The 60,948-nt window shown below is 46.4% G+C and overlaps 1 protein-coding gene across 2 annotated transcripts; it reads left to right on the plus strand.

Annotated features, from left to right (window-relative positions):
* Positions 1-7,276: 7,276 nt before the first annotated feature.
* Positions 7,277-60,565, plus strand: MAPRE3 (microtubule associated protein RP/EB family member 3). 2 transcript variants are annotated; one of them, XM_028099668.2, is made up of 7 exons: positions 7,277-7,416; positions 56,499-56,626; positions 57,254-57,399; positions 58,020-58,221; positions 59,520-59,674; positions 59,801-59,953; positions 60,195-60,565. In XM_028099668.2, exons 2-7 carry the CDS (start codon positions 56,506-56,508, stop codon positions 60,261-60,263), a joined length of 846 nt encoding a protein of 281 aa, XP_027955469.1. In that variant the 5' UTR covers positions 7,277-7,416; positions 56,499-56,505; the 3' UTR covers positions 60,264-60,565. The 2 variants fall into 2 exon arrangements, with proteins under 2 accessions (XP_027955469.1, XP_027955470.1); XM_028099669.2 differs by having other exon boundaries at positions 58,020-58,176.
* Positions 60,566-60,948: the final 383 nt, after the last annotated feature.

Raw genomic sequence — 60,948 nt, forward strand, 5'->3', positions numbered from 1 at the left:
TACGAGTTTCCAGATTGAAGAGACATCATCATGACATTTCTAAACAATGAAAAGAATGCTTTGAGAGCTAGCAAGAGAAGGAAATACTAGCTGCATACAAAGAATTAGAAATTGAATGTCACCTGACTTAACAACAAAACTCTTAGGAGATGGAAGATCATGGAGCATGTTTTCTACATTCTGAGGGAAAAATAGTTTCCATCCTGGAGTTCTATACCCAAACCATCTGTCAACCAAGTGCCAATGAAAAGTCACTTTCAGACATGCAAGATTGAAAAGATGGACTTTCCTTGTAATCTTTCTTGGGAATGTCCTTGATAGCATGCCCCAACATACTAAACTAATAATAAAAAATAGAAAAATATGGGATGGAGGAAAGAGCAGATTCCGCATAGGAAAGAGGGTAAGGAATGGTGGTGGGGGAAACCTCTGGAAAACAGATGTCCAGCAGCCTCGAGAACCCCCGGTCCAGACATGGCGGTTCTAAGAAGATCCCGAATAGGAGACAAGGGAAGCCATTTGCTCCCGCATTTGCTCTTTTGTAACTGTGTACTGTAAATACTTAGCTGGAAGCAGTTCTCGGACATGGCGGAACAACCAGAAAGCATTGCTCTCACTCTTGATAAAAGAGAGCTGAAGAAGAAGAAGAGAGGATTTGCAAGAAGAATGCATTGTGGAATCTCTCAGTTCAGAGATTCTCTACATCTAAGTTAACCTCTGCGGAGGTTTCTACCACATCCCTGACCGATTATCAGGCCCAGTGATAGAGAAGTGCCTTCCCCAGGCACACATCACATGCCCCAGAAGTTCTATTTGTTCAATAGTACCTCCTTAAGTAAAACTAAGCTCTGGGGCGCCTGGCTGGCTCAGTCGGTTAGGCGTCTGCCTTCGGCTCAGCTTCTGATCCCAGGATCCTGGGATCGAGCCCCACATCGAGCCCCGCATCAGGCTCCCTGCTCCGTGGGAAGCCTGCTTCTCCCTCTCCCACTCCCCCTGCTTGTGTTCCCTCTCTCACTGTGTTGTCAACTAAATAAATAAAAATCTAAAAAAAAAAAAAAATGATTTCTGTCTCTCTGCAACTTGTGCCCCTTTCCCCTAGCTCTTCCCTGTCGGGAGCCATGAGCAACAAGGGGGTTAATCAGGTAGAGCAAAGGCTCCCTGATCCCTTTGAACCATGGCCACCTGACTGCCCCCATACAAGAACATGTTGTACTGGCTAGCCCGAGTTGTATACAGGCCAAGAAAACCACAGTGTTATTGACAGGCCCTGAAAAATAGCGCACCGGGCCCCTTGAAGGCATACCGTGTGAGCAAAACAAGGAAGAAGCTATGCGCTTGAGGAAACTGACCGTTCGAACCAAGAACTCAAGACGAAACCAAGGGAGGGCAAGGAGAAACCTGTGGAACTTGTTTATGTGCTAATGTTATATAACCTGAGCCTATATAAAGTGTGTAAGTAAGAATAAAGTTGTTGCTCGCGGCACCCCCGTGGGCAACCTTCCTGTTCCCATACTTTTATGTTTCATTCTCTTACCCTCATCCCTGTTCGACCTTGCATGCGGGCCGTGACACTTCCCTCTGGGGGTACACAGAACAAACAACCATCTCGTTCATATTTGCACATTTTTGTGGGCTTCTCCCCTGCCCACCCAACGCATCATATCTCTAAGGGTTCTCAAACATCAGCATGTGCCAGAATCACCTGGAGGCTTTGTTTAAACACAGCTTGCCAGGCTTCACCACCCCCCACCCCCACCCCAGAGTTTCTGACCCAGTAGGTCTGGTATGGGGCCTGAGAGTGTGCATTTCTAAGAAGTTTTCAGGCGTGCTTAGAACCACTGCTAAGCAAACAGCTCCCCTTCCCTCGGCTGTCCTCCCAAGGCAGTTTCTACACGCCGCTTACCCTTATCTTAAAACGTGGCACCAAACCTCCAGAATGGAGGTTAGGATCCTCACAAGCCGAAGACTTCCAGCCTGGGGAGGAGCAAGGAACAGCCGAAAAGGCAAAGGGTGGTGGGAAAGTGAATCTCTAAGCAATGACCACCTTTGGAGGGGAAGCGCCTTCAGTTCCTAGGCAGCCAGAGCAGCAGCTGTAAGCTGAAAATGCCAGGAAGGGTATCTTCACCTGCCCCTCTCCACTGCTAGCCTGGCCTCTTTCTACCCTGTCTCTGCCTTGTTTGGCTTTTACAGGCTCCTGAAAATCCTGAGTCAATGGGATGGCCCCTGACCACCGTAGTAGTACCCATAAGGGCCTCCAGGTGGCGCTTTAAGCTCATCAGTGGCTGTTTTTTCCTCTAAAAGGTGCCATGCCGACCTAACCTAGAACAGGTAAGGCCCCCCGGAAAGGCAGACACATGCAGGTTACCATGGCCTCAATCCCAGCCCCCAGAGTAGCTGGGGATCAGGTCAGTCTTGAGTGTGAGTGAGGGGTCATAGCGGCACTCCTGCCAGGAGAACCCCTGGGGCCAACCTCAGGGTTTAGGTTAAGGTTGCCAGATCTAGCAAATAAAAATACAGGATGTTCAATTAAATTCGAGTTTCAAATAACAAATAATTTTTAGGTTTTCCTTCATGTAGATGTGTCTCAAGTAGTGTATGTGGCATACTTATACTAAAAAAGTATTTGTTGTTTAACTGAAATTCAAATTTAACTAGGCATCTTGCATTTATTTATCTGGCAACTCTAGTTTAGGTTTGCTTACCATTTTCCACCTTCTACACCATGCATGCTTATGGAATACGTGCCAGGCATGTGTTAGATACTACACAAAGGAAGCAAGTGTGGCTCTTGCATTTACAGATTAGTTTGGGGAAAAGACATATTGACAATTATAGTACAGAAAGTGTAGGAAGCAATGTCATAACGGAAGAAGTTCGGGTTTTGGTGTTGGCTTTAGGTTCAAACCATGCTTCTAATGTTCACTAGCTGTGTGATCTTAGCCAAGTTCATTAACCTCTCTGGGCTTCAGTTGTTTATTGTGAAATAATCCAATGAATCCCAGCCTTGATTACCTGCCTGATCGTCATGGTGGGCATTTTCCACAAAAAGCAGGGTAACATCTTGCAATCTAAGCCACTGGTCTAGAGTTGTTGTTCATTCTGGATACAATACGTCATTAATGTTCACAGGAGGTTTGTCTTAAGACCTTTGCAAATTCTACATTTGCATATTGGCTTCTATATAATTTAATAGGCTATAACTGAAGGGGAAATCAAGTGACCTCCTGACCCTCGTGAAAGTTTGCTTATTACTCATAGTGACCATTTATTTGGGTATTTATTGTGTGTGCGGCACTGCTAGGCATTTTTCATACATTATCTCATTTAACCATCACAACAATAGATGAGAAAAACCAAGGCCCAACGTCACATAGCCAGGAAGTATCAGCCCCAATGCTTATGCAACGCCCCCAGGGTAGAGGGCTAGAGTCACTCCCTAGATAAGGACTCAACTGCTCAGGTCATGTGATTAGAATTCATCCCTCAACAAACTTACATATTACTTTACACAGTTGTAAATTTTAAAACCATGTCAAGGGTTTCCTATGTGTGGGAATCAGTCCTATTTTAGAGCCTGTTCCACTTTCAGCAAGTGTCAAATGAATCATGAATATTGAGAGCTGGGAGAGCTGCATGGGTTGGAAATACAGCCCCAGAAGTCACAGGAATAGATGAGACCCCTCAGGGAGTATGTATAGAAGGAGAGAGAAAAATGAGATGGGAACCCAGGGAATCATCAGTGTCTAAGGGCAGATATAGGGAGCAAGGGAGAATGGAAAAAGGAACAACGAAAAACCAGGAGGACCCATGGTTCCCTGGTGAATGGCCAATTCCAGGGGTGGAACAGGAAAGGCACAAGATGAGCCTGGAACATCTTGTGTCAGAAAGCAAGGAAGTGTTCAAAGAATGATGAAAACAAATCCAAAGGGCACAAGAACCAACTTGGAATTTCTTCCGCAGGCCAAATCTGTGAAAAATTGTGTGTCAAAACGTAATTATGGGACAGGATGCTAACCCACTGGAAGAAAAAGATCCCTGGCAAAGCTAATGTAAGTAAATGGGAGTGGGTCTGAGCCCTAAACCAGGAACTGGCAGCAGGTGCCCGGCTGCTCTTCAGAATTGCTATGAACTGTAACTGACGTGTTTGCCTTCTGCTTTTCTCCTTTTTGAGATGATAATGTCCATAGCAATAATCCCATGCCTGTGCTGCTAGTGTACGCTGGGTGTATATGAGGCACATGGTGTGTTTCCTTACTTTGCAAGTTCTTCAGATCAAGACAATTGATACTCAAGGAGCTATACCTAAGGAACTGAACCTGAGGAGCCATACCCACACGGGGATTTAAGTGATGGGATCCTGGACTTCAAGCTGGTGCTGTCATGGAATTGAGCCTTGGGGTCTTGGGGGAGGGGATGAATATATTCTGCATTGAATGGGATGTGGATTGTTGTCATCAGAGGGTAGGGTGTGGCAGATTGTCTCTTCCAAAGATGACTTCAGCAGTCTCTCCCATCCATATGCTCTTATTATGTGACTTGGACATCCCTCCCATTGAGAGGTGGGGTCTATGCTCCCTCTCCTTGATCTTAAATTGCCTTTTGTGATTTTTTCCAAACAAAAGGATATGTCAAAAGTGATGTCTGAGGCCTGAGGCTAGGTTATAAAAAGCAATGCATGATTTCACTTATTCACTATCATACTCATCTTCGAAAACTTCAACTACCATGTAAGTAGCCAACTGCCCTGAAAGCTGGCTCTGAGACTGCAGGAGGAGAGTGGGTTGTCTAGCCGGCCCCCTGCTGTTTAAGCTCCTGCCACCATCTGACTGCACTCACAGGAGAAACCCTCAGCCAGAACCACCCAGCTGAGCTCTTTTTGAATCCCTATCCCACAGAAATGGAGATGATGAAATGGTTATTGTTTTAAACCACTAAGTTGGAGTGATTTGCTTTGTAGCAGTAGATAACTAGTACACGGTAAAATGTTAACGGGGAGAGTCTGGGTGAGGGGTATGCAGGAACTCTTTGTAAAGAGGGCCTCTATCCCATGTGCGGCCAATAGGTGGAGCTACAAGGACATAGTCTCTTCTCAGGATCACTCAAGGCAGTCTACACCACCCAGGTCTACACCCACAACCATGGAGCTGAGCTGGAACTTCAGAATGGGGAAGCAAAATAAACTGAATCTGAAAATTTCCCCCTGTCTTTATAGCATCCAGACGCCCTGAGGATACAGTTAGGAGCAGATTCCGTTCTCCAACTCTGTGGCTAGGAAGAAATATAGGCTGGATTTTCACTCTCCTAACCGCTTGATTTGTCCTGGGCATTATCCTCTACAAGGAGTCCTCTCCTTTCTAAGAGTTACCTTGGATAGGAGGAGAGGGTCTTGACTCAGCACTCTCTTTTCTTACTCTATTTGTGATGGGCTGCCTCCTCCTTCTCCCCCAAGAAAATGGGTTCAGTCAGAGTCCTTTGGCACCTATAGTCCTGGGATGGGATCTCTAGGAGCTAAACAGGAAGATTAGGAAAAGAATGAGTTCTTACTTCTGGGTCATTCAAAGAGAATGCAGCATCTCCTGTATGCCAACAAACCCAGCAGGATCCAATGATGTTCACCTAGAGGGCTCAATCCAAGCTGAGTCAGCAGATGACAGAATGGTAAGGTGTGAAGAGCTTACTGATTATAGAGGGTGACAGGAGTCATGGAGGGGGTCAGTACCCAGTGAAGAAATTTACTCTAGTGGGTACATTTGGGATGTGTAGAAGGGAGACTAACTAGAGGCGAGGATTCAGGAAATACGGAATGCCAGAGTCTCAGATAATAGATGACTAGAATTTTGGCATTAAGATGGAGAGTTAAGGGAGTGAGAGAGTTATAATAGTGGCAACTGTATTAAAGATTAAATATGTATAAAGATCATAGGGAAAATGCTGACAGACTCGGAGGCAGCTTGGTCAGAGAAAGTGAGGAAGAACGAAAATCTTTTTTTTTTTTCTATTTACCTTTTTACCTTTTGACTCCCTTCACCCATTTCTTCGGGGTCAAAGAAAATCTTGAAGAATCTTTGAAGAAAATCTTTCTCTTCTCTTGATTCAATTACATAAACACTTACTGGAACTCTACGGGGTCACATTCTGTGCTAAATGCTGAGGGAGCCAATGAATAAGATAGAATTCCTGTCCACAAGGGGCATATAGTCTGACTGGGGAGACAGACATGTAAACTAAAGACGATACTGTAGGATGTGTGTAATAAAAGAGATATGTATGTTCAAGGTGGGTACAGAGGTGACCTCAGACATCTGTGGGAGTGAGGGCTGAGGGAGGGAGAGCCAGAAACCATCTGCAGGAAGAGAACCAAGCTGATGAAATCACAAAGGGGGTGAGCGTGTTGGAGCCCTGGGCAGAGCACTGAAGGACAAGGGCAGTGGGTGTGAACAGGGAGAAGAGGGATCTAGAAGAACCGGGGAGATCCATAAAAGCAGACTTGGTATAGGGAATTTGGGAACACCAGTGAACAACATATCGAGGAGGGAACTAGTTATGAGGAGGTAGAATCTCAACCAGCTAATGGGCAAGATGAAGAAACAAGAATTGCTTACAAATGCAGTGGGAGAGAGACAATGCGGTTGATAAAAACTCAAGTGATATGTGTATAGACGATTTTGTTAGCTCAGTTTAGGGTTAAGGGTATAGATCTGGTAGGAGATGAAAAGGTACGTTTAACACAGGTAGGAAAAAAATTGAATTTGGAGGTTAGAGTAACGGGCTGTGATTAAAAACCATAAACCGCGAGGAGATACTCGGCCTTAGCTCTCTCGTGTTGCTAAAAGAGAAGAAATATGCTCCAGTTTTTCCTTTGCAGTAGCCGTGAGGCAGATAGGAATCCGTCATCTGGCTACTACGGAATCAGGTGTAAATGGTTGTTCCTTCTGTGATTAGTTAGACAGGGTGGAGGAATTGTTACCCTGTTGCTAAGGAAAAAGGAAGGGGCTGTCCCCAGTTGCCATGGTGACAAGGTAAGAGCGTTCCCTCGGTACCACCATAAATTTATGAGGCGGTTTCTTCTCCTTGTTGCTATGGCAATGTAGAGGGACTGTCTCGTCGCCCCCCGCCGCCCCCCGCCGCCGTCGCTAAGACAAGGTGGAGGTTGGGGCTGTCCTTCCCTCGCCGCCCAGTTGCCTTGGAGACGGCGGGTGCCCTGGCCCCGCCCCGCTCGGACTGACAGCGGTGGCCGCATCGCGCCTGCGCAGTGCTCTCTTCCCCCGCAGTCCCTGTGCGTTGAGCCAGAGACCGCGGCGGCCTCTGCTAGGACCCTTCGCCCCGGAGCCGCCGGCCGGAGCCGCAGCCTCAGTCGCAGCGCCCCCGCCGCCTGTCCCCCGCCCCGCCGCCTCCGCCGGAGCAGCCTCGCGCACTGTGAGTCCGGGCCGAGGCGACCGACGCCGTGGGGCTGAGTCAGCGGGAGGCCCGGGCCCGGGCTGGGGGAGGGGAACCCGGCTGCCCCCCTCGCCTCCCCACCCGCGCCCCCGCCCCCCAACCGCGCCTCACCCCCGCCGCCTCTCTCCCTCCGTCCCTCTCTCTTGGGGTTCACGCGGCGGCCGTCAGGCCTTCGAGCCACTCCCCCTCCTTGCCCTCCCTCCGGACCCACCTCGGGGGCTCCTTCCCCACTAGATGTGGCGCCACCGCACCTCCACCCCGGACTGATCCCCCTGCGTCGCCCCAAACTGCCTCCGGTCCGCCCTTGTCGCTTCTCCTTACTCCTCTTGGGCCTGACACCTCCGGCCTCTCTGGTTTTCCCCAGTGATATGCCAGAAAAAGAGTGACAAGGGAGAGGGCGAGGGGAGACTTGGGGGAGGGGGGAGCATTCTGCCTGCCCAAACCTTGGGGCCTCAGGTTTCTTACCCACACAGTCCTGCCCTGACTGGTGTGGGGAAGCAGGTCTGGACAGTTCTGACTGACTGCTAAGAGCTTCTGGGGCTTTCAGAATAGATTTTGCTGAGAAGGACTCAACCCCGTGATGATGATCGGCTACTGTTTAGTGAACACCCGCTGGTGCATGGTGGCCTTCTAGTGGGCTGGGCTGTTGCCTTGGCAGGTGCTACCGAGAAGAACTAGAGGGAGTGGGGCGGGGGGGAGGGGGTGCGGAGGTTGAGTTGGGGAGCTGAAGTTCCTGCGCTTCCAGTGTGTTGTGAAGAAGCATCTTGCGGTACTCTTTAGTATGCATTTATTTATTTACTTACTAACTTACTTACTTACTTACTTACTTACTTTGCAGTACAACCCTGGTATAATGTGAGGCCTGATATCACCCATAGCAAGTGCTTACTGTTTGTTGAGGGGCTGTGGCAGGACTTAATCTCTGATACCTGTAAATTCCATGCAGTCACCGACTGGGTGACAGTGAGTTTTAACATAACGTGCAGAGTGAAGAGGAAGGAGAAGAACCAGGATTTCTCTGTGGTATAGGTCTGCGGCCTGTACCCCCCACCTCCTGCAGCTGTGAGTCTTTGTGGGGGCTGTCACCCGATAGGGGTTCCAGCATATTTGGACAATTCCCTGGGTTATGTTTGCTACCAATCCACCTGCCCACCCTGCATTCCCTGATTTTGGAGGATCCCAAACTGTTTTCTTTTTCCAGCAGAAATTGAGCTCAAGTCAGAATTGGTGCTCGCAGCCAGGGCTCTCTTAATAAACGTGCCTCAACTCGAGGGCTCCTAACTACTATGCATGTACCTCACTGCCAATATCCTTTGATTCTTTTTTTTTTTTTTTTTTGGCTTCCAGATTCCAGTGTACTGTTAGCAAATATGTGTAAATATCAGGCAGTTAAACCCTACAAGAGGCTTTGCATTTTTTTACTCCAGGCTGCCAAAGGAGTAGATAGTTTACTTCTAAAAATCATGGCGAAGGACCCACTAATTTGCAGTTTTGGGGATTGCAAACAGTGAGAAACAATGATTTTGCTCCTTGACTTTGCTCAATCATGGCCTATTGGCAGCCTCCTCAGAGCCACTCCCCACCCCCATGCCCATCAGATTAGTTTACAGTAGCAAAGACGGCTGTTGCCCTAGTTTTAAACATAGAGATGAAGTTCAGGAAAACTACAGCCCCCATGCAGCAATGCAGTTTCTTCTGTTTCGAATGCCAGTCTGGGGTTTGGCGGGATGCACCTGCCTGCGGGGTGATGGGAGCTGTGGGGCCTGAGAGTTACATTCCTTCTGTGTGGTCCTCTGTGTTGCATAGCTCACCGAAATACCCGGGCAGGGCAGGAGCAGACAGCTGTGCCGGAGAGCTGCTCCTCCTGGGCTGAGTGTATTTTGGGAATCAGCAATAGTACTGGGGTGGAGGGTTGTGAATTAAGAAGCAAGAAAATGTGTCAAGGCTAGATAGATGAGGAGGGTGTGAGTAAAATGTTCCCTTTCCAGTTTGCTCTGGGACGGGACATTTTCAGAGCATCACAGTGGTTTTTATATGGGTTAATTTGCCTTTGAAATCCATACCAGTGTTTTATGAGACAATGATGGAATGCTTTTTAAATGGCTACTATTGGGAAACAGACTAATGCCTATGTCTCGAATGTTGCCTATCCAGTTGTTACTGAATGTAATTGTTAAGATCAGGGAGAGGGACACAATTTGAATGAAGTTAGACCTAAATCTATGTAATCTATATGGTGGTTTTGTAGCATTATATCCCTTTGATTCTAAGACACACCAGCAATTTACCAACGCTTTTTAGTAAAACAATTTAACACAACCAGATCAAAATATATATGTTGATTCTAAGGCACATCCTAATTTCGGGAACAGTAAAGTAGCCAGGACGTGGCAAGATTTGAAGGAGGGATTTGTGTGTTTTAGAACTGAGGAAGGGTGATATTTATAATATTTCTGGGTGTGTGATGATGCCATTACTGACCTACCATCCTGACAGTGCATGCATTGTGAGGACGGATTTCTTCCAAGTCCTTCCTCCAAGTTAGCCCATTTTATGGGGTTATGTGTGTAAGACAATTGACTGTCATTAGGCACAGTAGTTGGCTACTGAACAGAGGAAAGTTCCTATGTGGGAATCCAACCCAAGGCCTTATTATGGTATCTTCCAGAAGCTGAGCCAACTAACTGGCAGCAATGTCTTATGAGCTATACATGAATTTGGCTAGGGTAACATCTTTCAGAGGCTGAACAGAAAATATTATTTTTCTCAAGCAGAATGCATTTGCCCTGATTTGTTTACAGATACATTTATAAAGATCCTAAAGTACATGCCCAACCCCTGTACGATGTTAGAAGTAGAGGGGACTTCAGATGATATAGCTCAATGTTCTCATTTCCAGATTCTAACATGAGACACCAAGAGTTAAGCGATTTGCCTAAAGTCACCCAACTAATGTAAAAAGTATGTGAAAACACTTTGTAAACTGTGTACACTGTACAAATGAATGTTGGTGGTTATTAGTGGCTGAGTCAGGATTAGCACCCAGATTTCTAGAGCTAGTCTGCAATACTACATTGTCTCATCCTTCATGTTTAGTATTCAGAGGATTTTAATAAAAATAATTTAGTAGTCTGTAATTAGTCCTGTAGACAAGGACTTGTTTTATTGTCAGAGATGTTGCAGAGCTAGGTAAAATCTAGTGTCACACTGTCTAATTGAATATTCTTGCCACCTTAAAAATAATAATTTTGCCTCACACACTCTGACTCTAGGAAGGTTTTCCCTTCCAAACTTTGCATCATCTACTATAAAATAAATGTGAAGGTGGGGGCTTGTAGGCCTCTCAACTTGGCATCTGTGAGGCCCCTGCATCCCAAGAGGCAGGGTGCAGGGGGCCAGGAGGGGCCAAGAGGAGCAGTAAACTGGATTATCTTCCAGCTCCCAGCCTGGAACCTTCTATAGTTCCCGGAAGCCCCAGGGAGATTTCTAACCTTTCTCCTGGAGAAAGTGAGGTCGTCTGGCCTCTGGAAGCAGACAGACCTGAGTTCAAATGCTGGTCCTATCACCTCCTAGCTGTGTGGCCTTGGGGGGCTGTGGAACCTCTGCATGCCCATTGCTCCCCTGAAAGCCTGGGATGATAACTGTCTGTTTTGCAGGGTGGTCATGAGGGTGAAATGAAAGAAAGTATGCAGCACGCCTGCTTAATAAGACGTAACAATCACGATTTCCTGTTGCTAGGGTATAGAATTTAAAAAAATACAAATTTGTATCATGTCTTAAGTCCATCTTGGACCCTCATTTCAGTAGCCCCCACCGCCCAGCAGCACTCTCCTGGTGTTTGACACGCTCAGAGAGAAGATTTGTCCCATGAAGACCTGGCACTTGCAGTGTTATTCCAACTGCCAAAATAGGAGTATATGAAATGCCCCTTTGTATCCATGTATTCAGCTGACCTGGTTATCTGAAAGACTAGCAGGGCAGGAGCACTTGCCCGGGAGAGCACAGACTTGGTGTGTTTGTGTATGTCATGGGGGCGGTTAGTCCTCCATTTGGGGAGGCCAGTCTGGGGAGCAAGCTTAATTGGAAATGAAAAAGCTGCTGGGCTCTCCCTTGTGACTAAATCTCCCATGGCCTTCATTCACTTTCTCTTCTGTTAGAGGCGTAGCTCTCCTCCGTGACTTTGCTCGGGTCAGCTTCTGCATCTGTCCAGGAGATCTGGAGGGCCAGGCAAAGGAGCTTTCCATCCTAGCAGGGATGGAAACCCTGCTCGGCAACCTCCTTTCTAGTGAAGAGAAGTAAAGGGAGGTCGTTTGGGATGGCAACATTTCCAGATGGGGTCAAAGGCAGAGACTACCCAGTAATTAAGGAGCCAGGCAAGCCATTCAGGTAGAACACAAATGAACTTAAATTCATATAAATTTCATTTGGGAAGAAAATACGAAGGTATAGGCATCTAAAGACTGAAAAGGGATTAAACACAGTAGGTTTTACCTCTTGGAAGAATTTTGGTGTGGAGGAGGGAAAGGGAGATTCAAAGGAGAACTTTTACTTTATGTGCTTCTATATGTGAATTGTTATAAGCAGCATGTATGTTTTTGTAATTTCATGCAGACGAATAGAGTTAGCAGCGGCTGTTTTTCAGTGAGTACATTTTGATACAAAAGAAGGCTTTGCCTTGGGGCACCTGGGTGGCTCAGTCATTAAGCGAGTGTCTGCCTATGGCTCAGGTCGTGATCCCAGGGTCCTGGGATCGAGCCTCCTGCTCGGAGGGAAGCCTGCTTCTCCCTCTCCCACTCCCCCTGCTTGTGTTCCCTCTCTTGCTATGTCTTTCTCTGTCAAATAAATAAATGAAATCTTAAAAAAAAAAGAAGAAGAAGAAGAAGAAGGCCTTGCCTTTACTTGAAGCCTTCAATACAAGAGGCAGATAGGGTTAGACTGCTTCCCTCAGGCAGGCCAAGCCAGTTTGCACCAAGTCAGTCGTAAGTGAGGGCAGGAAACTCCAAAGTGGCTACTTCCCTGGCAGCCCAAGATGCTTCATTGACCTGCTGCCTACCCACCTCTTTCTCCTGTTTTCCTTCCCTTCTTAAGAATAGTCCCTCCTCTTGCCCAGTTGAAGTCATCATTACTATTCCAATATGCTAATTTAATTTTCAACTATTGATGAAATGCCATCTGACCAGATGACCTTTATGAAAAATCCGTGCCCCTTACTTTACATCAAGAAAGCTTGAAGTTTAGGGGCGCCTGGGTGGCTCAGTCGGTTAGGCATGGGCCTTCCTTTCGGGTCATCCCAGGGTCCTGGGATCGAGCCCCGCATCAGGCTCCCTCCTCGGCAAGGAGCCTGCTTCTCCCTCTCCCTCTGCCTGCTGCTCCCCCTGCTTGTGCTCACTCTCTCTGTCAAATAAATAAATAAAAAATATTAAAAAAAAAAAAAGGAAGGCTTGAAGTTTAAAGGACCTCCGGCTGAAGTGCTGACACACTCTAGCATTAGCTGTGTTTTTGATCAGACCTAGCCGATAGAGCCCACAGCTCATTCAGTAACTGCTTCTCCTAGGAAATAGATGATCTTTGACAAAATAATTACATATTATTGAGCTTTAATCTTCCCATAAGTTGGTCAATTGTGTTTCCTAGCCAGGTGTCCTATTTATTATAGAAAGAAGACACACCTATCATTTGGACACGTGCTTTGGCTTGCTAACCAGGAGTGAGGATGGGTTATGCTGAGTAATCCACATTCCATCGCCTAATCTTCCCTCTGGCCAAGAGTACAAATTTGTGACAGTTGGCCAAGGTTGGTGAGACATTCTGTTGACAAGGATGGTTTTTCCTCTGTGTTGAGTTGACCAGCCAATACTAGCCTAAGCCCTGTATCTCTCACTAGCATCATGTCCTACCAACTTTGCTAAACAGGCATGACATAACATTAGCGTTTTGAGCTCTGAATGCTTTATTTGCCTGAAGTAAATAGGACTTGACCTATTAAAATATTTCAATTCCAAGTAAAATTATTTTTTTCCTGAAATTGTTTCCTGTGTATGGGAGATACATACCACTGTGTGATGTTTAAAATAACTGAGCAAGAAGCATTGCTTCAAATCTGACCAGTAATTTTGACAATGTATATCAAAAGCCTTAAAAAGACATACATCCTTGAATGGAGCACTGGGTGTTATGCACAAACAGTGAATCACGGAACATTACATCAAAAACTAATGATATAATGTATGGTGATTAACATAACATAATAAAATAAAATTTAAAAAAAACATACATCCTTAAATCAGAAATTATGATTCTAAGAATATTTAGAAAATCAAGGGTGTTTACAAAAATACTGTACAAGGATTTTTATTAATGTAACATTATTAATAATATCTAACAGTTAAAACAACTAAAGGGTCAACAATTAGGGATTGGTCAGGTTTACCCAGATAAAATACTGCACCAGTGCACATGCATGTGCGTGCATGCGCGCACGCACACACACACACACACACACACTGAACATACATTAAGAATCTTTTAGGATATTTGTTGATACCAGAAACTTTTGATATAATAAGTGAAAAAGAGATGTAAAATAGTATGTTGAGAATGATACCATTTTTATAAAGAAAAATGTGAAAAAGTACTAGCAGAGCATTTGCCAACCATACATGATAATCTTGAAGTAATGGGATATAAGTGAACATGTTGTTTTGGTAGTGCTTTTCACTATTTTCCAAACTTTTCTGTGTTAGCAATTATAACTTTTATTATCAAACTTTTTTTTAAGATTTTTATTTATTGGAGAGAGAGAGAGCATGAGCGGCAGGGTTGGGGGGCAGGGGGAGGGGGAGAAGCAGGCAAGCAGGCTCCCCTAGGAGCAGGGAGCTCGATGGGGGGTGGGGCTGTACTCGGGGCTCCATGCCAGGACCCCAGGATCATGACCTGAGCCAAAGGCAGACACTTAACCCACTGAGCCACCCAGGGGCCCCTATTATAAAACTTTTAAGCCAGTGCTTTATAGATTCCATATAGTAGAGTAATCTCTAAGAAAATCACAAGATATTTAATCTACTTATTATTATTTCGTTTCACCATTGTCAAGATTAATGAAAAACACATCTCAAAGGTGTTTCTTTAGATACTACTTTATTTCTTCTTTGAAAGAGAACATGGAGTATTATTGTGTGGGTATGTGACTTAAAAACATGGCCTAGTGGGGCACCTGGGTGGCTCAGTTGTTAAGCGTCTGCCTTCGGCTCAGGTTATGATCCCAGGGTCCTGGGATCGAACCCCGCATCAGGCTCCCTGCTCGGCGGGAAGCCTGCTTCTCCCTCTCCCACTCCCCCTGCTTGTGTTCCTGCTCTCGCTGTGTCTCTCTCTGTCAAATAAATAAAATCTTAAAAAAAAAAAAAAACATGGCCTAGAAATGCCCAAGTCCATCATCCAGAGAAGTAATCTCTCTTGACTCAAATGAGCTGTAAAAAAAATTTATGAAAAGAAAGTATCTTTTTTTTTAAAGATTTTATTTATGTGAGAGAGAGAGAATGAGAGAGCGAGAGCACGAGAGGGAAGAGGGTCAGAGGGAGAAGCAGAACCCCCGCCGAGCAGGGAGCCCGATGCGGGACTCGATGCGGGACTCGATGCGGGACTCGATGCGGGACTCGATGCGGGACTCGATGCGGGACTCGATCCCGGGACTCCAGGATCATGACCTGAGCCGAAGGCAGTCGCTTAACCAACTGAGCCACCCAGGCGCCCTAAAAAGAAAGTACTTTAAGATAGTTTTCTTTGCCTCTTACCTTTTGCTGTTTAAATTTATCAGAAGGTTTCAGTAAAACCCTGTATAACAGGGCTCTGTTTGGGGTGGGCTTTCTTCCCCCATGTCTATTCAGATTCTCTGGATTCCCGGTTCCCCCGTGTCTTGGGGACCTTATCTGAGGCTTGCTCTCAGGTTTTGCTGCTTGTATACCTATCTGAACTCTTTCTGAAAGACTGTGCTCAAGCCTGCCGCAGGCTCCTTCCTCCCTTTGCCTTTGGCCATGTTCTGTTCAGCCATCAGCTCAGAGGTCGTTCTTCCTCCAAGGATAGAGAAGGTTGGATGCCTGCCACTAGCCACCTGATGGGCAGAAGCCCTCCGCAGGGACAGACTGGGCAGTTCCCTCTTCACTACACCGGGTCCATGGAGCTCCTAGCTATGAAGGGAGGGCTGGCCCAGTAGCTGTCCTCTCGCCTGATCTTTCCTGTCCACACACACATTGTACGCTGCCTCCATGGCCCCGCCCAGAGGACTGATTCCTGTCTTCCACTAGTGGTGGTGTCTGCTCACCTCAGAGCACTGGGCATCCAGGTTTTAGAGCTGAGGGACGTGTGGCCTGTCACACAGTGCTGCCGTAAATGTTTGCTGAGCAGAATCTGCCTCTTTTTCCAGATGGTTCTGACTACCCAAACATTTGTCCCAGATGGGGTGGAGGCCTTCCTAGCCTCCTGGGATTATTAGTGAAAACTCTTTGGGTATGGCTAGCTGGAGAAGCTCCCCACTTGGCGAGAGTGATCGTCAGAGAGGCATTCATCTCCTCTTGAGGGTGTGGTTGTCCTGGTCACCTTGTCATTTAAATGGGGTTTCCTGATTGGTAGGAAATGAAATCTTAGCTGCTCTGAGTCAGCAAGATCATAGTTGGACTAACGTGTGTTGTGCCATGTGAAAGGGGCAGGCCTTGGACCACTGGATGATTTTAAATATCTCCTCCCATGTGAGGAGTGTTTCCCTGAAGACTTATCTCCCCTGGTATAATTATGCACTGTGTAGCCAGACTTTTCTGCAGTACCAGACTCTTGGCAGGCAGCCACCACCCCCAGCCCCTTCCTTGTAGATTATTGCCACTTATCAGAGACTCTCTGATTTAGTCTCTGATTCATTCTGATTTTCGATGGGTAGAGTTCACAGTTGAAAGCTTCCAGTTTGGGCATCCTATTACCACCTTTAAGTGACAGGACCACTGAAAAGTACAGAGATGTGTTATGCTGGCCCCAAAATAGCAAAAGGTGCAGTGTTTTGAGACTAGATAAGACTTGTATTCCCCAGGGTGCCTGGGTGGGTCAGTTGGTTAAGCGACTGCCTTTGGCTCAGGTCATGATCCTGGAGTCCCGGGATTGAGTCCCGCATCGGGCTCCCTGCTCAGCAGTGAGTCTGCTTCTCCCTCGGACCCTCCGCTCTCTCTCTCTCTCTCTCTATCTATCTATCTATCTCATTCTCTCTCTCAAAAAAATAAATAAAATCTTAAAAAAAAAAAAGACTTGTATTCCCCAGAAAATATAGTTTCCAGGTTTATAGGTTATTCATATACATTTACATATTTTCTTCTCAAGGCTTTATTCTAAATATACCCTCAACACGTACTCCCCAGGTCCTTTCTGTTTTGTATTTAGTCACCATGGGATTTAAAAGAAATGAGACTCAACCTATCTCCATGAGGAGATCATAGTGTGGCTTGGAAGATAAGATGCATGTGTAGAATGACCAGTATATTTGACAACATCAGATGTCAGCAACACATCTGTGGTGCTTTGTTGTGTAAGAAGTGGTCTTTGTGCTTAAGGAACTTGGCTAACATTCTGCTGAGAGTTGGACAAAAATGATATAAGTCACTATAATACAAGGGGATGGAAACTCCAGCAGTGATGGGAAGGGGTGCTTTGGTAACCCAGAAAGGGGAGTGACCCTGAGCCTGTGAGAACTGGGAGGGCTTCAGAGAGGGCGATGCACTGGGCCTGGCTGAGCTGGATGATGCAGGATCCTGTCCACCAGAGGAGAGATGAGTAAGAGAGTTCAGGTAAAAGAAATGAAAAGAACAGTGCATTGTGTGTCATTAGTACTATAGAGTCTAAATTCAACAAGGATTCTGAGAGGAAAATTATCATTGTGAACTGAGGTAACTGGAAAAGACTTCACAAAGGAAGCAGAGCCTGAGCTTGCCCTGAAGGTAAGCAGGCTTTCAGGAGACAGGACAGCAGAGAGGGCTTTCCAAGAGACAAGGCGTCCGCCAAGGAATGACTGGGAGTGAATGTGATGAGGACCATAAGCAGGTCACCCTTACCAAATTGAGGGTGTGACAGTTTGGGACAACATTGGTGACATTAGCCAGAAGTTAGGTAGCTGAGGAGATAATTTGGAGAGAAGTTTCATTTCAGACGTGGAGAACCAGAGGTGACAGTTGGAGACCTCTAAGCGGAGTGATCACATAGAACCAGAAGCCGAGGGTGAGGCTGGGATGGAGCTACAGACTGAGAGTGAGCGGCGCAGAGGGATGGCTGCCCTGAAAGGGGCTCTGTCCAGAAGGCTGGGGTACAGAGCACCAAGACCAGCGCTCCAAGTAATAGGCTTCAAGAACTGTCCACAATTAGGAAAAAAGCAAAGAGGTGTGGGGAAGTTAGGATGGTTCCTCAGCAAGGGAAGAGAAAAGAGAAAGATGTCAAGAAGAGAGAGTCAGTGTCACCGGCTTAACTAGACTCAAGGATCTATCCAGAAGAAAATCATGATGATTGCTGAGGGTGGGAGTCCAGTAAAAGACTGAAGATGGAGGCCAGATTGGGTAGTGTAAAGGGGGGAACTGGGTAGAGGGACAACAGAGGCAATGGATGGTCATCAGAGAGTGGCAACAGGAAAAGGCAGAAAAGTAGTTACCAGAAGAAGCAGCAAGATCAAATTTTTTATTAGTGTAATTCTCTTCTTTATCAGCAAATGCATATAAAAATTTAATGAGTGCATTTTTTGCTTATATAACTTTTCTGTATTAAAATCTGCTTCATCTGCAGATTTCTCTGTATCAACATAATCCATGTATGTGTCACTTCAAATATCCCATTCCAGTACACTCATCTTGATGAGCACTGAGTAATTATATGGAAGTGTTGAATCACTCACTATATTGTACACCTGAAACTAATATAACACTGTATGTTAACTACACTGGAATTAAAGTTAAAAAATAAATAATAAAAATAAAAATAAAAACAAATATCCCATTCCTTCTGTGGTGTTCCATTATATCAATAACCAAAATATGCTGAACTATCAATCTATTATTGGGCAATTGGGGTATTTCCAACATTTTGCAAGTTGCAAGTATAAATATCTCTGCTCTGAACATCACTGTACAAGCCACTATTTTTCTTTTGTGGGTTATTTCTTCAGAGTATATCCCATACAGTGGAATTCAGAGGCAAAGGGTACAAACAATGCTGGATTTTGTTTTGGTTTTGACTTTCCCATTTGGCCCATTCCCCCACCCCTCTTCCTCTGACAACCTCCAGTTGCTCTCTGTATTTGTGGGTCTTTTTCTGCAGGGGTTTTTTAATCGAGATAGAATTGACTCATAACACTGTAGTGGTTTCTGGTGTACAACATAACGATTCGATATTTGTATGTATTGTGAAGTGATCACCAGGACAAGTCTGGTTAGCCTCCATCACCACACATAGTTACAAATTGTTTTTTGTTGTGATGAGAACTTTTAAGATTTGCTCTCTTAGCAACTTTCAAATATACCATACAGTAAATAACTACAGTGACTGCACTGTGCATTATATCCCCAGGACTGACTTTTTGACCTTCATTCATTTCCCCCACCCTCCATACCCCATCTCTGGCACCCATCAGTCTGTCTCTGTATCCATGAATTTGGTGTTTTTAGATTCCACATACAAGTTTTTGTCTTTCCCTGTCTGACTTATTTCACTTGGCACCGTGCCCTCAAGGTCCATCCATGTTGTTGCAAATAGCAGGATTTCCTTCTCTTTTATGAATGAACAATAGTCCATTCTATATGTTACCCCATTTTCTTTATGCATTCATCCATCAGTGGATATTTAGGTTGCCTCCATGTTGTTGTTGTTGTACTAGGCTTATTACGCATTGTTCTCCATGGTGATCCAGCCAGCTTACAATTTGAGTAAGAGTTTGGGATTGACTTGGAATGCTTGCTGATAATAAGGAGATCTGAACACGTGTAATGGCAGAAGGGAGAAGGAGTTATTTGAGGAAAGTAATTTGGGTGCAAGAGAGAAAGGGAGCAAATGGGGAAGATCTTGGGGACACCAGGGAAGGGGTAACCTTGCAGAGGAGGGAAGGGTTGCCTTCCACTGAGACTGGTAGGAGGAGAGGGTGTGGCTCTTTCTACCCATGACTTGCAGGGTGAAGCCCAGGGGAGATGAGTGGCATTCCTGCTAAGAAAAGACCTTTTCCTCAGTGAAATGGAGCCAATACCACTTGTTGAGGTAGGGCTGAGGTCTTGAAGGTCTGAATTAACCGCTGTAAGAAATGAGCCTGGGCGTATGAGAGATGAATAGAAGTCTTGTTCAGGGCCGAGGGCTGACTTGGACCCAGGGATCCCTAAGAGGCTCAGTCTCTGAAGTCCTCTACCCTGGGGAGCAGCAGTGAGTGGCCAGCAGCAAGGGCAGGGTCATGTTCAGCCAAGGTTTCTGAGGAGGCAGAATTTAAGATGGCATTGAAGCAGCTGGCCCTAAGGTCAGAGGTGGAGGGAAGAGCTACAAATCTAAGAGAGGCGTTGGTTGTCAGCAGAAGGAGGGGGCAGAATAATTACAGGCTCAATGAGAACAGAAGGCAGGTTTGGAATATGAGGGATGAGTAGTAAGGAGGTTATTGACAGAAGAAGATTTTAATTTTAAAACTTGGAAGACACTGCTTTTACTTTTCATTATTTACCTTGGTGTAATGTTTGCGGTGTTTTTACATGGGCAGGTATTACCAATAACATTTTTTAAAAAGACTTATTTATTCGAGCGAGAGAGTGAGAGAGCGAGCAGGGGTTGGAGCAGAGGAAAAGGGAGAGAGAGAATCTCAAGCAGACTCCACACTGAGCAGGGAGCCCAATGCAGGGCTCGATCCCACAACCCTAAGATCATGACCTGAGCCAAAACCAAGAGTCAGACGCTTAGCTGACTGAGCTCCCCCCAGGGGCCCCATCAGTAACATTTTTTAAAAACTAATTTAACATCTGGGGGGTTGTGCCTCCAGAGTGTGGCTGGACCACTCTGAGATTGATGAAGGAGAAAAGAAGATGCAGGAGGATCCCAAAGTCTGGCTTGCTAAGTGTTAAAACTGCCAGGTGTCTCTGCTTATCAACCAAGAGCTCCTGTGGTCACAGCTCATCACTGCAGGGTGGCCCCCAGCCACCAGCCTATAAACACCCACACACCAGTACTGTTTCAAACCAGAGGACGCCGACCTTCCCTAGGCTTGGCAGCATTTTCAACGTGATGTCCTGTGGTTCTGGCTGCTTCCGACCCTCTGACCAGGTGCCCTACAGAACCATTCCTCTCCGGCCTCTGTCAGTGAGGGTTCTTCCTTCAGGCAGATCAGCCCCTTGCCAGGAACACAGTTTTGGGTTTTTTGTTTGTTTGTTTTTCTTTTGTTTTTAATAATTTTTTATTTTTATGTTAATCACCATACATTACATCATTCGTTTTTGATGTAGTGTTCCATGATTCATTGTTTGTGCATAACACCAGGAACACAGTTTTGTGAGTGTAGTGGGGCTTCTGTGTCAACCTCACAAATCCCCTCCCTGGGTGCTTTGTGCAGTGTACAAACTCTGTGTCTGTATACAGCAACCCTGTTTCTCTTCTTGCCTGTTTTGAAAGAGGCCCTTCCCTCCCGACCCCTCTTTTTCTCATGTGCTCCTAGATCATCCACTTTGACCCTGACCCTGACTGACACCCATGGCTGTGGGCTGTAGTTCACTTGCCGGATTCACATTACCTCCAGGCTGCACAACCGAGCCATTTATGCAGCTCGCCCTTCACAGCAGTCACGGGGGCTGATAGCAGGGAGCTGAGCAAGGTGGAAACGCGTGGAAAGTCAGGTGCCGGCATCAACGTGGGGAGATGGAAAAGCCGGGGCCAGTGCTCTGCATTCTTTCCAGGGCCTTCAGCTAAGACTAAATTTTGCCTGGCCATTTTGTAAATGATGTTTCGTTAAAGCCAGCACTGAGCAGGAGTGTGGCTCCCTGCCAGTCCCTACCAGGAAGGCACAAACAGCTTGCGGCACAGGCCTCAAGCCAGGTGGGGTAGGAGCTAACGTGCATTGTTTTGCATGTAGAATTTAATGGAATCTTTGTAAACATAGCCTCCTGCCATTGCTCTTTTCTCTTTTCTCCTAGGCAGCCTAGGTGAGAATAATTAGTCCTTGGCCCATAACTACTAACTGAAGAGGAACAGGACAACTGATAGGCTGCAGTCCATGAAAGAGCCTTGAACCTGGAGTTGGGAGGCCTGGGCTCAGAGTTATGTGACCATGAACAAATCACATCTCTCCTTGATCCCGTTTCCTTTCATGTAAAATGAGGGTTCTTTACATATGCTGTTCCCTTTCACCCGGAACATTCTTTCCTGGACTTTCTGGGCTGACTGTCCTTAACCTCGCGTGTCTGGGCCTAAGTGTCATTCCCTCGGGGAAGTGTCTCATGACCTCCACCCCAACTCCACTACAGGCTGGGGCCCCGCTGACAGGCTTTTTCAAATTATGGATCACAAACTTTAATTGGTTGTGAGATCAATTTATTGGGTTGTAACCAGCATTTTGTAAATGAATAGACCAGAAAATGTCAGAGTGCAGAGTTCATAGTAAGAATAAGAATTGTTTAATGAAACTTTTGTTTTATTAAACATGTCTATATGTGTACATATATTTCTTGGATTATAATGTAAAATATATTTTTTACTAAACAGTTGAAAGGCATTGCTTTCAAAACACTCTAGTTCTATATTTTTCCTCTTAGCACTTAATGTGATTATAATTATAGAGTTATTTGTATGATTTTTTTTAAAGATTTTTATTTATTTATTGAGAGAGAGAGAATGGTAGAGAGAGAGCATGAGAGGGAGGAAGGTCAGAGGGAGAAGCAGACTCCCCGCTGAGCAGGGAGCCCGATACGGGACTCGATCCCGGGACTCCAGGATCGTGACCTGAGCCGAAGGCAGTCACTTAACCAACTGAACCACCCAGGTGCCCTATTTGTATGATTATTATATTACTATTTGTCCATTTCACTAGACAACAAGTTCCATGAGTCAAGGACCAAGACTGACTTACTCATCCACATCAGACCCAGAAATAGTTGAGGCTCAACAAATAAGCTCATCGCTCAATGAGTGGCTTTCTGAGGTGTATTTTGTTGCCCTCAGTCCTATGTAGTCGTTCCTAGGAGTGAGTAGACAGTGACTGTAATGATAAACTAACGAGCCCTCGCATTCATCCCTAATGGACAAGAGGACCAGAAAGAGCAGATCTCTGACTGCTCCTCTCCAGGTTGGGAGTGGCACTGGAACCGGAGAAGGCTCCAACCAGCTCCTCTCAGAGGCAACTAGGAAGCAGATACCACAACCACCGTCTATTCAATAAGGCCTCACTTGGGCAGAGTCAACTTTCCGGTAAGGTAGAGACAGAGACATTCAGGGAGCAAAACCCACCACATAATTTGTGCTTCCATGAAAAGAAAGCTGACTGGTCTAGCACTGCCTCTCCCAAGGGTGCGTTTCTGGCCCTCCTGGGTGTGGGTGACCAGACCCTGACCTAGGAGCCCGCCAGGTTCCCAGGGTAGACTTCAGAAAGCCCTTTTCCCTCTGTAGCACCTCCACCCTGCCCACCAACACTTCTGGAGAACTGATCTGCATCATGCGGCATCTTTCTGAAGTCTACCAGTGTAACAGCAGGTACACTGTGCCTTCCCTGATGGAACAAGCCTCTGATTGTAGCCCAGAGAACTTCCTATGGCCGGGAAGGCTCCGTTAGCAAGACCCAGCCAGGCACCGCTCTGCCCAGAGCTCTTCGGGGATGTGCTAAAGGTTGTAACTCAAGAGGACTTGTGACTCTTGAGGGCACTAGGAACCCAATGATAACACAGGCCCTGTGAGGAGTATTTAAGAAGGTCCAATTTGCCCTTTTATCTTTAAAGCTTATCCTTTGAACTCAGATGGTCCTGCCAGCACCTAGCTGTTTTGTGGACATTATGTTGCTTGCTGTCTGGAGCAGATGACCTCTGGGGGCGGGGGGAGGGAGGGGGACAAGGGAATAACTAGCTGTTTTAGAGCTCCCAGAACTGTTAGCTGCAACGTCTTAATGTGTACATTGTGTTCAGCTTGGTTTTCTGGAATTGGCAGCGCCTTCTAACTGCCTCTGCAAAGAAGCTGCCTGTCAGCTTCTCGCAGAAGCTTTCCTAGGTATCTGAGCCATAGTTGGGTTGCTGAAGACAGGAAGCCAGCTGAGAGAAACAACTGAGAAACCTCCCACCCCCGTCCCTTCCCCAGAGGGGGCCGGGGGCTTGGACAGGCATTCCTCCACGACTGTCTGCCGACCGCCAGCTCATCAGCTATTTCTCTGAAGGTCACTCTTGGGAATTTTGGATCCCTTGTCCCATTCTCACCCTAGTTAGTAATCCATGCATTCTCACTTGTATCCATGCATTAGCTTTCCCATGAATTAAAAAGAATTCTTGAAAATCGCTATTAACTTGCCCATATTTCAGAGAAACGTCTAAGAGTAATGTGTGTTTAACTAATAACTTGAGTGTACAGGTCATCAAAACCCCCTTTTTTGGATAGCAAGTGTAAGTCAAAATTGCCTGTAAAAGTATTTTAAAATTAAAGCATTATGGGGGCGCCTGGGTGGCTCAGTCGGGTGATCGTCCTACTCTTGATCTCAGCTCAGGTCTTGATCTCAGAGTCATGAGTTCAAGCCCCGCGCTGGGCTCCACACTGGGCATGGAGCCTACTTAAAAAAAATTAAGGCATTACAGAAACACACTAAGCAGGAAGTAGAAGTCTTCCATGACCTTGTCCCCCAAAAAGAATCGCTGCTGTTTTGTTGAATATTCCAACGTTTTTCTACACACATATTATTTCTTTTAAAAAACGTGGGATCTGACTATTTTTAATATACAGAAAATTGGAAAAGATAGAAACGAGTAATTGAAACATGAAAGCCATTTATAATTCTACCACTCGGATGGTAGTCGCTCAGGCACTGCCCCTCTCCCAAAGCCACCCCAAGGAAACCTACACCCCCAATGCAAAGGTGTGCTGGTTCTGCAAAGCAGCGTTAAGACCCTCTTCTAGTACCCCTTGCCACCAGACCACCAGCCCTAAGACCCCACCCGTTGGAAAACCGGGTGCTGCCATCGCTACTTAACTACAGTGACCGTATCGTTGCCTTTCCTCCCAGTTTTTAACTAAATTAGAATCCTATCCACTTACAGTTTTTCTAGCAGTCACTTTTAAATCCCAATGCAGGACCCATGTGCAAAGCACTTCCCATTGCAATAGCATTGCATTTGGTTTTGTCCCTGGTAGCACTATTTCCAAGACACTGACATGTTGGGGGACTTTGTTTTGAGCTCTCCCCTGGAAGACACTTCTCACTGTGCTAGCGGAGAAATGGAAACATAGGGGCAAGGACTTGTTTTAGAGCAAAATAAAACTCTGGCTTAGTTCAACTTACCTACAGGTGTCTAAATGCCCAATATCACTGGCTGAACTGCCTACGTTTGCTGAAACTTCTGGAAAGAAGTAGAAGGGACATCCCTAGGTCCTGAATTCTTCCTTTCCTAGCCTGGGTATCAACAGCTTAGTACCATTTGGATAGATGTGCTTCAGCTCTGAGACAGGTTGGTAAAACACGTGCCGTGGAAACTCTTTTCCTTCCTTTGGGGAAGGATCCTGGCCCTTCCCCAGTCAGTCAGAGTCCCACCTGGGCCATCCTCCCAGTTCATGACATGTTTCACAATATTCTCGTTCTCGATTCTCTTCTGTACATCTCATTTCTTCATGTGCAAACACAGCCAGGGAGAGTTCTGACAGTGTGGATCTGAGCGGGTGATGTCATTCTCATAGAGGGAACCTGGCAGAAGTAGGCTCTGGAGACCCACTCCACCACCTCAAGTTTGGCCCAGGTCAGTGCCAAGACCACTGAGCAATCAACATAAGCCAGAGCAACCTCCACGAGTGAGAGCAAAAAGGGACTCACAGCTGAGAGTGCAGTTGAGGGCAGGTGGGATCGGTCTGTGGAGCAGCTTCCTAAGGCTGCTACGAGTCTCCATGCACTTAGTGGCTTAGAACGACTCAAGTCTTTTGTACAGTTCTGGAGGTCAGAAGTCCCAAATCAGTGTCAGTGGGCATAGTGGGCTGAATGGTAGCTCCCCGAAAGTCCCACTCCCCAGAACCTATGAATGTTACCTTATATGGTGAAAGAATGAATATTACCTCCTATGACAAAAGGTGTGATTAAGGATCTGGAGAAGAGGAGTTTGTCCTGAATTATCTGGGTGGGCCCTAAATGCAATCACATGTATCCTTTAAGGGGGAGGTGGAAGAGGTTTTGAGAGAGAAGAGAAGGAGACGGTATGACCAGAGGCGGAGATTGGAGTGATGTGGTCACAAGCCAAGGAGTGCCTAGAATCACGAGAAGCTAGAAGAGGCAAAAACAGATTTCCCCTAAGAGCCTTCGGAGGGCGGCTTGACACCTTGCTTTTGGACTTCTGGTCTCCAGAACAGTGAGACAGTACATTTCTGTTGTGTTAAGCCACTCAGTTTGGGTAATTTGTTACAGCAGCCATAGGAAACTACTATAGTGGGCTAAAATCAAGGTGCTGGCAAGGCTGTATTCCTTCTGGAGGCTCTAGGAGAAAATTCACTTCCTTGTCTTTTCCAGCTTCTAGAAGCTGCCTGCACTCCTCGGCTAGCAGCCCTGCATCCCTCTGACCTCCGCTGCCATCGTCACGTCTCTCTACCCTTCCCACTCCCCTCTTACAAAGACCCCTGTGATTATATTAGGCCCACCTATAATCCAAAATAATCTTCGCATCACAAAATCCTTAACTTAATTACATCCGCAAAGCCCTTTTGCCATTTAAGGTAACCTCTTCCCAGGTTCCAGGGATTCAGACATGGACATCTTTGAGGGCCTACCCGCAATCTATATAATCCTAAAGGGTGTGACTGGGAATGGTGGCTCTGTTCACCACATCCCCATGTGTTCAGATTAGATGAACTCATGCAAGTGAGAAAGCATCAAAGGAACACTTCTTTGAGCAGAAGTAGGAAACAGGGAATGCATTACCCCCACAGGTTCTTCTAGGCAGAAATTATAGAAGGGCTGAGGTCAGCTGTGGTAAAAAGAAGGGGTACGGATGTGAGCTAGGCAATGTGAGGTTCTCCCTCTAAGCTTTCAATGTGATGATGTGTGTGTTGGGGGTGGTCTTCTACAGCACTCACCTTTGGGGTTTCTCACAGAGACTAAGCTGAATGGGTCTGTAGGGCATTTCATGCAGCCATCAGTCATAAAGCTGGTGCCTATGGAGACACAGCACCCTGAAGATGAGCCAAAGGATGAGTCACAAGAAGTGTACATGGTACTGGGATTAGAGGTAATGGGGCAAGGTTGTTGTAATGGGAGAGTTACAGGGCACGTGAGAAATATATGGGTCCGTCATACGAGACAGAAGCCTTTCCTGCAGGGTGCTTGCTGGTCAGAAGGGAGAGTGAGAAGCAGAAGAGCCGCCATTTGGAACATGTTTCTATCTAGAGGCAAGAATTCAGGAGAGAGCAATCCATAATAGGTACTCTTGAAGGCAGATGGAATGACTTGAGGTGGTTTGAATCTACATCAAGACCGTCAAAAGCAGAGTTTCATTCTGCTTCTGCCTGTCTCTCCAGCTCTGAGAAAGAATACTTTCTTCCTCACAAGTAAATAAAACTTCCTACTTGGATAAGAAGGCATTAATTATTAATGTTTATTTTTATATTTACAGATGAAAGGCATGCCAACTTCAAAGAAATAGAGTTGGGACTGGGGAAGAGAATTAATTCTCAGCATTATAATTATCTACTAGAAAACACTTGTGACTATTTTGAAAGTTTTTCATGATTGACTATAATGGTGGAGAATTTTTAAAAGAAATTTGACAACCAATAAAGAGACCAGGGAAGAGTCTCTGAAGACAGAAATGTTTGTGTTCCTAATCACTCCCCAAGCTCTTTTCTAGGACAAGGCAGTAGACAGAGGTGTCCTGCATGCTTGCAAAACATGATGAGAAGTTATGGTGAATGCCTCGGAACCTTGCCAAATAATTAATGGCTTAAGTCTGCTTCAGCTCCTCTTTTTATAACACAGAGGTCTGAGACTCCAATTAATGAATTTTGCTTTAAAAAGCAGCAGCCTGTTAGATACATGCTCCAGTTTAGAGCATAAAACTCAAGGATGGGGACACAAAGAACCCATCATCCTGGGGCCTCTCTCTGTGGTCAACCCTACTCCCACCTTGTAGGCAGGTGCGCCAGCTGGAGGCCGGGTTCTAATGACCAAGGCCATTGTTACATGGTGTGTCTCTTGGCCCACTGGTCTGAGCAGCCACAGCGATGGGGCACCAGTGTCTTTCATGGGACCAGCATCCTGACTTGATGGAAAGGGAGGCTCCTCCTGGATGGTTCTTTAATATAAGGACTTCCAGTGTCTCAGCATTCAGGGATGCTGTGAGGTAATATCTGTCCCAGTCTCTAGCTCTTTTTTTTAATTTGTATATGTGATCTTCAAGAAGGAACACTGTGTACATTTAGCTTCTTTTTAAATGTTGGCAAAAGGGACCAATTAGCTAAGTGGGCATTAATAACTGTGACCCTTCACTGAAAATTTTTTCAGCATCCATACAGGAAGTCAGCACATTTCTTTGTATTTGTTTCCGAAGTTGCTTTCCTCCATCACAACATTCTAGAATCCAACCAGAAAGAAGACTGAAGCTTTTGGAGATGAGGGGAAACTTCAGTGTAAAAATTCATGCTTTCCCATGACTCAGCTTAATGCTGGGCAGGCCACTGATGGTTCACAGTGACAGAAGCAGGGCTGCCTCAGAGCTGGTAAATGGAAAAATCTTGCATGTGCTCTCTAGAGCACGGTGGTCTCTAGTGTTGTCCTGCCACTGACTCATGAGGAAAGCCTGCGAAAAATGCAGACTTCTGATCCCCAGCCCACATCTGTCTCTGTGAGGGGACGGGCTTAGGAATCTGCATCAGTAAGAGACCAGTCAGATGATTCTTGTGCACCGTAAAATTTGAGAACCTCTGCTCTAGAGAGTTTTCCTTTTTGAGGTATGAGGGGGTCCATCTTGGTTCTTAGGGCTTTATTCAAAGCCAAATGTGACCCTGGCACTCCTTGGCAGAAGAATAACCCTGCTCTTCTTTTTCTGTCTCCTCGGACCTAGGGAAAAGCTGTGCCCTAGCTCAGCACCACCATGTACTGTGAAGTCTCAGGTTTATTATTCATTCTTGCCGTGTGCCAGGCAGACAGCTTCACCTCAACTTTTTTTTTATAAACAGCTCTGTAATTGCAGCATCCTTGTCTCCCAAATTGACACAGAAGTGAAGCCTTGAGATGCAACTATCTTTGTCTTTTTCATTGTCTGATGGCATTCTAAAGCTTTTGTTGACACCCTTAGAAGAAAAGCCTATGTGGAATTTCTGATGACTGTTTTGCAGAACATCAAGAAACATCCACTAAGCTCCAGAGCCCCTGGACAGCCCCTGCTTGGTTGTGGTCAAGGAGGGAAAGGACTTTTCTCTGCTATGAGCTGGGTGCTGTGCAGGATACTTTCCATGTATTGCCTCGATTAATGAGAAAAGTGATCCAGAGTCTGCATAATTCAAGGGAAAGGACAATAATATCATGAACAAAATGAGAGGCAGGCTTGAATTCTGTTCTCAGCTTCAGTTTTGACTCAACATGGTAGGAGCCCCCCAGTGCCTCTGTTTATCCTTCTATAAAACAAGGTTATTACCCGTTCCCATTGTCCAATCATGAGGTTAGCGTTGGGAATACTTTGAACTTCTCAAATGAAAGAGGATATAAAACTACAAAGTGAAGAGTTGGTGTAGGAGAGGATGCCCCAAGAATAAGAATGAGATGGCTAAATGAGAGAACAATGTAGGGATGTCAGGATCTTCTACTCTGCTACCATGGGGACTTTCTGGGCCTCCAGTTGCCTTCCTTGCCTTATGAAGCGTGAGATGAATACACACTCATAGAAGGAAAGGCAGTCTAGTGTAGTGGGTAAGAGCAAAGACTCAACCTACTGAATCAGAATCTCAAGGTAGGAGATGGGGCAGCTGCAGTTTTAAGAAATTCCCGAGGTGGGGTGCCTGGGTGGCTCAGTCATCGAGTGTCTGCCTTCGGCTCAGGTCATGATCTCGGGGTCCTGGAATTGAGCCCCGCATAGCGGCATAGGGATCCCTGCTGAGTGGCAAAAAGCCTGCTTCTCCCTCTCCCACTCTCCCTGCTGTGTTCCCTCTCTCACTGTGTCTCTCTGTCAAATAAATAAATAAAATCTTAAAAAAGAAAAAGAAAGAAAAAGGAAGGAAGGAAGGAAAAGAAAGAAAAAAAGAAAGAAAGAAGAAAGGGAAAGGGAAAGGAAAGGAAAGGAAAGGAAAGAAGGAAGGAAGGAAGGAAGGAAGGAAGGAAGGAAGGAAGGGAAAGGGAAAGGGAAAGGGAAAGGGAAAGGAAAAAGGAAAGGAAAGGAAAGGAAAGGAAAGGAAAGGAAAGGAAAGGAAAGGAAAGGAAAGGAAAGAAGGAAAGAAGGAAAGGAAAGGAAAGGAGGAAAGAAGGAAAGAAGGAAAGAAGGAAAGAAGGAAAGAAGGAAAGAAGGAAAGGAAAGAAGGAAAGAAGGAAGGAAGGAAGGAAGGAAGGAAGGAAGGAAGGAAGGAAATTCCCAAGGTGATGCTGATGCACACCAAAGTCTGAGGGACAGTATGTCCTCACTAGACCACTGGTGGTCCCCAAAGAGACTGTATTTCCACACCTCTCTTACATGCTCAGGCTGTCCACACTCCCTGAACTACCTTTCATCCATCACAGGCATTATCTCTTGGCTTTGCTTACTACTAAATGGACTGCAACTCCTCCGTCAAGGCCCAGATCACAAATCACCTTTTGTCCAAAACTTTCCCTAATCTTTTCAAAGAAATTAACTGTTCCTGAATACAAAAGAATATGCAACCATCAAGGAGAATGAGGTGAATCACTATACACTTCATTGAAAGGTAACCATGATATTTTTAGACCAAAAAAAAATCACAATATTTTTATAATATTTGTCTTTAAACAATGGAATAAATATGTGTATATGGTTTGAATATGTATATTAAAAGGTCTGAAGAATACATATACCTGTTACCAGGAAACTCTACTTTTTAATTTTATACCCATCTGTGTTATTTGAATTTCAATACCACTTCTGTAATTTTTCAAATTCAATAACAATTCAAGTAATTACTAAGAGAGTAATTGCTCAATTACCAGGGAAGAACCGATTGATGTTACAGCTCTTGCGTATGAGGTATCATTGTGTGTGTCTCTCCCCACAGTTCAGCTGTGAGCTCCCTGATAGCAGGCTCATCTTGTTCATCTGCCTATCACCAGTGCCCAGCACTGTCCCTGACACTCAGTGGGTGCACAGTGCATACTCACTGAATTTAAGAGATCTAAAACAGAGTCTGGGGAGGCTTAGTTGATCAACCCCAGGGACGGTCAGGTCTGCAGCTGAGGCTCAGCCTACCCATCAGTTGGTATGTCTCGTTCTAGTAGAAGGACAACAGCAAAAAGGAAGTGGTAGTGGTCGTTGAGCCAATACTGCCTACAGCCTTGATCATTATAAATATAAAAAGCTTGACAGTGGTGGTAGGAAGAAGAGGACTTTGGAGGTGGTAATTGGCTACAAAAGGTCTGTGGGTCACTGCAATTCACTTTATTAAAAGTCACTGCTCCATAGTTATGATCTGTGTCTGCTTGTTCCAAAGTGACCCCTACTGTTTTTCAAAACAGAATGAAACTCCCCATTCACTCTGTAGAACCTAGAGAGGTAAAAGAAATGGGTTAATTTTTTATACATTGTCCTTAGTCTCTCCTTTCTATCTCTATCCCTCCAAAATCCTGCAATCATGAGATTGCCTAAACCATCTCTCTCGGAGGCCCTGGCTACTTCTAGGCATCCACTCCCTGTCTTACATTTCTAGATCAGACTCTCAAACTCTAAATTAGGCCAAATGTAAATAGGTAACAAGTATCTGTATTTTGTCCATTCCACTAAAATTAGTGGGCTTTCCTCCCCTCCTTCCCTCACTGAAATAACTCACTGTCATAAATCATGCTGGACTTTAACCTTGACCTTCTTAGGTCACACTCGTGAGAATTTGTTCCCTGTCTTTCACTACCACCACCATCCCACACACATCCTTTGTGCCAACTTCCTATGAGAAAGTGGATATGAGTAATTGTTTAATCTCAATAGTTTGGGAAATCAGAAACTTATTCCTCCTATAGTTAAGGGAGAAGAATAAATGAGATATGTTTGTATTTATTATATTTATATCTAAAAGCTATAGCAATTCCTTTTTTATAAAAAATGTGATTTTTAAAGTCATATTGTACTCATTCTCATTGAGTAATGTTCTCAGATAATTTTTTTAAAAAATACTGACCTATTTTATGAGTTGGGGATGGGTTGTTTGAGGGGAAGAGAAGACAGGTCATTCAGCAAACATTAAGCACCTACTTTGGGCCATGCTTTGGAATTAAAAATACAAATATGAGACACTGCCCCTGCCCCTGAGTTCCTGTTAATACATTCTCCTGTAATCACTCAGTGCATTGGGTGTGAGTCCCTGGCTAATGAGATGGCCAAGTTGAGGACTTGGCCCTCTCGTGAGGGCCAACCTGGTGAGCCCTCTGTTTTCTTCTCTGCCTTCCCAACTCTGTTTGCTGGATTTAGGAGATAGGGCAGTTCTTGCCCTTTATCCTACTACTGTAGGCCCAGCTTGGTCCTGGCCACTGGTCAGGTTTTTAAAGTTCATGTCTGGCAGCAAAGCCAGGACTATAATGGACACCTTGAGACACCTTGAGAACACTCTTCTGAGTAGGAGGTGGGCTTCTCCCAAAAGACAGAGATTTATTGGGAACATTGACTCTAAGGAACACTCCCAGGATACCCCCAGGATTTGGCTGGAGCCCTAATCTTTGTGGGTGGGAGCTGTCCAACATTTCAGCATACTTTTGCATCTGCCCACTTTGAAAGAAATATAACAATGATCTGGCTGTTTGACTGTTTTATTGTGTGCCATGTTCTAAGGGAACTGACACAGTTCAGGATCCAGCCTTTTGGGTACTTTTTGAAGATTTTATTTTTAAGTTATCTCTACACCCAGCATGGGGCTCAAACTTACACTCCCAAGATCAAGAGCCGCATGCTCCACCAACTGAGCCAGCCAGGCGCCCCTCTCAGGTCTTTAGATCTGGTACTTTAATGATGAGGTCTCCTTAAGGTCACTGAGCCCTAAAAATAAAAAAATAAAATAAAAAACCTGACTTACTTGCTCAGGCACATTTGTACCAGAAAGTAAATTTAATATAGGAAGGGATATATTTGTTTCCTGTCATGGTGACTTGACAATCAGAAAGGTAATCGAAGCTTGCTTTGTGAACATGAAATCAGAACGAGTAGAATTGGAAAATGTTAAGAAATGATGTATCATCCACACTATGGTCAAGCTTGACTAATTCTCCCCTCTCCACTAGAAAGCATACTGTCCTAGTGGCCAGAATACCAGTGTCAGCTAAACAGTGTTACTTCACTGGACAGTGTTAAAATTGCACTAACATAGTTTCACTCTCCAGCCATCATTTTTTTTCTAGATTCCATAATAACCAACCCTGATGTTTATAATTGCCTTTACAACCAGATCCTACAACATACCATATGACAGTTTTCCAACTTTGTATTTTATTTCTGCATTGATAAAGGTACTGCCTAGTGACATCTAGAGAGACATAGAGAGAGATATTAATCTTTTTACAATATCTCCAAGTCACATTATTCCTCCTGATAGGTATCCTGCCTATAGTATGTAAATACTTGTTAGCAAGGATCAGCAGACATTTTCTGCAAGGGCCAAGTAGCAAATATTTTACACTTTGCAAGCCATACAGTCTCAGTCAAAATTACTTAACTCTGCTGTTGTAATATGAAAGCAGCCATAGATAATAATAGGTGAAAGTGCATGGCTGTGTTCCAGTGAAACTTTCCTTACAAAGAAAGAGGGGCTCAGACTCGTAATTGCTGACCTCTGCTTATTAGTCATAATCACAGAGAGGGCTCTTTCTTGTCCTTTCCTGCCTTGCTGTGGTCCTCTTTTATCATAAATATTAATATGATGCTTAGTCTTCAAACGTGATTTTCACTCTTCCCTAAAAGGACCAGGAATCCTTAGAGAAATGGCTTCTTTCAGACCAAGGCAGGGAAAGTACAAATTGAGCCTGGAACATCTTATTCCACCAGAAAGTAAGGAGCTTCAAGAATGATGAGAATGTGTCAAAAAGACATGGGACGGGTCTCCCAATGGCCAAGACCAGGACAATGTGAGCATCAAAACAAATGATAGTAATATATTATAACCCATTGAATAAAATAATCTGAGTTTATACTGATCAAAAGAGATAAATGAAAAAATTAATGGGGTAGGAAGGGAAAGCTCTTCCTTAATGATAGGGTTATGAGAAAAAAGTGTTTCTCAAACAGGTTGGAGAGCAACCACTTGGGAAGCTTTCCCACAAACCTCCATCTTTTTTTAGAGGTGTGTGTGTGTGTGTGTGTGTGTGTGTGTGTGTTAGAAAAGCTCCCCTGGAGACACTGTTGGGCCTTTCCAGGTTGGGGACCACTGATATGTGATATGTGTTGGACCCTGAGCTTGCTTGGCCCAATCATGCCTGCTTCTCACCTCTATTCCTTCTGTTATCCTTATCAGTGTGTTTGGTCCTCTTGGAACCTGGAAGGTCCAAAAGAAGGAGCTTTTGCCTCTAGGGTGCTTGGGCAGCCATAGGAAACAGATGAGACATTAAAAGACAGGAGTTTCCTTAACTAGCAGAGACTGCCCCCTCCAGTGTTTCCTTTTTAGGATCTTAAAAGGAATAGCAAAATACTGGGAGGAAAAGTACCTAATGAATTAATTCTTACTTTGCAGGGAATTTTCAGGAGATAAAAGATAAGCCTTTTAACAGACAAATTAAAGTCAAGTTGCAAAGTGAGCATTTAAGACATTTTTATTCTATTTTGAACAAGTATAGATATGTGGGACCAAAGATCTATAATACGTGATATGTGATCCCTGACTTCGAGGCATGTATCTATTTGGGAATATGTTAGGGAAAAATTAAATGGCAATATAAAGGATTGGTAATTTAAATATTAAAATGCAGCAGACTACATATATACTTAATCACCAAATGAGCTATGTAAACTCATAAAATTCACTAAATATAGAGGAGTAAGGGATTGCCAAGGGCTAGGGAGGGCAAAGAAAAGAGTAATAGAATCAGCATCTAATGGAAGAGACCTGAAGAGGTCACCTAAAAATAAAAGCTCACCTAGCTCAGCCTTCAGGCTGGTTCTTGACGCTACTAGAACATCCCCACGGGGTGTCACCCAGCTTAAAAACTTGCCATGATGGGACCTCACCCCTTCCTGGGATAGGCTTGCTGCCTTTAGCCCTGCTGGGAAAGTTCTTCAATGGATCAAAATCTGTCTTTCTGTACCTTCCACACTTGGATTACAGTTTTACCCCCTTGTGACCACAGAGAAGAAGTCTAATCCTTACTCTTCCATTCATAGCCCTTCAAGTAATTAAAGATGGTTCTCGGGTCACACTGTTTTTCTTCCATCTCTAGACTAAACCCCCAGTTCTCCAGCAGATCCTCACAGGACCTACTAGGAGTATATTCACTACATTCACCATTATAGTCACTTTGTTATTCTAAAGGCATGCTACCCATGAACTGAATTCACTATTCCAAGGGGAATATTGTCACCTTCCTCATCCTAGAAGGAATTTTTTTTTTTAAGATTTTATTTATTTGACAGAGGGAGACACAGCGAGAGAGGGGACACAAGCAGGGGGAGTGGGAGAGGGAGAAGCAGGCTCCCCACTGAGCAAGGAGCCCGATGGGGGACTCGATCCCAGGACCCTGGGATCACGACCTGAGCCAAAGGCAGATGCTTAACGACCGAGCCACCCAGATGCCCCTAGAAGGACTTTATAATCAGTTATCTGGCTTCAAATCAGTTCTAACCAGCTGTGTTACTTTGGGCAAGTTACTTAAACTGTCTGAGCCACAGTTCTGTTCTGCTAATATCTGAGAACGTAGCATGTGCTGGGCACCATACTAGACATTAAGGATGCAAAGACTTAATGCCAGCCCTCAGGAAGCTCATAGAGAAGTAGAAGAAATAAATATGGTAAGTACTGTGTGCACTAGATGTATGCCCACACAGTATTACAGAAATACCTAGAAGGCCAACCTAACCCAGACCAGTAGAAGGAGGTAGGAATCAGGGAAAACCTTTCAGGTAAAGTGACACTTGAGATGAATCTTGAGATTAGGTGGGCATTTTCCAGGTGAAGATCAGTGGCAAGAAAGTGCAGGCATTTCCAAAGAAAACAGTATGAACAAAAATCTCCCAAGTTTGACTCCACTGGTATGGTGTCTTATAGCTGGAACATGCAGTGGGAGGGGGGAGAGGTGATGGGAGGTGAGGCTGGAAAGGCAGGCTGGTGCCAGGCACAAGGAGTTTAATGAGGGGCAATGGGAAGACATTGAACCAGGGGTTGCTTTAATGGTAGTCTGCAAAGAAATAGACATAAAGCGTGTAAAATGGGGCTAATGAGACCTCCCCAAATTGTGAAGGGCAGATGAGATCAATAAAATGTACAAGAAGGGCAGGTGCATGCCAGGGGCTCAGTCAGTGGTAGCCCCTTCCCCAGCCTCTGTCAGCTCCATCACAAAGATAACTATGTCAAGCTCCTATCTGTCTAAAAGCCTTCTGTACTTTGCATACTCCGTTGCAAACCCTTATGTCTTCTGCCACATCTCTTCCTTCCATTTGGTTTTTAAGATCCAAGTGCAGAACCTCATATGTATGTCTTTTGAGTGGTTTAGCCTCTTGCCATGGCCGGTCACAGCAGTTTGGGATCCTGACTCCATCAGCCAGTACTCCTGGAAGTGGTGGGGTAGGAATTCCACCTTAAAAGGAGGGCATTCAGGAGCAAGTCCGGGCAGGGAGGGAGTCAATATTAGGAAGACTAGAAGAAGGAGAACAACAATCCAAAGCTGGGGGCTTAAAGGATGGAGAAGTCAAAGAAAAGAATGGGGGTGGTATGGAGTGAAATTATGAATACCAGGCCAAGATGTTTGGTGTTTATCCTATAGGATCTGCATAGATATAAGGACCACTGGAGCTTGGGGCGAGGGGGTGGTGTCAGATTAAAGAAGCACAGTGAGAGGCAACAAAGTTGAAAGGAGACTAAGAGGAGGAATACTGTTCGGTCACAGAATGACAACAATCTGGACCAGGATGAGATCAGTGAGAATGGAAGGGAACGAGATGGATGAGAAAAATCAAGGATTTGACAACTTGGCCAAAGCAGGAGAGGCAGGATTGGGTCCCAACGTCATGCACTTTAAATACAGCATTCCACAGATCCTCGCAGACTTTTTTTTAAAAGCATTTTCGTGGATAATACAGATTTAAAATATAATTTAGTTCTAATATTTTACTGTTAAAACGTTTGTTTCCACATTATCATTATTAATGTTCCCATTCCCCAATATTTTTAAACTGCAGTTTGGAGAAAAAATTCATTTTTCAGGGGTGCCTGGGTGGCTCAGTCAGTTAAGCATCTGACTCTTGATCTTGCTCAGGTCGTGATCTCAGGGTAATGAGATCCAGCCCTGCGTCAGGCTCTGCACTGGGCGTGGAGCCTGCTTAAGATTCTCTCTCCCTCTGCCCCTCCCCCCACCCCTCCCCCTCTCAAAAAATTTGTTTTTCCAACCTACTAATCTTTCTGCCAATTCTCAGTTATTGGTTCATAAATATAAAGGTTCCACAAGACCTTAATTTTTAGGATGCAAATAACACATTTCCACTCCTTTATACGGATGGCTGATTTTACACATAAGTATGTGTGTCTGCATCAATATTGTGCTTTATCCTTCGCGGTGTCAGGCAAACATTCACCAGGAGTGTACTGTGAGTCGGGTATTATGAAAGGTTCTTGAGAGTCGAAAGGCATGGTGGCTGCTCAGGGAGCTCACTGCTTGGGCAAGGGCAAGAGGCCCGTGAACAGGTAAACAGTTGCAGGGTCATGTGGAATGTGACCGAAGTACAGGTCCAGGGCCGTGGAGGCCCGTCATGCCCCTGGTATGCCATGGCCAGAGGAGGCAGGAGGAGGAATGGAAAAATAAAGAAGAGTGAAAGATTTTAAAACAGGGAGGAAGAGCAAAGTATAAATACGAAGTACAAAGGAAAATATCTTACCCTTTGTTATAGTTTGTAACGGATGAAGACTTCCAGGTAGGTTATCTCATTTGATTCTGCCAAGAAGCTTATGAGAAAGCACAAAATGAGCGACGGAGGGGAAGAGATGGGAAGCGAGGCCCACAGTGGAGAGGAGAGAGGAGCTGGGAAGAGCTCGGAGCCCCTTGTGGCCAGGAGGCCATCCCTGGAGGCTGCGCCCCACTGCTGGGGCCAGACCTTTTAAAAACCAGACAAACTAGCAAGGAAGGGCTTGAACCACTTCAAAGAAGTCTGAACCACCCAGACAAAGAGCCACAGAAGCCTTTAAGTGGTTCTTTTGGCAACTATTGTCAAGAGCTTCTTTTTTTTTTTTTCCCTAAAGATTTTATTTATTTATTTGACAGAGAACACAAGCAGGGGGAGCTGCAGGGAGAGGGAGAAGCAGGCTCCCACTGAGCAGAGAGCCTGACTCAGGGCTCCATCTCAGGAACCCTGGGGGCGCCTGGGTGGCTCAGTCGGTTAAGTGTCTGCCTTCAGCTCAGGTCATGATCCCAGGGTCCTGGGGTCGAGCCCGGCATCGGGCTCCCATCGGGCTCCGTGCTCCACAGGAAGCCTGCTTCTCCCTCTCCCACTCCCCCTGCTTATATTCCCTCTCTTGCTGTCTCTCTCTCTGTCAAATAAATAAAATCTAAAAAAAAAAGAGCTTCTTGCTGGCTGACCACAGCTTTCTTCCGTACTTCCCTCCCTGTTTTTAAAAAATATTTTTAATTGAGGTTTTTCTTGTCACAAAAGTTATACATGTTCATTGTAAAAAATTTAGAAAGTCCAGATAAACCTGAAAAAGAAAATAAAAATCCCCTATGACCCTACCGTCAGGTAGAACCACGCTTATATTTTAGAACACGTATCCTCACATTATTCTTCTATGCCTGATATATTTCTGCTCCATAATACCTTCCCTTCACTTGATATATTGTAAATGTCCTTCCATGTCTTTATCAGTTGGGATTGTGTTTTGATACAAGTAAACTCGAAGGGCAACTGGCAGTTAGTCGACAGCAAACCCCAATCCAAACTAACAGTGGTTTAAACAAATAATAGGGGCATTTTTCTCACACTATGGGAGTCTGCAAGTAGGAGGTACAGGCTGGTAGAACAGCTCAAGGATGTCTTCAAGGACAGTCCGGCCCCTTAGCCAGTTGGGTCGTTACCTCATGTCTCAAGGTGGCTCCAAGCTTGTACTTCATTTTTCTGACCCCTCTGGTGGGGACCAGCAAGGGAGAGGTTGCGCACAGTGGGTGCTGAGTCGGCCAGCAGCACCGGCATCATTACTAGTCTCTACAGAGGCGCTCTCTTAAGCAGCTACATGGTTTAGATATCCTGTGATTTCTTGATCTGTTCATTATTGTCGATCATTTCAGTTCCCAGTTTTTCACTATTATAAATATGCTTATATCTAAAGCTTTACACGTACCCATAATTACTGCTTTAGTACAAAATTCCTAGAAGAGAAATAAGGTCAAAGAATATACAAAGTATAAAGGCTTTTAATATCTTTTTTTTTTTTGAACAAATTGCACTCCAGAAAGACTGCTAAATGATACTCTCACCACCCATGTCTAAAAGAGTACATTTCCCTGGACTCTCAACAACAGGTTTTTGTTTGTTTGTTCATCATTAAGCTATTATCCTATGACCATTTAAGTGTGGACTTAACTGACCAGAGCTAGGCCTGACCAGATTATGAAGTGCCCAGCAGCCCGTGGGGACCCCATGGGGGGACCCCAAGAGCTTCAGCCAGCCCTCCACCCTTCTCCATTGCTGCCTGGACATGTGAGTTTGTGGGGCATCCTGTGGCCCCAGGCAACCGGTGTGGGTCCTCATCTTGACAAGCATTGCAGGGACTTGTGAGGTCTCTGATGAGCATGTACCTCACTCTGCCACCATGAAGTCATCCTCTGTTCCCATCTTAGTCCTAATTCAACACCATCCTGGCTTATTTGGAATTGAGGTGCACCTGGTATCTGGCCTCTTTTGAAACTGCCCTCCCATACCCTCACACATCACTCTTACCTGATGTACCCCAAGCAGGGTAGCCTCACCAGCCCACTTCATAATCTGTAAGAGAGAGAAGGCTGAAAAAAACAGTATCTGTGGATTCAGGGGCTATTTTCATCATATTAAGCTGCTTTTGGGACATGCCACAATTTCCTGGGGAGGTGATCGAAGGAGTAAATTATCCCTAGACGTCACTACCCTTTGAAATGGTTATTAACTATCAGCAGTTGGCCACTATGTACAGTCCTACTCATTAAACAAGGAGCCATCCATGGATGAGAGAATTCCTCTGGCCCAGTCATCTCTCTGTACAGAGTAGGTGCTTCCGTATTCATGTGTGTAGGCATATATTCACGTGTGAACAAATGAGTGAATGATGAATCCAAGCAAGCCTTGTGCTTAGTGTAGGGATATAGGCCAAATCCCAGCACCATACCATGACCCCTCTGAAATAAAAAAAAAGGAAATTCCAGAATTCTGGTTCCAGGAAGGAAATGATAAGAATTCTATTTTGGTGGTCCCTTCACGACCTTACCCTGACCTCCAGAGAGGTGACACCTAAAACATGAGAAGCGCTATCTGAAGGAACCCAAATTCTCTGTGAGCTTTCCTTATAGGGCACGGTTTGGAGCTACTGTCAGTTATTACCACCACGAGGAAAAAGAAAGGAAGAGAAACTAAAATTTATGAAGCACCTACTACAAATCCAGCTAAAGCCAGGATCATGATAGTCTGGCCAGTCACTGCTGCCAAAAGCCCAGCTCGGGGCCCTCTACCCGGGCCCCTCGCTATTCCCAACTGTGGAATGCTGCCTCATAAGATGCCCACAAGATAGATCCCACTCACAGCTTACTGTATTTAACGGTATAATAGTCTCCAATCTCCTCTCCCTACCGAATTACATTCTTCCTGGCTCAATGTCAAAGACTTAAAAATTCTGTCAGAATTACGTTACCAACCTCTCACCAATAGCTATAACTATAAATGTCCTGTGTGAGTGACCCACTTAGGTTAGCCCTAACCTTCGTGACAGCCCAGCAACATAGCTACTTAAAAATCATTCATAAAGTTGAACATTTTTCCTATTTCATGCTTGCTAGCCATTTGTACTTCTTCCCTGAATTGTCTGTTCAGAGCATCTGTGTTTTGGGTGCCCACGAGCCAATCACATAGTGAGTGATGTCAAGAGGCATTTCTGTTTCACAAGAAGAAACCAGGGCCTAGAGAGGCCACCTTTGCCCAGAAGATCATGGGAGGCAGGGCTGGAGCTGGGTTCTTTAGAGTCTTTTTTGTAGTACCATGCTGCCTGACTACATGGCTAAACATGCCAATATATTCCTTAGGAAATACACCATAAGGCTGCCTATTTTGGAGGTGCAGTTAAAGTGTGCACTTAATTCTCTATTTCTCGTACTTTCAGCAGAATCTTGGGAAACCGTAAGTCATTTTCCCTTTCTTAACCTCTTTCCCCAAAACACTAGGCAAAAATATGAGGGGCACATATCTTGGGTAATGTCTAGCTTTCTCTTGGTTCCCTGGTGATGTGCATTTTCTCCATTGTTACCAAACTTCTACTTTTTCCAAATCAAAATACATTTTAGCATAAGTGCAGTGTAGCAACAGTATTTTTTTTCATTTTATAATTTTCTTAAGTGAATCTTCAAAACCTTCCTATAAGGACATTTTCTAGTATCTCATGCTCAAAATAAATTCCATGGAATATCAGGCATTTACCAAAAAAGTGACTATGCCTGGGGCCAATATAAATCCATTTCAGGACCCTAGGCCTTCAGTAAAGGTGTGAATATTGAGAATTTACGATCAGAATTTCCAGATGTTTTTTAGACCACATGGATGACTTGTGGGTTCCTCAAACTCTACAGTCCAAACAGTTCACAGACGAATACATTTAAATGGGCAGTAAACATAGAAATGTTCTTCACTAGTAATCAAAGCAATGTTTTTTAAAAGAACAAAAAAGTTTTTTATTAAATCAACACATTTTTTTAAAAGATTTATTTATTTATTTATTTATTTATTTTATTTATTTGACAGAAAGAGAGATAGCGAGAGCAGGAACACAAGCAGGGGGAGTGGGAGAGGGAGAAGCAGGCTTCCCGCCGAGCAGGGAGCCCGATGCGGGCCTCGATCCCAGGACCCTGGGATCATGACCTGAGCCGAAGGCAGATGCTTCACCGACTGAGGCACCCAGGTACCCCTAAATCAACACATTTTTTAAAAAATACTGACATTCCATGTTGGTGAGAGTGTGTTGAAATGAGCTCTGAAACTTCTGGAGGAAAAATAAAAGGTACCATCTTTTTGGAAAGCTGTTAGGCTTTAAAATATGCCATGCCCTTTGCCATAGTAATTCCCTCCCCACAGGGTGATATTACATTTAGACAAAACTCGAATGTTCAAAGATATTAATTCTAGCACTATCTCAATATCAAAAATGTCCAACTACTGAATATTGATTTAATTAAACTTGAAATATTATGCCCCATTAAATACATTTCCTAATACCCTTACATATTCTTCACATTCTTCACAGTGTCCATGTATGATACTAAGTGAGCTCCTGGTTCCGCCCCCCCCCATCCTCAGACCTGCTCCTCCCATGCTTTCCTCCATCCTTCACACGCTATGGCAAGAAACGGGGGTGGCGGGGGGTCGTCCTGGGCCTCTCTCTCTCTCTCTCTCTCTCGCATCCCACAGCGTGGCCTGCAGCAGAATCTGTCAGTTCCACCTTCGGTACAATTTGCCCTACTTTCCAGGCCTCTTGTAAAGCATGAACTGAAAAGGCTTGAGGAGAAGAGAAAGCAACCCTGAGTGCCCTTGAGTGGCTAGGGTTTGGGTTCTTAAATGGAGGCCCAGTTTTTCTCCTTCTTGAATGATCTAACAATCTTTTTCCTAGAACAGAAGCCACTGGGCCAAAATCACCTCACTGAGAACATGACATCTGGAAGCAGGATAGCAGGACTCAAAGTATTAGCACCATGAACAGAAAAATATGTGAGGGAGAAAGTAATAGGATTTCACTGGTGCTAAGCCTACTTACTGAGAAATGTGTATTTTCAGTGAGCTACAAATACTGTATACCATATGACGGACCATCAGATGTAAAGGAGACCCTAGAACCAAGTGTGCAGAAGCGTCTACTAGCCTAGCTGCTGGGCTGTTGCCCTTAGGACAGGTGAGTAGGCTTTGCTACAGGAGAAGAGACAGTGCACTAGACTGTTGATGTCTGATGATTCCCATGAGGTTGAGTCATAACACCAAAGGTTTGTCCAGACCTCACATGTACAAATAGATAGAGAGGTTTATGATAATTAGGTAAGCCCAGAGTGGGAAGATGTGAAAGGGCTAATTTAATTCACAAAAGACCTCTTCATGTTTAGATTCCTAAGGAAGAGGTCTGCATACTGAGGACTTGGTTAACTTATAAGTGTGATGATTTAGAAATGTTCAAAGTTGTGAATGGCCTACAGTCTGCCGAGAGTATAGGATTTACCTCCTTGGGATAAATCATGTCCTGGACAATGAACTTTACTTTGACCACATTATAACTTCTCTTTGAAAACACTGAAACAATACAGTAGATCACTGGAATCGGTCTTAGAGTACATCTCTTTAGAGCACAACCCAAGGTCATCCACATGAAGAATCAGGCAGAAATTTAAGGTCCTTGAGGTTGTGGTTGAGGTCTTGTGAAAAGTAGGTGAGGCCTCAGGAAATCTTTAGAGCATAGCAGTCCAGATATTTTGTTGATTTTCCTAGAAGAAAGCAAATAAATGTTGACTCTTTGGATCTAAAGGAACACTAAGAAAGCGGAACATATATCTGCAACTGTAAAATATGCAACCTTGGGAGGCACTAGAGATAAAAGAGTATTTGGTTCTGGGGACACCCGGGTGGCTCAGTCGGTTAAGCATCCCACTGTTGATTTCAGCTCAGGTCATGATCTCAGTGTCCTGGAATTGAGCCCTGCATCAGGCTCTGCACTCAGCGTGGAGTCTGCTTATCCCTCTCCCTCTGCTCCTCCCTGCCCCACGCTCTCTCTCCCTCTCTCAAATAAATAAATAAAATAAATCTTAAAAAAAAAAGAGGGGTGCCTGGGTGGCACAGTCGGTTAAGCATTCAACTCTTGATTTTGGCTCAGGTCTGGGATCGAGCCCCATATCGGGCTCTGCACTTGGCGTGGAGTCTACTTGAGATTCTCTCTCTCTCTCTCTGCCCCTCCTGCTTGTGCTGTCTCTCTCTCTAAAATAAATAAATAAAATATTTTAAAAATAAGAAAAAAATTTTAAAAAGAGTATTTAGTTCTGGTTAGAGAATGACTATTCTGTTTATGGCCCCAAGGTCCTGAGTATACCTATATCCCCATCCACTGGGTTTTTTGACTGAAGGGTAAGGGTGTTACAAGGACTGTTCAAGGTATGATAAGTCCTTTCTCTAGTATGCTTTTGACTATTTTAGTCCTTCTTTAGTTTTAAGAGGGTATTGTGCAAGTTTGGGTAGAAATTTAGACAGGCCATTCTGAATCTTAATGGATTCAGCCCCAATAATCCTGCAAAAAATGGAATGTTTGAAACTTTGTCCCCTTTTTGTTCTAAAGCACTTCTCAATTTTCATATCGAAGGCTCCCCAGATTGACTGCTATAATTCTAAATTATCCATGATAAAATTGTGCCATAATAAGATAAGTTCACAAATTTGGGTTATAGAGTGAATGCATGTAAGAAGCAAGAATCTGGCCTGCGGGGGCAGACTTAGGTTTAGATTGAACAAACCCATAATTTGGGGAACGACTGTCAGTCCCCAAAGAGTTGCTTGTGCACCTGTGTTTCAGCCTCTCCCCTGAACCTAATGCCCGGGCCTCCCAACTACAAACCTCAACTAGCTTTGTAGTTACAGAGGACAGAAAAACATGGAGGGCGCCTGGGTGGCTCAGTTGGTTAAGCGACTGCCTTCGGCTCGGGTCATGATCCCGGAGTCCTGGGATCGAGTCCCGCATCGGGCTCCCGGCTCGGCGGGGAGCCTGCTTCTCCCTCTGTCCTTCTCCCCTCTCATGCTGTTTCTCTCTCTCTCTCTCAAATAAATAAATAAAATCTTAAAAAAAAAAAAAAAGAAAGAAAAACAGGGAGAGATCTCTCCCAGAGCCAGACCTTCATGGACAAAGCAAGAGAAGACTGAGGAAAGTTCTCATAGGATTTTTTGTAATCACCAAAAATTGGAAACACCCAGATATCCTTCAGTGGGTGAATGGATAAACTCTGGTATAGTCATATATGCACCATTGTTTTGGGAATACTACTCAGCAACAAAAAAGGATTCTTAATCTATGCAACAACTTGATAGAACCAAAGGCATTATGCTAAGTGAGAGAAAAGCTAATCTCAAAAGGTTACTATATAATTCAATTTAAATAGCATTCTCAAAGTTACAAAATTACAGCAATGGAAAACAGATCTGGGCTTGCCAGGGGTTAGAGTTGGGGACAAGGTGCAGTTGTAGAGGGGCCGCACAGGGGAGTTTCCTTGAGGTTATAGAACAATTCTGCATCCTAGTAGGGTGGTGATTATATGAATCTACACATGTGATAAAATTTCATAGACTGTACACCAAAAACAAAGTGCATGTAAAAACTGATTAAATCCAAATAATGTCTGTAGCTTAGTTAATGTACCAATGTCAACTTCTTGGCCTTCACAATTGTTATGTAAGATGTTATTGGGGAAGCTGGATGAGGGTACATGGGAATTCTTTGTCCTATTTTGCAATTGTGAGTCTAAAATTATTTCAAAATAAAGAATTTCCAAAAATTTGGAGGGCACTGATTTCTGCAAAGCAGCACTTGGGAATTTCTTCAATTTTTACTAGAAAAGATAATATAAAATAAAGCCTCAAGAATTATAAATTTAATGCAGCTTCTAATCACTGTAACTTCATTTGCTGTAATTTTGATTTGGAAATTATGCTCAGTTTCTTAACTCTAGTATTGTTATAAATATTTTTGTATTATTATAAATATATTGTATCCAGGAAGAAAAAAAAAAATCCCTTGATGAGTTTCCGCCAGGATGAAATACCCCCTAACCTCTTTACAGAGCTCCTGGTGTGTGGCTTCTGTATACCTTTTTAACCTCATCTCCTGCTCCCAGCACGCATTCTGGGGTGAACTATTTGTAATCCTCTCCCTCTTCCCAGTTCATTCTTCTCTCCTCTTAATGCTCTGTTTGATGACCTTCTCCTTCAAGACCCACATCAAACTATGCTTCCTCTACAAAGCTGTCCCTGGCCCAGGAAGCAGGGTTGCTCCAACAGTATGCCTTCCTGCCTGTGGGGTTGTAGCATAATGTGCAGCCCTTTGGTTATTTGTTCACTGGCCTAGCTCTGACCCTGGTCCATGAACACCTCGAGGGCCCCGACCAGGTCCCATTCCTTCCTATAGACCCTGCATCTGGCTCAGTGCCTAGAATATACACTCCATAAATGGCGATAAGCACGTGAGTGAATCAGAGGCTCTGGGAAGTCCTTAGCAATAAATTTTGTGCATTCCACCCTGCCTTAATAGAGTACTTTTCAACAAGATTTTCAACAAAACTAAAGATCAAAAGTGGTTCTGATTAACTACGGTTAAACACGATAGCAAATGAATACTTAAAGTATTTTCCAAACGTTCAACTTAGTTAAGACTTTATTATATTTAAAATTTTTCCCATTCTTTCTTTTCATTCATGACACAGTGTTGTAAGAAGCTTTAGAAAGCCCATGAGGTTGCACTTGGGAGTCTCCTTGGACAGATACGATCTAGAACTTAAGAACAGGAATCGGATTCTGAAGGGGAAGGGAGGGATGTCGAAGATGAACAGCACAAGCCTACGTTAAATCTTGTATATGGCTTCCAGCTTTTACTAAAAGCAGCACGGTGTCCCCACCTTGCAGGCAAGTCACTTGCTACTCCACCTGCCATGGCCGCAGACACATCCACACCCTGGATGACAAACTCCTGACTTCCCCGCTCAGCATCCTCTTGGGCAAATGATCTAGGACTCCATAACTGTCTTCAGGTCTAGCTTCTGTCTCCAGCCTCCAGCAAGATGACTCAGACTTTCATCATTACTTCTTGCACAAGCTAATGACCATTTCTCCCTCAGAGGTCTGGTAACTTCATTAAGCAGGGCAGATAACCTCCTCCTTAAAACCAGTCCCTCCCTTGGCTCCTGACACATCACCTACCTCTCCTATCTCCTCTCTTAATCACATCCCCTAAGATTCCTCTAAGATACAATCACTGGTCTTTGGCTCATTTTAAAAAATAAAAGTAACAGCAAACTTCTTTCCCATGTCTCTAATTTCCCATTTTCTCTTCACTGCTTTCTGATATCCTGTCATCTTTAAAGGCCCAAGTGAGGTGCCACCTTCTCCCAGAAATCATCTAACTGAGCCCACACTCGTCCTTTGCACTCTCTTGGAGCACTTAAAAGCCAAGTGTACTTTCACTGTTAAGCACTTCATATGTTCTGGCTTGTGGGATCCCTTAAGGTTTTATGAATTACTCTTATTTCTTCAAACAAAGGCTCCTTAAGGACAAGATCCATGTCTTAAAATGATCCCGTGTCCTCATGGTGCCTCACAAAGTGTTTAGTACCTTATGTCAGTGGTCAGTAAATACTTGGTGATTGAGATTAAGACAACATTGCAGGGGCACCTGGGTGGCTCAGATGGTTAAGCATCTGCCTTCGGCTCAGGTCATGATCCCAGGGTCCTGGGATTGAGTCCCGCATCGGGCTCCCTGCTCCTTGGGAGCCTGCTTCTCCTTCTGCTTCTCTCTCTTTCTCTCTCCCTCTCTCTCTCCCTCTGTCTCTCATGAATTAAAAAAAAAAAAAAAAAAAGACAACATTGCGGTAGCTTAGAAAAAGAAACCCAAAGAAGAAAACCTTTGAAATTTCTTTTCCCTTCTCCTAATGCTCAGGGGCCGAAATCAGAGCAAGTCATCACACACTGGAGCTGTGCAAGATCAAATAGCTTTTCCTGCCACAGTGCAGTGGTGTAGTAAGAGCATAGGGTTTAGGTGGGTTCATGCTGTAGTCTTACCAGTGGTTGATCTTGAGCTTGAGCAAGTCACTTGAACACAGAGCCTTCATTTCCTCATATTCAAAATTGAGATAATTACTAAGGCTTTTTGGAGATGAAGGCTATAAACCTTAAAAGTGTCTTTGTGGTGGGAATTTCAGGAACCATTGGTAGACCAGGGGAGAAGATACTTGAAAGTAGGCAGGTCTTCGGTTACCCCTTCAGTGTATATCCCCACTGAGGGAGGCCCACTGTCTCCTGCAGGGCCGGCAGCTAGAGTCTCAGGGACCTGAAGAATGACAGTCTGCATGAGAAGACAGAAAACCAAACACTGAAACTTGTCGAGTTTGTTCTAGACATCACCAGGGTATTCCTTCTGGTGGCAAGGCTAGAGGATTAAATGAGCAGTCTGTCAAAAAGGCAAGGAAACAAAGCCGGAAAATTCTGAGAAGGATTGGCTGTGGGGCAGAGGAGAGCCGAGCTTGGGATCAAGGCAAAGTAGGCTAAACAACCGGTCAAATCCACTTGTTCCAGAGGTAGGGAGAACATGCCACTTGGCCCAATGACAATGGCAAGCCACACAGTCTAAAGAAACACTGTTTTAAAGGAAGGTACAGTGACATGGCTTTTTTGTGCCCCCTGAGACACAGACCCACTTTGAAGCATGAAGGATCATTAAGGAGACATCAGGCACACTGGGGCCACAGAAACAAATGTTCTCTCCTCAACACATCACGGCAGCCGCTGAAGCCCTGCTCCCTGTCTATCCTCAGGCTAGCCACCCATGGGCCAACAGCTCACCGGCCCCTCCAGAGCAGGCCAGCAAGAAGGGGGCTGACCAGCAGCTACGGGGCGTACGGCAGCATTACCCAGACTAGCCTGGGAATGCCTCTTTAAGAGCTGAGATCATTGTTCAGCAGGACAGGTCCAGGACCCTGGTAGCTGGGACCTCAGCGGGGTTCAGGACCTTAAAGAACAGCCACATGACTGAGAACAGAATCCTGGAGAAGCTCCAGTCCCTACCTGAACCAACACCATCCAGATCCCTGGCCTGGATCTGCTGGAGTGGGCACGTGCTGGTTCCCCACCGGCCCTGGAACTATTCCACATGCCCCCTCTCTACCTTTGACTAATTCAGCTTTGAGAGGCTGAGCCTGCCTGTGAGTCCGGTCCTTGCCCCACCATGAGAAGAAGGTGATTGGCTGGGCCTGCCAAGGCTTTGTGACCCGCCGGCAGGGCCCCTCCAGCCCCACAAAACCCTTTATGCCTGCCTGCACATATTGCCTCCATGCAACCCCAGAATAACCTGGATGTGTGACCCAAGGGCAAAAGGGGTAGCGATTTTGCAGACTTTCCAAACAGGTGACTTCAGCCCCCCTGGGCCTGGGCAGGAAGGGTTAGCCCAGTGACAATGGGCATAGCCCTACATCAGGAGCGGCAAACATTTTGGCAGACTTCTCAGAGTCATCCTCTGATCCCACAGCGCCTGTTCCAGTTCTCCTGGCCGGTAGGGTTGCATCTACAAAGCCCAATAGTTGGGAAAATCTGGAGTTGGGGAGGGATTGTGGTCAGAGGCCCAGCTTCAGGAAGCCCAGATGGCTGACCCCAGGCAGAAAGGGCAGAGTTCTGTAGTCTGTCTCCCTCCTGGACTGGCCTTCCATGGGCTCGGAGACCTGAAGCTGGATATGTGTTGGGCACCTGCCTTCTCAAACAGGGGCCCTTGGATTCTCACTGTCTGCCCCAGTGACGTTGATAACACTTACTGAAAATGTACTATGTGCTAGGCTCTGCTCAGTGCTCGGTATATGTGGTTCACTTAATCCTCATAAAGGCTCTGTGAAGTGGGAACTGCCCCCTTCTTATATATGAGGAAACTGAGGCCCAAAGCCAAACTGCTAGGAAATGTTAGAGCCAGGATTTGAATCCAAGTGATCTGCCTAGAGATCAGTATTCTTAAAGCGACACCTTTTTGGAGCCTGCTGAAGGCCTGCCCACTACCCACTGCAGAACTGAAGGACCTGGTCTTTCCTAGCTGTGCTAGACAGAGGGTAGAGTCCTGGGAACTGCAGGGAGTTCTCCTAGGGACCAAAGAACTGGGGACCCCTGAATTCTCTTCAAGACGCATTTGTGGAAGATGGATCCCCACTGAAGACTTGAAAACAAAAAGCCAAAATCAGATTTAGGCTCGTGATGCCGTTATTAAATATCGCAATGTGAGCTTTCAGAGTTATACAGACTTATTGATGATTTAGGAATATAAATACCTAGAGCTAATGTCATCCTAGGTATCTGGGAAGGAATTGGATGGTTTCCAGAAACTCTTCTGACCATGGGAGATTGCGATTTAGTCTTGACCGCTTCCAAGGCCTTAGACCACTGAATGGCCAGCAGCTTCACGTCTCCTGATGAGAGCTATAACCGCCTTTCCCACCGCCAGTAAATGCACCCTGAACCTTATGGTCCTAGCATAGGAAATGATTTAGCAAAATCACCAGATTAAACCTCCTCAACTTGTCTTTCCCATGACTCCAGACCTGGTAGCCGGAGTCAAGGTCCTGAAGAACAGGCTTTTCCCAAGGCCACATTCTCAGTCTGATCCTAGAATGGGGTTTCCAGCTGACTCAGCCGGTGACACACCACAACCCAATCAGGGGCCGTTTCCCTTGATAGTCACCATATGCCAAAGATGATGGTAGAAACAAAGGGACAGGGAAGACCTGCTATGTTAGCTTTTGGAACAGAGCCTGACCCCTGGTGTGGTTGCCTACCATTCTCTCAGAAGAGGGAAAGCAACCCTTGGTAACAGGTGTGTTAACTTAAAGAGTTTTCTCAGACCGTTTCTCTGCAGTAATTGGAGACAATTGGACCACACAGAGCCAGATGATTGGGTAAACGCTTTATATATCTTTGCCCCCAGAATCCGGTCCAGTTCAAGTCTAGGTCTGAGTTAACACCCAATACAAAAAGTCATCAGAAGTGGGACCAGTTGATGAGTTTAATGTGTAGCTTTGAGGCATAGGGAGGTTGGTGTAGTTCAGTCCACAATCTTAGACCCAATGTTCCAGGCCACTCCAGCTGGTCCAGTTCTTAGAGGACATCCGGGGCAGAACAAAGCACTCCATCGACCACCCCTGTGCCCTGATACCACGAGCTTTTGACAGAACCAGGATTCCTCTTTGGGGGACCAGATCAAAGTTGGGGCTTTCTTTTTCTAAATTGAGCTAGGGAGAGGAGGATTTGGGGATGGGGGAAAATGTTTAGAGGAGGCTTTGCTCAGGACCTGGGTGCCACCTGCTGGCCATAATTTAGTTGTATTTACAGGGCCAAATCTAGGAAAGGAAAATGAAATCCTGCCCTCCCTATCAGGATGAGAGATAAGGGAACTAGGAGGCTGTTTCTTTGTGACCTTCTAGCAAGTGTGACAGAAAATCTTTGCAGAGACCCCTGGGTGCCTTAGGTGAGTCCTCCTGAGCTAAAATGGACCCCCCCCCCCCCGGGACCAAGGCAGAGAGTAGCCAGTCCTGAGTGGGGCTAATGGCTCTGTTCTTAGTATCAGCCTCCCACCCCACTCCACCCTGCCCCCACCCACTTTCCCAAAAGCCCCATAGGAGGTAACAACGTGATTGTTGGCCCTGAAATGAGACATTTTTTTTTCCAACTTCCTTCTTACATGCCCTGTTGCCACTTTGGGGACCCTGGATTCAGACTGATGAAAGGTGTGGAAAATGCCCTCCCATCATAAGGCACAGACAGAACTGGGAATTTCTGGCCCAGAAGACTTTGGCTTTTTCAAGTACCTGTGTAGCTCTTGGTGACTCTTGGAGCTCTGATAACAAGGTCTTTCGTTGTATTCTGGAAGGAAAACTGAAATTTTTCCTATGCATCAAGGAGGAAGATGGCTAACACTTTCCCCCCAGGGAGGTAGCAAAACATGCCAACATCCCAGCCTATGCTCCTGCAGTGCAGGCCTGTCAGCCCCAGGTATGCACCTGCATCAGACGAGGACAGTGTTCTAGCACCTGGTTGTGCGCCAGAACCACCTGGAGTGGGCGTGTGTATATATATGTGTGTGTATGTGTGTCACTATATACAGTTGACTCTTTTTATTTTTTTAAAGATTATTTATTTATTTATTTATTTGACAGAGAGAGACACAGCGAGAGAGGGAACACAGGCAGGGGGAGTGGGAGAGGGAGAAGCAGGCCTCCCGCCGAGCGGGGAGCCCGATGCGGGGCTGGATCCCAGGACCCTGGGACCATGACCCGAGCCCAAGGCAGACGCCTAATGACTGAGCCACTCAGGCGCCCCTATACGGTTGACTCTTGAACAACACAGGTTTGAACTGCACGGGTCCACCTATATGTAGATTTTTTTTCCAGAAATACAGTATGGTACTATAAATGTATTTTCTCTTCCTTATGATTTTCTTAATAACATTTTCTTTTCTCTAGCTTACTTTATTATAAGAATACAGTATATAATACATATAACATACAAAATATGTGTTGATCAACTGTATATCATCAGTAAGGCTTTTGGTCAACAGTAGACTATTAGTTAAGTTTTTGAGGGAGTCAAAACTTATACACAGATTTTCAACTGTGCAGGGAATCAGTTCCCCTAATCCCATATTGTTCAAGGGTCAACTGTATATAATATACTACATATGTTATATATTATATATAAATATATACTAATAAGTTGCATATGTACTATATTATACATAGTTATATACATAATATAGTATATAATACAGTTGTATATAATACATATATGTAGTTATACACACATATATGCACTTGGGCTTTACTCTGGCCTACTAGAAAATCTCTGCAGGAAAATCTGATGTGCTCTTCTAGTAAAGAATGTGAACCATCTCCTGTTCAGTCCCGTGGAACCCCAAGAAGCCTGCCTTCAGGCTGGAAGACCCTTGAAGCTCAAATGATTTCAGTCAAAACCTGGAGCACTAATTTTGACCCAGACCAATGCCTCTGCTTTTATTCAGTAATCAGCCCTTAAAACTCATATACACTAAACAACAACAACAACAAAATCCTTAACCTGGCTTAGGAACTCGCAGGGCCAACCTAACACCCCCCTTTACCTCCCAGAACCTGTCCTGACCAGCCCAGACCCTGTGAGGCCTAGCAGAGTGCAGAGCCACAGCCCATCCAGTCCCCTGAATCACCCTGCCCCAGAGGACTCGGGGAGAAATAATCCCCCGAGCTCATGGAAGGCCAGTATCCAGAATAGCTTGTCCCCTCTGCACTGGGATCAGCAGGGCTCTGCAAGCCCCCTGGAGGCCTCGCAGGGTCTGACCACTCCTATGGGGGCCATCCAAGCCCATTTCTCTCTCACCCTACATGCTCTCCTTTCTGACGTCCTGTCACACCTACTGTTTCACCACACTTAGGGGGCATTTGGTTATATTCTTCTTTGTGTTTGTCTTCCCAGTAAGACTATAAACTCCCTAATGACTGGGGCAAATCTTTCTTATTTCTCACAGTCCCTAACTAAATACTCATCAAAATAAAGTGCACTTTCCTCGACCCTACCCATTCTGCCTCTTTGTCAACTTTGGTGTCCATCCATTCCCACTAGCTTTCTGATGTCACTTTAGGTGAGTTTCCTAGAAACTCAGAAGCACTCTCCTAAATCCAGTCTCTGCAGTTATTGTTCATGGAGAATCGGTCTGGAACCCACAACTGAATGGAACATAGCCTGGCCATTGAGGAGCTTACATTTCGGTGAAGGGGACAGACAAACAAGTGATTTCAAGAGAGCTGCCCTGCTGTGACTGAGCATGCTCATGGTACTATAGGAACAGAAAGGGGCAGGGCAGGTCTCCATGCACAGGGGTCAGAGACCTGGAGGTCAGTGTCCTGGAGGACATGATGCCAACATCCCAGCCTAAGGTTGAGTGGGGGGAGGGGGCCAGGCCAGAAGGTGATGAAAGATGATCAGAAAGAGGAGAGGCCATGAGGAGGCATCACGCAATCATTCAACGAATTTGCTGAATACCTTGTCTGTGACAGGCCTGGAAACCCCACTCCCGGCTTCAAGGCTCTTACAGACAAGGGGGCAGGCATTTAAACAAGCCCTGTGGTTAGAACAAGGGTCAGAATACAGGGCACTGGGCTCAAAACCATCACGCAAGGGGCACCTGGGTGGCTCAGCCGCTAAGCGTCTGCCTTCGGCTTGGGTCGTGATCCCAGGGTCCTGGGATCTAGCCCCACATTGGGCTCCCCGCTCTGCAGGAGGCCTGCCCTCTCCCACTCCCCCTGCTTGTGTTCCCTCTCTGGCAATGTCTCTCTCTGTCAAATAAATAAATAAAATCTTTAAAAAAAAAAAAACCATCGTGTAAGAGGAGACGCAAGTGCAGTCAAAATTACCCTCGGAAATCTCTGGAATTCCTAGCTTCTGAGTCCTTAGAAGCTCCCAAGACATTAATTTTTGTTTCTGTTGGCTTTTTTGGCCTGCCTGGCCTCCCTTCCCCTGGGCCATGAAGGACAAAACAAGAGGGTTTCTCTCTCGATTTTTCTCAAAAACATCAGTGAATTTAAATGTGCATCTAATGAGGTTCCATTATGTATATATGGGGTGGGGGGCACAAGGGAGCACAGCCTAGTGGATGCCAACTGAGCCTCCTCTCTAAAGCAGCTTCTCCAATTTGCACCCACAGACTCTCTGGGCATCTTGGTCAGGTGCAGATTCTGACTCAGTAGGTCTGGGGTGGGACTCAAGAGGGGGAATTTCTAGCAAACTGAAGCCGATCCAGCACCCCTGCTGCTCCAGGGACCGCAGTTTGAGAACCATGGGAGCAGAGAATGAGTGGACTTTGGGGTGGGGGGCAGCATTCCAGACAGGGTAAGTAGGCAGCTGCTGGTGGCTCCCAGCTCAGGGAGCAGAGGGAGAGGTGGGGCCCATTTAGGAGTACGATATGTGGTGGGGAGGGTCCCATGATAAGGGCAGGTGCCTACAGGGGTCAGGGGCGTGGTCTGGCATAGTTTTCCTTCACAGAGACACTTTGTGTATTAAACCTAGAGAAATATTCTTCACTCCGGAAGTAAGCACTCTCCCAGTTCTCAAAATACGCTGTGCTTTTGTCTATTTTCTGTTTCTCCGCTTCTGATAAAGACCTAGTTACAAGATATATTTCCCTCTTAACAGTGCAAGTCAGTGATAAACAGCAGCTGACACTGGCCTCCCGGCGGGGGGGGGTGGGGAGAAGGAGGGGCTCATGCCCACTGGCCAGAACGGGGTGCCTCTGCCCAGCTCCCACCATTGCCCAGGGTTGCCAAAGAAGCCAGAAACCTCAAGTCGTTTGTGTGAAATGTCCCAACATTAAACTATTGGGCACTAATTCAAAAATGTTTCCAGCACCGCGAGGGCTGAACAGTTCTGCAAGGCAAACTCAGCCAATGGGTGTCTCGTTCATGACTGCTGTGGATAGCGCTGTGGTTCAGGCTGCTTTTACAGAGATTCTGATTGCAACGGAGTCGGGGACTGCTAGGGGAGAGACTGGAGGCTGGGTGGCCTTTAGGAGGCGACTGCTGGCCTTGGCCAGAGAGCGCACATGCATAACCCCCAAGGCAGCAGGAGAGCTGAGAAGACCGCAGAGCTGCAGGACTTGATGACTGATTGGCTATGAGGATGAGGGGGAGAGGGTTATGGAGGATAACCCTCAGGTTTCTAACGTGCGCGATGGAGTGACTGGTGGTGACGTTCACTGGGATAATGAATACAAGAGCAGAAGCATGTATTGAGGGGAGGTTCTAGATAAGCAGAATGTAGGTGCCTGTGGGTCAGCCAGCAGGCCACATGCCACAGAAATACGGGGTTTGAAGTCAAAGGAGAGGCAAAGGTTAGTCAGCTTTCTAAAACACAAATCTGGTCAGGTTACTGCCTGCTTAAAATCCTTGAATGGCTTCCTGTTGTCTGAACAGAAAGTTCAGACTCCTCGTGTTAAACAAAGCCCTTTGCAGTCTGTCCCTGCCAACCTCACTGTACCACACCCCAACACAAAAACCTGCTCCCCAGGCCTGCTGAACAACTCAGAGTCCCAGCATAAGCCACGCCTTTGTTCTTGCTAGTCCTTGGGCCTGCGGTACCTTCTAACCCTTCCCTTGTATGTTTGGAAAATTCCTAGCTCTCTCAGACTCCAGCATCTCTGCTCTGAAGCCTTCGCTGACCTTGTCAAGCAGAAGAGATCACTCCTACCTTTGTGCCACCTCTGAACTTTATGTGTGCTGCTTTTTCTGCCGTCACTCCCTTCTAGAAAGATGTGCCTGTCTATAAACTCCTTGAAGGCAGAGAGCACATCTTACTGCGTCACCACTTCCTGAGCACACATCTGGCATGTAGTAGACACTCAGGAAATGGCTGAAGGGTTTTCCAGGAGGGACAACTGCAAGGCTGGTCTAGAGGAAGATGCTTTCTACTTCCCCAGTGATTATCTGGCTCTTTCTGTCCTTACAGTTAAAGAACCGCACGAGGACCCCGGGTGCTGACCTTGCCTGTCTTCTTTCTTTGCAGCTGGGGTATGGCCGTCAATGTGTACTCCACATCCGTGACCAGTGAAAATCTGAGTCGCCATGATATGCTTGCATGGGTCAATGACTCCCTGCACCTCAATTATACCAAGATAGAACAGCTCTGTTCAGGTAGGACCCTGGGAATGGGGAGAGTGGGCCCTGCTGGAGGGCAGGGGCCAGAAGGTGGGAGGCAGGACCGACACAGGAGACAATGTAGTTTGTAATCAGGAGTAAGGAGGAGAGCTGCAGAGCCCTAAACTAGTCAGAGTGTTTGGAGGTGATGGAAGTAAGGGTCTCGTGGAATGGCAAGAGTTAAAAGTGAAGAGCAGGAGAGGCTCAGGGAAGGGCTGCAGGGCGGGCGGGGTGGTGGAGTATCAAGAGCTAGGACAGGCAGTGAAGCCAGAGGGTAATAGCCTGAGGTCCGGACTAGCCCCTCGGGGCCCAAATCTCGGCTCTTCTTGCAGTGCAACCCTGGGCAAATCCACTAGGTCTGTTTTCCCATCCATAAGACGGCGATCCCATGCCCTATCACACTAGGGCCGCTGGTAGGATGGAGTGCTGTATATGCAGTGTTTGGTATGGTGCTGGTACGTGACCGCATGGGTCTGGAATAACTGCTCTCATTCCTAGAAAGCCGGGACAAGAAGAGGCTGGGTAGTTTGGGGCAGTGGCCAGCAGGGGGCCTGGGGAAGGGGAAGCGAGGAGCCCAGGCAGGGGAGCGGCCCGAGCCCCTCAAGCAACTACGCTTCTCCACAGGGGCAGCCTACTGCCAGTTCATGGACATGCTCTTCCCTGGCTGTGTGCACTTGAGGAAGGTGAAGTTCCAGGCCAAACTAGAGCATGAATACATCCACAACTTCAAGGTGCTGCAAGCAGCTTTCAAGAAGATGGGTGTTGACAAAGTAGGTGCCTGTGCTCCGGGGGGCCCTGAGGAGCTGTATGACCCTGGGGAAGAAGATGGCCCGCCAGCTGGGGCGGCAGGGGCTGCTGGGGTCATTCCAGCCCTGGCGCCTCTCTCCACCCTACTTTCCAGAGGGAATGTTCCCCCAGCTCAAGGCATGGTGGAAAACCCCACGCTTGACATCCCATCCTGATGACATTCCTGCCCCTTCCTTCTCTCTGGACCCAATCCATCTCAGCAACTAGGCTCAGTCTACCGCTCCTTTTAAGTTCCTTCTCTGTCGGGCTAAGAAAAGTCTCTGGGTTCATTCTCCTGCCTCAGTGGCCTGCAGCCCCTGGTTCCAGCAGCCCCCACCCCACATGCACATGGCAGGCAGTACCAAGGGTGCCTCCTGTGCCTGGAGGAGGGGCTGTGTCCGGATCGGGGGCCGGGCCCCAGCCTGCCTGTCTGCTCTGGGGCCACGGGAGCCTCCCCCCCCTCCCCCCCCCGCCGGTTGTGGAGAAGGTGGAGGATGCTGCAGCCCAGGGACTGGCTTTCCTGAGAGCAGTGGGCCTCTCACAGAGGAAGGCAGCCCTACAGCAGCAGGCGGCTAAAGTTCTCTGCTTGTGTGGTCTATTTCAGATAATTCCCGTAGAGAAATTAGTGAAAGGAAAATTCCAAGATAATTTTGAGTTTATTCAGTGGTTTAAGAAATTCTTTGACGCAAACTATGACGGAAAGGATTACAACCCTCTGCTGGCGCGGCAGGGCCAGGACGTAGCGCCACCTCCTAACCCAGGTGATCAGATCTTCAACAAATCCAAGAAACTCATTGGCACAGCAGGTAACGTGCCCGAGCTGGGGGAGGGAGTGTGGGGGGCCGGGCCGGCAGGGCTCCACAGCCACGAGCGCCCCCTGGGCCACCGGCCCGGCCCTGCCAGCCTAGAGGAGACTGTTATCACGGAGTTCAGATGACGCCGCCTGCTGCCCGCCTAGACCAGGGGGAGTCACAGGAGGGAGGACAGGGCCCGCAAAGATTGCCACAGGTGGAGAGCCACTGGCATCAGCTGTGGGGGCAGGGGCGGTGGGAGGCCCAAGGCACTTGCTTCGGTAGCATGAGCTAACTTGTTGGCCTTGAGATGACGGGCCAGCATGTGGCATGGTTCGTCTGTCCAGGTCCATCCAGGCCAGGGGCCTGGTGCCGGCAGCATGCTCCCTTCTTGCCCCCTGCCCACTGGACGCCCAGGGACAGGAGTTTGCCAAGCTTCCCCCGTGGGGATCACGTCTTCCCTGACTCCAAGGGCCCATAGCCCGAAGTCCTCAAGAGAAGAATCTTTTGAAAGGAGGCTTTGTCTGGGTTCTAGAGAAGGGAGAGGAGCAGTAGGGCCTTTGGGGGGACGAGAGGGTTGGGGAGAGGAAGAGAGAGGAGCAGCCCCAGCATCTGAACCCGTCATAGCAGAGCCGCTCCTCGTTCGCGCTGCTGCCCCGCCTGGGCCTGCCCCCATTCACCCGCTTGCTTTGCGTTAGAAGCAGCCAGCTGTGACCAGGGAGCGGCCATAGCTAGAAGACAAGTGGCCACAGCATGTCCGGCCTGCGGGGGAGGAGCCGGGGGCCCTGAGGCAGACCCAGCAGACAGCACAGAGCCCATCCTGAGGCAGGGAGCCTGGGAGGAGTAGGGGCCCTGAGACTCTGAGGTCACCCACAGGGAGGGTGGGGCTTCTGGTAGGAAAGACCCAGCAAGTGCCAGATTCGAGACCCTGCACCAGCTGCTCTTCCTCAGACTCTGGCTGCCAGGACAAAAGGCCCAACCCTCCCGGCCCCACTTCCCAAATTCGCCTTCCCAGTTCCCCTCACCTCTCCCTCAGGCCAGCTCTCCTCCCTCCCGACACCTCATACCTCCTTTACTTCCCTGAAGTCCCTGCTGTCCCAGGCTTGCCAAAGAGCTGCCCAGCTGCTGTGGTGTCAGTGTGGCCATGGCTTGAGGCCTAGACGTAGATGGCCCTCCTGAGTGGGAGAAGAGGGGAGGGCAAGACTGCCTGCCTTTCGCATGGGCCTGCCCCCCGCAGCTGTCACACCAGGCCATCTCATACCACGTGAGCTGTGGGCTCACGTGGCCCCATCTGACTTCTCTCCCCTGGGCAGTTCCACAGAGGACGTCCCCCACAGGCCCCAAAAATATGCAGACCTCTGGTCGGCTGAGCAATGTGGCTCCACCCTGCATCCTCCGGAAGAATCCCCCATCAGCCCGGAATGGCGGCCATGAGACTGATGCCCAGATTCTTGAACTCAACCAGCAGGTGAGTAGGGTGGGCGAGGGTCGCTGAGAGAGCCCTCGACAAAAGCCAGGCCCTTGGGGTGTCAGGACGGGAAGGGGAGTCTGAGGCAGGGATTTCTGGCCTGAGCACCACCTTGTCCCGGACCAGCTATTGGATTTGAAGCTGACCGTGGATGGGCTGGAGAAGGAGCGCGACTTCTACTTCAGCAAACTTCGAGACATCGAGCTCATCTGCCAGGAACACGAAAGTGAGAACAGCCCTGTCATCTCGGGCATCATTGGCATTCTCTACGCCACTGAGGTGAGCTCTGCCGGCGCCCGCTCCCATCCCAGGCCCGCTCACGGATCGCCCCGTGGAGACCACAAGGGGTGGCACCCGAGGGCTGAGGAGAGCCCACTGAAGTCAGAGCCCAAGCCCACATAGAGATTAGCAGGGGAAGTGGGACCAGAACTCGGTCCTTTCTCTGGAGCCCCGGGCAACCGTCTCCCCCTCGGCCCCGCCTGCCTGGCTCACCACTTCCCTCTCCTTTCCCACCCTCCAGGAAGGATTTGCACCCCCTGAGGACGATGAGATTGAGGAACACCAACAGGAAGACCAGGACGAGTACTGAGGGCGGCTCGAGCCCTGGCTGACTGCACGGCTTCCCGTGCCTCCCTACCCTGCTCCCACCCCACATTATAATCCTTTCCTTACAGCCTGCCGGCCGGCCGGGTACTTCATATCAGGGCCCCAGCACTGGGGAGTCAGGCGAGGAGCGGGGCTCGCGGGGATGGGGCAGGGGGGCAGGCGGAGGCCCCGTCCTGCCGCCACCGGCCCAGCGGGCGGGGCCTCTGTCCACCCCTCCGTATCCCTATTTATTTCCGTTGTCTCTACGCTGTGTCGGCCAACACCTCCCCGGGGGGGGGGGGGGGGGGAGGGGATGCCGCTGCCCCCCCCACTCCAGCCAGCTGCCTGCTCCCCTGACAGCCAGCAGCTGTATATTTGACAAAGTCATTGGTATATTTTTACTTACTGGATTTTTCCTTGCACTTTACCTGTTCTTTTCCCAGGGCTGACAGCACGGGGCTCCAGGGCAGTGTGCCTGGCTTGGCTTCCCTTCCCTGTTGCTGGGAGCTATGGCAGGACTCACCCGTTCTTATTTATTTTGTCTTTTGGCTTCCCAGTAGTTGAGGGGAAGGCTGATGTCAGGAGAGGGATAAGGGGACTGAGGGGGGGTAACTTAGGCCCCGGTGGTCAGGGAGAGGGAGGGGAGCATGTGAGGGATGCAAATGACCTCCTGGCACCAGGCTCCCCGA

This window comes from Eumetopias jubatus, unplaced genomic scaffold, assembly GCF_037043125.1.
Source record: "Eumetopias jubatus isolate StellerSeaLion01/CBP00866 unplaced genomic scaffold, mEumJub1_p1.0 scaffold_9, whole genome shotgun sequence".
Taxonomy (NCBI): domain Eukaryota; kingdom Metazoa; phylum Chordata; class Mammalia; order Carnivora; family Otariidae; genus Eumetopias; species Eumetopias jubatus.

Bases quoted from the DNA above. Each gene is read 5' to 3' on its own strand.
- MAPRE3 (XM_028099668.2), top strand. From the start codon at position 56,506: ATGGCCGTCAATGTGTACTCCACATCCGTGACCAGTGAAAATCTGAGT. The intron at 57,400-58,019 runs GTAGGTGCCTGT...GGTCTATTTCAG, and splicing joins AGAAGATGGGTGTTGACAAA to ATAATTCCCGTAGAGAAATT. The intron at 59,954-60,194 runs GTGAGCTCTGCC...CCCACCCTCCAG, and splicing joins GCATTCTCTACGCCACTGAG to GAAGGATTTGCACCCCCTGA.